General features: G+C 48.0%; 1 protein-coding gene and 2 non-coding genes across 6 annotated transcripts; 1 reads left to right on the top strand and 2 right to left on the bottom strand.

The window, feature by feature from the left end:
* Positions 1-16,859: 16,859 nt before the first annotated feature.
* GLRX (glutaredoxin) lies at positions 16,860-27,886 on the bottom strand. 4 transcript variants are annotated; one of them, XM_040241488.1, is made up of 4 exons: positions 27,583-27,886; positions 19,957-20,076; positions 18,132-18,133; positions 17,894-18,098 (listed from the first exon to the last, which is right to left on the bottom strand). In XM_040241488.1, the coding sequence occupies exons 1-2, from the start codon at positions 27,871-27,873 to the stop codon at positions 19,963-19,965; spliced, it is 405 nt and encodes a 134-aa protein (XP_040097422.1). In that variant the 5' UTR covers positions 27,874-27,886; the 3' UTR covers positions 17,894-18,098; positions 18,132-18,133; positions 19,957-19,962. The 4 variants fall into 4 exon arrangements, with proteins under 4 accessions (XP_040097423.1, XP_040097421.1, XP_040097422.1 ...); XM_040241489.1 differs by lacking the exons at positions 17,894-18,098; positions 18,132-18,133 and adding an exon at positions 16,860-17,572; XM_040241487.1 differs by lacking the exon at positions 18,132-18,133 and having other exon boundaries at positions 16,867-18,103.
* A 7,276-nt stretch (positions 27,887-35,162) lies between these two features.
* Positions 35,163-35,235, bottom strand: TRNAG-CCC. Its single transcript has one exon. It is a non-coding gene; the product is annotated as a tRNA-Gly (tRNA).
* A 9,738-nt stretch (positions 35,236-44,973) lies between these two features.
* LOC120864986 lies at positions 44,974-45,084 on the top strand. Its single transcript, XR_005721312.1, has one exon. It is a non-coding gene; the product is annotated as a U6 spliceosomal RNA (small nuclear RNA).
* The last annotated feature ends 25,604 nt before the right edge of the window (positions 45,085-70,688 follow it).

Genomic DNA, 70,688 nt, shown 5'->3' with positions numbered 1-70,688 from the left:
ACCTAGACAGCGTATTAAAAAGCAGAGACATTACTTTGCCAACACAGGCCTGTCTAGTCAAAGCAATGGTTTTTCCAGTAGTCATGTGTGGACGTGAGAGTTTGACTATAAAGAAAGTTGAGTGCGGAAGAATGGATGCTTTTGAAGTGTGGTGTTGGAGAAGACTCTTGAGAGTCCCTTGGACTACAAGGAGATCCAACCAGTCCATCCTAAAGGAGATCAGTCCTGAATAATCATTGGAAGAACTGATGCTGAAGCTGAAACTCCAATACTTTGGCCACCTGATTTGAAGAACTGACTCATTGGAAAAGACCCTGATGCTGGGAAAGATTGAAGGCAGGAGGAGAATGGGATGACAGAGGATGAGATGGTTGGATGGCATCACCCACTCAATGGACATGAGTTTGGGTAAACTCCGGGAGCTGGTGATAGACAGGGAGGCCTGGTGTGCTGCAGTCCATGGGGTTGCAAAGAGTCAAACACGACTGAGCAACTGAACTGAACTGAAGTTATTTTTCAAAGAAAGGAGGAACAGGAGACCGGGAAAAGGAATAAAAGAAGGAAGGGATGGGGGAGGAAGGAGAAAACATGAGTAGCTGGAAAAATGTTTTCTAACTGATTCAATAACCACTGTAATCCTGTGACATGGGTTCAGTGAAAGCCAGCAGAGCTGGATGAAAACGGGAAAAGTTTGTTTCTGGGTAAATGCTTGGCCCTCATGAACGTCTTGTGACCCATCTCCCCTGCCTCCTCCCCGCACCCCCTCCCCTCCTCTGCCGCCACTTATACCCACAGCACAACCTTGTGACGACACGTGATGAGCAAATAGAAACAGTTTTTTGTGTGTATGTTTGCTTTTGGTAAAGGCATACTTGCGGCAGCCTAGAGTTCTACAGTCAGAGGACTCTGAAAGAGTGCTCTGTTAAGGGTGCCATTCACACAGTCGCTGATGCCCAGGGTTGTGTAGTTTGCTAGCATAACACAGACGCTGCTCTAGCACCTCTGGAAGGGCTAAAGAGTTAGACTGGTCCAGGGGCCTGGTCACACTCCCCTTCTCACCAGGTGTAACCCACTTCCCCTCACCCCATCAAGCTGGGGGTGCCCCTCTGGGAGGCTGTTTCCCTGCTCTCCATCCTTTGTTGTCGTCTCCCTGTATCTCAGCAAAGGGAGAGAGACGAAAGCTTGTGTGTGTGTGTGTGTCTGTGTGTGTGTGTGTGTGAGGTTCGGTGAGTTTAAGAGCAGAGTTGTTGTTGTTCTGATAGACTTTTCTTTAGAGTCGTGTTAGCTTCACAACAAAATTGAGAGGAAGGTGCAGAGAGCTCTCGTATACCTCCTGCCTCCACATATGTGTAACCTCCCCCGATATCAACATCCACCCCGCTACAGAGTGACACACTGTCCACCATCAACTGATGAACCTACACGGGTGCATCGGTCTCCCAGAGCGGGCAGTTTACTTTAGGGGTCCCTCTTGATGTTGTACACTCTAGGGGTTTGGATAAATGTAGAATGACATGTATCCCACAGAACAGTTTCACTTTCCTAAAAATCCTCTGTGCTCCACGTGTTCCTCCGACCTATTCCTACCCCCTGGCAACCACTGGTATTTGCGCTGTCTCCATAGCTTTCCCTTTGCTGGAACGTCAGAGCTGGAATCACACAGTATGACGCCTTTTCAGGCTGCCTTCTTTCACTCAGTATTACGCTTTGAAGGTGCCTCCATGTCTTCCAGGGCTTAATAGCTCATTTATTGTTTTTCTTCCCTCTGAAGAACTTCTAACATTTCTTGCAAGTAGGTATGCTGACAACAAATTCCTTCGGTTTTTGTTTGCCTGAGAAAGTCTATTTCTCCCTCGCTTTTGAGGGGTCGTTCCCCAGTGTACAGGATGCTAGCTTGCTGCAGATTTTCCCTCAACACTGTGACGATTTCAGTCTACTCACTTCTTACCTGCATGGTTTCTGAGGAGAAGTCAGATATAATTTTTAGTTTTGCTCTTTTATAAGTAAGGTGTTTTTTTTTTTTTTCCCCTGTAGCTCCATCAAGATTCTTTCTTTATCTTTTATTTTCTGTAATTTGAAAATGACTAGTCTAGGTGTGGGGACCTTGCAGGTGACACTAGTGATAAAGAACCTCCCTGCTAATGCAGGAGACATGAGACACGGGTTCAGTCCCTGGGTTAGAAAGACCCCCTGGAGGAGGGCATGGCACCCCACTCCAGTATTCTTGTCTGGAGAATCCCATGGACAGAGGAGCCTGGCAGGCTAGAGTCCTCAAGGCTCACACAGAATCCCATGCTACTGAAGTGACTTAGTACTTAAGCAGTCTAGGTGTAATGGGGGTTTTTGGCTTTTTTTTTTTCCCCCTTCTTGGTTTTCTCTGAGCTTCCTAGATCTGTAGTTTGGTGTCTGGGGAAATGCTTAGTCACTATTGCTTTAAATCTTTCTCCTGTTCCTTTCTGTCTTTCTTCCCCTTCTGGTGTTTCTATTCTGCATGACTTTGGTTGCTGTCCTGTAGTTCTTGGATATTCTGTTCTGGGTTTTTCAGTAATTGTTTTTTCTCTTTGCTTTTAAGTTTTGGCGGTTTCTTTTGAGACATCCTTACGCCTAGAGATTTTTCCTCAGTCTTAATCGGTTTTGGCTGCTGTAACAAAATAGCACAGAGTAGGTAGCTTATAAAAGGGGCTTCCAGGTGGTGTAGTGGTGAAGAATTCACGGGCCAGTGCAGGAGACTTGAGTGTGATCCCTGGGTTGAAAGATCCCCCTGGAGGAGGAACATGAATTTGTGGGGGACATGCTCAGACCACACATAGCCCATGTCTCATGGACTAATGAGCCTGTCAGAGGCATTCTTCATTTCTGTCACAGTGTTTTTGGTTTCCAGCACTTCTTTTTTTGGTTCTTTTTAGAATTTCCATCTCTTTGCTTACATTGCCCATTTGTTCTTTCATGCAGTTTACTTTATCCATTGGAGTCTTTAGCATTTTCCTCATAGCTGTTTTTGTTTGTTTTTATTTATTTTAATTGGAGGCTGATTACAATATTGTGGTTTTTGCTATACGTTGACATGAATCAGCCACAGGTGTACACGTGTTCCCCATCCCGAACCCCCCTCCCACCTCCCTCCCCATCCCATCCCTCAGGGCCATCCCATCCCTCAGGGTCATCCCAGGGCACCAGCCCTGAGACCCTGGCTCATGCATCAAACCTGGACTGGTGATCTGTTTCACACGTGGTGATATACATGTTTCAATGCTATTCTCTCAAATCATTCCACCCTCACCTTCTCCCACAGAGTCCAAAAGACTGTTCTTTATATCTGTGTCTCTTTTGCTGTCTCGCATATAGGGTCATTGTTACCATCTTTCTAAATTCCATATATATGCGTTAGTATATTGTATTGGTGTTTTTCTTTCTGACTTACTTCGCTCTGTATAATAGGCTCCAGTTTCATCCACCTCATTAGAACTGATTCAAATGCATTCTTTTTAATAGCTGAGTAATATTCCATGGGTACATGTATCAGTTTTCTTATCCATCCGTCTGCCAATGGATAGCTGTTTTAAATTCCCAGTCTGATCATTGCAACAGCCCTGCCTATTGCCTCTCTGTCTCATCCAGCTCTGTTGTTTGCTTTTTAATATACCTATAATTTTTTTTCTTATTTACAAGAAGGTTTATTTGTTTATTTTTGGCCGGGTCTTCATGGCTGCATGCAGGCTTGCTCTGGTTGAGGTTTCTCATTGACGGGGCTTCTCTTGTTGCGCAGCACAGGCTATAGACATGGGCGCTTCAGTAGCTGTGACGTGGCTCAGTTGCTGCTGCACCCAGGCTCTGGAGAGGTGGATCTTTCCTCAACCAGGGATCAAACTGGTGTCCCTGGCATCTCAAGGCAGATTCTTAACCCCTGGACCACTCGGGAAGCCCTAGTGTTTTCTTCCCCTTTGGCCATGTTGCCTGGCTTACAGGATCCTCGTTTCCCTGACCAGGGTTTGGACCTGTGCCCCTTGCATTGGAAACTCAGAGTCCTAACCACTGTACCCCCAGAGAAATCCCACTTGTCATTTTTTTTCCTGATGGCCAGAGACGGTGTTCTGGATAACTGCTCTAAACAGGCAGTTTACTCACGTGGTGGTCAGATGTGTGGAGCACGAGGAGCCTCTTGTATTGCTGTGGGTTGGCCTCTTGTTAGTGAGCCTGTGGGTGTCACATGTGCTTCTTGAGCCCACGCCCTCGGTGGGGGCCTGTCTAAGCCAAGTAGGGTGATGGCAATGGAGCTGGGAATTTCCCTTTTCCTTGTAGAAGGCTAGAGGGGTTTGGAGTTGGGGTTTTTCTCTTCCCCTGGGTCAGTTAGGCTCTGATAAACCCCAGCCTGTTAGGCCCTAGTTAGATAGTTAACTCTTGAGAACAGATCTTGTTAAGAAAAACAGAATGCTCTAGTGTGTTTCCAAATAATTCCCTCTTCTCTCCACCCATGTAAAGCATGGGGTTTTTTCCCTCCAGCATTCACTGTGAGAACCTGGTTAGAACTCCAGGTGGTAAAACTCACAACAGTGTGGGCCCCCAATGACTGGGTCCCCCCAGAGTTTTTAGCTGTGAGCGTCATCCACGCGGAGCCTCAAGCCAGCTGTTGAGCACGGCTCAGGTTCCCCTCCTACAGCACCAATTCTCCTGTCAGTTGAGATTCTCTGTATTTGCCTGTCAGTCTCTCCAGTGTGGGGGCACCTTGCTTTTCTTACGGATCTGAGAAGAGTAATCGATTTCTCAGTTATTCAATTTGTCACTTTTTGGTAGGATGGAAGAGCAACTTCCAAGCTTCTTAGATGCCAGATCGGAAACTGGCAGTCCTCAGGAGCGTACATTTTAAAGGTCGATCAGATAAAGGGCTGGGACTCTCAAAATGAGTGCACGACCTGCAGGCCAGGACACTGCAGCCCAGCATTTGCCAAACGCGTTTGACCATAAAGCCCCTTTCTTCATGTACTGTTTATCAACAAGCCCTGGAACCGGTGTTCTGAGGAACCTGCTTGGAGGAACACGGAGCGCAGATGTGGTCCTTGCTGGAGAAATAGCAAGTCGTTTCTCGAGGTTGTGGCTCAGTGCCCAGACCCCAGGGAGGCCCTCCATCGGTCATCCCATGAAACCAGGAAACACAGTCCCCTTCGCAGTGAAAGGGAGAGCAGTGTGTGTGCCCCCAGTGCCTGCTGGGCTCAAGTCCTGGCTCTGCTGAGGGGCCCTGGGCAGCCTGGCTTCTCTGTGCTTTAGTTTTCCCGTCTGTAGGATGGAAGTGACGATGATAATAGTTGGCCTATTGGGCTGCTCTGAGGCCCACGTGAATGAAAACATGCTCAAAACTTAGAAAGTGCTTGGCACCCTGTGTGTGTGCAGCTGGGTCTTTCCAAGCTCCTTCCATCAGTGTACCCTGCAGACTCTCATATTCACCTGTTTCAACCAATGGGGACACTAAATAGCCTCTTTAAAAATGTCTAGGAAACGTGGGATAAAACCCGTGCCTTGGTTTTAACTATTATGGGATACTACCTGTATGCTGGCTGTTTTTTGCGTTTTGATCTGTACAAGTAGGAAGACAGAGGAGTACCACTGTCAGCCCTCTCTTTGGTACAAGGAAGTAGTCTCCAACATTGCCAAACTTGTACCCCCTCTTTTTTTTGATATTAAAAAATGGGATGGCCCACAGCCTCTCCAGATGTAGTCAGATGTATTCATTGTGCTTTAACCATCAACTGAGACAACAGTAACAATCAAAAGCTGTTATGAATGTGAGGATGCTTTTTAAAAAATGTTTTGAATAGATAATTATATGTATATGCAGTGATTCTTCACATGAATTTACATTTTATCCCTGCTGCTGCTGGCATCAGAGGAAATAGACCAAGAAAACTTTTGAACTGGGTAAAAACACTGTTCATCTTTGTTAAAATATTAGAAAATATAGATGCAGTGAAACACACTGTAGCACCTCTTTATGTATCCCCATGGTAAATCAGAACATCTGTGTGTCTTCTCTGACCTTCTCAGTAACCCTGAGCTCCTTCCCCAGGTTCTGTAGGGTCCGCTTTCCTGTAGTCAAAGCATTATCAGTGGAGAAAAGGGTCCTTTTACTAAAGACCGTTCTGTTAGTGAGAAACGCTTATCCCTCAGTCCAGATTGTTATAAAGGAGGGATGCTCTGTCTCCTGCCAGCTCTGGATGTGTAAGGGAGCGCTTTGAATCTGTTGACCTATCCCTCATTTGGATGATGGGAATTTCTCAGGTTAAGAACAGTTTTCAGCCATGGGGCTGCACCTGAATGCAAGGGGTTTGGGGTAAATTGGCCTCAAACGTGGACCAAGAAGAGGGGTGAGAGAGGGACAGATTGGGAGCTTAGGAGTAACAGATGCACCCTATATGTATATATTGGGTGGATAAATAGCAAGGTCCATTGTGTAATAGCACAGTCAGTTCAATTCAGTTCAGTTCAGTCGCTCAGTCGTGTCCGACTCTTTGCAACCCCATGAATCCCAGCACGCCAGGCCTCCCTGTCCATCACCAACTCCCGGAGTTCACTCAGACTCATGTCCATCGAGTCCGTGATGCCATCCAGCCATCTCTTCCTCTGTTGTCTCCTTCTCCTCCTGCCCCCAATCCCTCCCAGCATCAGTCTTTTCCAATGAGTCAACTCTTCGCATGAGGTGGCCAAAGTACTGGAGCTTCAGCTTCAGCATCATTCCTTCCAAAGAAATCCCAGGGTTGATCTCCTTCAGAATGGACTCTCAAGAGTCTTCTCCAACACCACAGTGCAGGGAACTATCAATATCCTGTGAAAAATCAGAATGGAAAAGAATATGAAAAAGAATGTATATATACATGTAAAAAAGGAATAGAATCAGACTATTAAAAAAAAAAAAAAAAAACAGTGGCCTGAAACCACATTGCACATTGCTGCCTGCCTCAGGCTTCCTGGATGAAGAGGAGAAGCAGGGCTCTCGCTGGTTAACCTGGAGGTTATCCGTCTGGGACCACCGACGTTCTCCTCTTTCCTGAGGCAGCCTGAGACCCATCCTTTCCTCCCCTGCCCCTCTGGTGCTCCCCAGTCATTCAGCGACTGTGTTTGTGACTGGGCTCTTCCAGGCAGTGAGCTAAGGGTGCTCAGAGTTAGCTTTACACCCACTCTCTCCATATGCAGGGGTTTGTTCCAGATGTCAGGGGGGGCAGCCTCCAGTCTTCCCCGGAGTTGTCGGTCCTCCATTCCTACCCAGAGTGGGTCCTTGGGTCCCTGTGGTCTAACCAGGGTTAGAACCCAGGGCAGATTGGAGTCAAGATCGTCCCGCCTCAGCTCTCGGGATGCCTTGGAAGAATCATAAGAAAAGGCAGTGCAGAATCCACACCATCCCACCTTAAAGACAACTTGTAGTTTTTGCACCGACTATGCCAAGTTTCACAGGCACACGAGAGAAAAGTCAGAAGCAGCTACTCCGCTGTCTCCTGAGATAACTCAGCTGCAGGGTCCAGAGGCTTCAGCCCAGCGGGTGGGAAGGAAGACCCCAAAGGAGCAGGAAGGGCCACAAGGAATAAGACCCCAGGTGCAGCAGGTGAGGCCCCAGAGGGATCACACAGAGTTCTGCTTTCACTGGCTCTCCTTTCCCCCTTCAGCCCGCTGCCCCTCTTCAGCTCTGCACAGCTGGCCAGACAAGTCACCTGGGGACAGGAACTACAAATGGTGTGTAAATATAGACCCGTGTTTAAATATCACCTATGCTTAAAGGGACCAGGCCAGAATTCTCTTCCACGAATTAGTGAGATTAAACTCTGCCCCTTCAAATGTCCAATGTACTTAATAAGAAAAAAATTGCTATTTATGTAACAAAAAGATTTGAATTAAAATAACTCAGGAGTGCCAAGTCTTTAAAATATTTCCCAGGACCTAGGTAAAATTGTTCCAGTACAGTAAATTAGGGAGTGTGGCTTTCTCTTACAACCAAATGTCATAATGATGGCCTAGTCATACCCACTGGGGATATAAATAGTGTGACCTGGGCCACACTGATTCCCTCTGGCTGTTGTTTCTCCATCAGGACCATCTTTGGACAACCCTGAATTGGGAAGAGTGACTGTTGGGTGTCCCAGTCCAGGAGCCAGGCTGGAAGGGGCAGACTGAAGGCAGTTATTAAAGTGAGACACGTGTAGGAGATTGAATCACTTGATTTTCAAAGGAAACCAAAGTTACAGAGCCTTGGCTGTGGGATTTTTGGCTGGATACTCTTGTTTTCCTCTGCCAGCCCCTTGTGCCAACTTCTTGATGCTTTTGGGGTGATAGTTCTTTCTTTCCCTGGAAATCACTCAGAATTACTCAGCAAGGAACAGACAGAAAATAGACAATTACGTGAGAGTCTGCACACTGATTGGGGGCTGCCAAATCCCTTTTCCCTGCTTGGCAGTGGGAACCTGGTGGCAAGGCCCACCCCCCGGCTGAGAAACTGGAGACATTGAACAGCTGAAAAGAGAAACGCCCAGGAGCTGACAGCTGGGTGACCTGCATCTCACCATTGATTCACTTTCTCATTCATCCAACCATCTAACAGACACCCATCAAGTTCCTGCCACATGCACAGTCTTTAAGTGCTGTAGAAATAGCAGTGAATAAGGGACTTGCAGGTCAGCAGTAAAGACAGACAGTAAATAAAATAACCAAATTATATGACATGTTAGGTTATAAATGCTATAGAAAAAAAAAGTGGGAAAGAGCATGCCAAGTGAAATTTTAAATAGGGTGATGGGGAGGTCTTGCTGAGAAGGTGACATTTCAAAGGCTCTGTGGTGAAGCCTACCAGTTGACAAGGCCAGTTCCTGCAACAAATCTGCCAACCTGGTTTTGGCCTCATACTTAAGTGTTTGCACACAGCTCGGTCACAAATGTTCAGTGCAGAACATTGGAAGGTCTTCCAGTTTCGGCAGAAACAGAACATAGGAACTCATAGAAAATGCTGGAATTGGAAGACCACTTTTTAAAAGGCCCTAACTAGAATTGATATTCTATGTGAGAGAAAAGACTGCATCCAGAGAACAAGAATAAGAAAAACAGTTAAAAAGGAAACAGCTGAGAACAAGGAAATATTCTTGCTTTATGAAATAAGGAAAAAAATAACAGTTGGAAAAAAAGTTCAGTGAAAGTATTTTTAGAACTCTCAATATACTCAACAAGTACTGGGCATTTACAAAGCAAAAATAATTCTAGAAGGAAAAAAGGAACACTCAGGCAGTATTGAAGAGCTATTGAAAGTTAAAAACATTATCAGAAATGAAAAATTTGATAGGGAAATAAGGAGATAAAAATAAGTCCTTCAAAACAAAAAAGTAGAAAATAGGAGAGAAAATATAGCGGAAATTAGAGGACAAGTCTAGGAAAGCCAGTATCCAATTCCTAGGAGTTCCAGAAAGGACACAGAGAAAATGGAGGGAAGGAAAACATCCATAAAATAGCTCAATAATAGTTCCAAAGGCCCTTCAAACCTCTAAGTAGCCCCTAAAATGTATGAAAAGAGACCCTCGAAGACATACCACTGTGATATTTCAAAGGGAAGATTTTGCAAGTTTCCAGAATGTTAAATGGAAAAGGCAATGGCACCCCACTCCAGTACTCTTGCCTGGAAAATCCCATGGACAGAGGAGCCTGGTAGGCTGTGGTCCATGCTAAGAGTTGGACACGTCTGAGCGACTTTCCTTTCACTTTCACTTTCACGCATTGGAGAAGGAAATGGCAACCCACTCCAGTGTTCTTGCCTGGAGAATCCCAGGGACAGGGGAGCCTGGTGGGCTGCTGTCTATGGGGTCGCACAGAGTTGGACACAACTGAAGTGATTTAGCAGCAGTAGCAGCAGCAGCAGAATGTTAAACAAGGAAACCAAACAGGTTAACCACAAAGGATCAAGAATCAGGATGGCTTCAGACTTCTTAACAGCAGCACTGAAAGTAGAAGGCCATAAGCAGTGCCTTTAGACTTCCACAAGGAGACGACTTCCAACTAGAAGCTTCATCCAGGTGAACTACCAGTGAAAGTATTAGCTGCCGTTGTGTCCGACTCTTTGCAACCTCTTGGAATGTAGCCCACCAGACTCCTCCGTCCATGGGATTCTCGAGGCAAGAACACTGGAGTGAGTTGCCTTTTCCTTCTCCAGTGGATCGTCCTGATCCAGGGATTGAACCCGGGTCATACTGGAGCTTCCCTGGTGGCTCAGACGGTAAAGCATCTGCCTGCAATGTGGGAGACCTGGGTTTGATCCCTGGATCAGGAAGATTCCCCTGGAGAAGGAAATGGCAACCCACTCCAGAACTCTTGCCTGGAAAATCCCACAGACAGAGGAACCTGGTAGGCTACAGTCCATGGGGTCACAAAAGAGTTGGACACGACTGAGCAACTTCACTTTCCTTTTCTTCCTCCTACATTGTAGGCAGATTCTTTATCATCTGAGCCACCAGGGAATATCAATCAAATAAAAACACTTTCAGACAAGCAAGCTTTCAAAAAGTTCCCATCCTCTCTTTCTTAAGACCAAAGAAGGATATATGGTCCTCCAAAATGAAAAAGAGTATCGATAGCTTACGGTGAACAATGTTGGATTCATGATCTCCAAAGAAGCTTTAGCTTTGGGACCAGAAACCAGGCTTGATCACTCAAGAGGTTTTGTGTAGCCAGAGTTTTATTAAAGTGAAAAAGGGACAGAGAAAGCTTCTGACATAGACATCAGAATGGGGATGGAGAGTGCCCCCCACTGTTAGTCTTAGGGAGTTATATACTTTTTCAGTTAGTTATTACAGCAAATCAAAAGAATGTCTTAAGGTTGTAAAGGTCTTACCAGACCCACTCCCATAATATGTATTTTAAGATGACAGGATTAGTCAGAAGGTTCTCAAGAAGGAGAAACTTGTCCTTAAGCAGAATCAGTTCAGTTCAGTTCAGTCGCTCAGTCATGTCCAACTCTTTGCGACCCCATGAACTGCAGCACGCCAGCCCTCCCTGTCTATCACCAACTCCTGGAGTTCACCCAAACTCATGTCCATCAAGTCGGTGATGCATTCCAGCCATCTCATCCTCTGTTGTCCCCTTCTCCTCCTGCCCCCAATCCCTCCCAGCATCAGAGTCTTTTCCAATGAGTCAACTCTTCGCATGAGGTGGCCAAAGTATTGGAGTTTCAGCTTTAGCATCAGTCCTTACAATGAACACCGAGGGCTGATCTCCTTCAGAATGGACCGGTTGGATCTCCTTGCAGTCCAAGGGACTCTCAAGAATCTTCTCCAACACTGCAGTTCAAAAGCATCAATTCTTCGGTGCTCAGCTTTCTTCACAGTCCAACTCTCACATCCATACATGACCACTGGAAAAACCATAGCCTTGACTAGACGGACCTTTGTTGGCAAAGTAATGTCTCTGCTTTTGAATATGCCATCTAGGTTGGTCATAACTTTCCTTCCAAGGAGTAAGCTTCTTTTTATTTCATGGCTGCAATCACCATCTGCAGTGATTTTGGAGCCCCCAAAATTAAAGTCTGACACTGTTTCCACTGTTTCCCCATCTATTTCCCATGAAGTGATGGGACCAGATGCCATGATCTTCGTTTTCTGAATGTTGAGCTTTAAGCCAAACTTTTCACCCTCCTCTTTCACTTTCATCAAGAGGCTTTTTAGTTCCTCTTCACTTTCTGCCGTAAGGGTGGTGTCATCTGCATATCTGAGGTTATTGATGTTTCTCCCAGCAATGTTGATTCCAGCTTGTGCTTCTTCCAGCCCAGCATTTCTCATGATGTACTCTGCATAGAAGTTAAATAAGCAGGGTGACAATAAACAGCCTTGACGTACTCCTTTCCCGATTTGGAACCAGTCTGTTGTTCCATGTCCAGTTCTAACTGTTGCTTCCTGACCTGCATATAGGTTTCTCAAGAGACAGATTGGGTTGTCTGGTACTCCCATCTCTTTCAGAATTTTCCACATTTTATTGTGATCCACACAGTCAAAGGCTTTGGCATAGTCAATAAAGCAGAAATAGATGTTTTTCTGGAACTCTCTTGCTTTTTCAACGATCCAGCAGATGTTGGCAATTTGATGTCTGGTTCCTCTGCCTTTTCTAAAACCAGCTTGAACATCAGGAAGTTCACGGTTCACGTATTGCTGAAGCCTGGCTTGGAGAATTTGATCTTCATGACCAAGATAATCACGATGGTGTGATCACTCACCTAGAGCCAGACATCCTGGAATGTGAAGTCAAGTGGGCCTTAAAGCATCACGATGAACAAAGCTAGTGGAGGCGATGGAATTCCAGTTGAGCTGTTTCAAATCCTGGAAGGTGATGCTGTGAAAGCGCTGCACTCAATATGCCAGCAAATTTGGAAAACTCAGCAGTGGCCACAGGACTGGAAAAGGTCAGTTTTCATTCCAATCCCAAAGAAAGGCAATGCCAAAGAATGCTCAAACTACCCCACAATTGCACTCAAGCAGAATACATTGTTGTCGTGTAATCATTGATACAGAGTTTAAGAGAAAACATATCCTTGAACAAGCTGAGTTGTTTTGTTGTGCAGTCATCACCTCTGGGCTTAAAGATAAAAGGTTGTCCTTTCCTCCTGCTGAGAATTCCAGACCCCTATCTCCTTCTCGAGAGCCCCAGACCCCTTTCTCCTCCTTGGGGACCCCGGACGTATCAAACTACCTAGGAATTGTCTCTTTCACTATGAAAAATAGAAAGGTACAATTCAGTAATTTCCCTTCATATTCATTCTCCCCTTTAATTTTTTTTAGCACTTATTTATTCAGAACAACTTTTTTTATTGAAGTTTAGTTGATTTACAGCATGGTGTTGGTACAGCAAAGTGATTCATTTATATACATACATATGAGTATTCTTTTTCAGGTTCTTTTCTGTTCTAGGTTATTGTAAGATATTGCATACAGTTTCTTCTGCTATACAGTGGTTCCTTGTTGTTTATGTATTTTATGCATAGTAGAGTGTATCTGTTCATCTTAAACTCCTAACTTTGTTGGGGTGTAGGCCTCCCTGAGTTTTAGCTGGGCAAGGGGCTTCCCAGCAGGGACACCATTGCCTTGTGTCACCCACAGCTAAGTGGGGCCGGAGACTAAGTTGTGGGTAATGGGATGTGAGGAAAGTGCTGTGTGCATCCCAGGTTGATCCTGACTTCACAGGGCAAGGCCACCCGCCTGCCTCTGAACTGTTAGGAGAGAAGATAAGCTTCTGTCGGAATGTGATATTTTGTTACAGCAGTTTAGCTGTGACAGATATCTGTGGGGTGCAGGAAACGGGAGATTCAGCTCTGGGTGGAGAGCAGTAGAATCCCAGGATGACAGTGAAGGGAGATCCCAGGAGGAGAGCGATGTTCGGACTTGGATGGCAACCAGTCCGGACTGGAGCACCGAAAGTCCCCGTATTGAGAGCTTCTGCTGTTGTCTTTTTTTTTTTTTTTAACTTGAGGACAGAGTGCTTAAATGAGCCTGAGTACATGCTTATCTGAAATTTGTCTTGTGCTGACATTTCTGTTCTCCAGGCCACATCCTTGGCTGGTGGAGGGGGTGTGGGCTTGCCGCACACACGTGGACGTGGTGTGCTTGGGCCTGTTCCTGAAAGCTGGAGGTGGGCCGTGGATGCAGGAGATGCAGAACCGCCATTTCCATGACAGATTCTGGGGGATGCCCAGTACCTGTACATAATCCCTGACCATGGGGTGCCTGGGGTTTCCAAGGACTCATTTGGGACCACCCCTCTGGCAAGCTCCCAGGAAACAGAAGCCAGTCTATGACTCAGAGCCTCTGTTCAGCTTATCTTCTCCTGGGGCCCTTCATCTGATATCCCTTTCCTTACCCAGCTAGGTTGGTGTTTGTTAACTGCTTTCAACACTTAAATGTGTTGCTGAGGGATATCCTGCAGAGTACAACCATAACACATCGGAATTGCTCTCAGAGAAGCAGCAGTGAGCAGTAACTTGAAGTGAGATCTTAGTTCCCTGCCCAGGAATTGAACCTAGGTAACCTAGATGACCTCACCTGCCTCTTGAGAAACCTGTATGCAGGTCAGGAAGCAACAGTTAGAACTGGACATGGAACAACAGACTGGTTCCAAATCGGGAAAGGAGTACGTCAAGGCTGTTTATTGTCACCCTGCTTATTTAACTTCTATGCAGAGTACATCATGAGAAATGCTGGGCTGGAAGAAGCACAAGCTGGAATCAACATTGCTGGGAGAAACATCAATAACCTCAGATATGCAGATGACACCACCCTTACGGCAGAAAGTGAAGAGGAACTAAAAAGCCTCTTGATAAAAGTGAAAGAGGAGGGTGAAAAGTTTGGCTTAAAGCTCAACATTCAGAAAACGAAGATCATGGCATCTGGTCCCATCACTTCATGGGAATAGATGGGGAAACAGTGGAAACAGTGTCAGACTTTAATTTTGGGGGCTCCAAAATCACTGCAGATGGTGATTGCAGCCATGAAATTAAAAGACACTTACTCCTTGGAAGGAAAGTTATGACCAACCTAGATGGCATATTCAAAAGCAGAGACAATACTTTGCCAACAAAGGTCCGTCTAGTCAAGGCTATGGTTTTTCCAGTGGTCATGTATGGATGTGAGAGTTGGACTGTGAAGAAAGCTGAGCACTGAAGAATCGACGCTGTTGAACTGTGATGTTGGAGAAGATTCTTGAGAGTCCCTTGGACAGCAAGGAGATCCAATCACTCCATTCTAAAGGAAATCAGCTGTTGAACTGTGATGCTGGAGAAGACTCTTGAGAGCAAGGAGATCCAACCAGTCCATTCTGAAGGAGATCAACCCTGGGATTTCTTTGGAAGGAATGATGCTAAAGCTGAAACTCCAGTACTTTGGCCACCTCATGCGAAGAGTTGACTCATTGGAAAAGACTCTGATGCTGGGAGGGATTGGGGGCAGGAGGAGAAGGGGACGACCGAGGATGAGATGGCTGGATGGCATCACGGACTCGATGGACGTGAGTCTGAGTGAACTCGGGAGATGGTGATGAACAGGGAGGCCTGGCGTGCTGCAATTAATGGGGTCTCAAAGAGTCGGAAACGAGTGAGCAACTGAACTGAACTGAAAGATCCTTTCTATGCATGGGCATTGTCTCTCTTGCCCCAAGGATGGGAAAAATATGACCTCTTGATCTTTTACTCAGAGTTTAGCCCCTCTCTGTTCCTGCCATCACTGTTACCTTTAAGCGTCCTCAGGAGCCAAAGCTTGGCTATTTACCCTGTTTCTGTTGTTATTTCTATCTCAAAGTACAAACAGGAAGCTGGGTGTAAATATCTAACCTGGAGCCCACCTGTCTCCTGTCTCAAGAGATGCAGATTGGAGGCTAGTTTTGTGTCCAGCCTGAAGCCCATCTTTTTCTCACCCCCTAGAAGTGTCAGCAGGAGGCCAGTTGTAAATGCCTAGTCTGGGGCCCATCTGTCTCCTGCTTAGAATGACTATAACAAAAATGAAACTAGAGGGGACTTCCCGGATGGTTCAGCAGTTGCCTTGCAATGCAGGAGACACGTGTTCGATCCCTGGTCGGGGAACTAAGAGGCCACATGCCACGGAGCTACTGAGATGGAGAGCCACAACCAGAGACTCCTAGTTGTGGATAAAGAAGATAAACCAGGAAGAAGATGCCTCGTGCCACAACTAAGACCCAGGGCAGCCAAATAAGTTTAAAAAAAGAACTAGAGATCATTTCAGTGAAGGGAGGAAGGGGCTACTTTGGGAAGGGGCATATGGGTCTTGTAAGGTAATTTATCAGTACCTTGGAAGCACGCTGTGATATAGATGCTCTGTTTCTTAACTTAGGAGGCAGACACATGGGTGTTCCTTTAAATAGTGCTTCCCAGGTGGTGCAGTGGTAAAGAATCTGCCTGCCAGTGCAGAAGACACAGGAGATTTGAGTTTGATGCCTGGCTCGGGAAGACCCCCTTGAGGAGGAAATGGCAACCCACTCCAGTATTCTTGCCTGGAAAATCCCATGGACAGAGGAGCCTGGTGGGTGACAGTATGTGGGGTCACAAAGAGTCAGATATGACTGTGTGCACACACACATACATTGTATATATTCTTATCTAATACATTTTATGATATTTCTAAATAGCTTAAATACCGATGAAAATGAAAAATGTGTGTGCAGGACTGGGATTTGGGAGGGGTGGTGTAGTGTCTTAGTGTTGTTTGACATTTTAAACCACATACGTGTATAGCTTTGATAAAATAGACCCTCTTGTTTATGTGGAGGCTCTTGCCTTTGAGTATTTCTGAATCTGGCCAGAGACCAATAGAGATGATTACAATGTATCCTGATGAGAGTTGCAACATGTGCAGGGCCCTTTACCATTGCAGAAGAGGGAGCAGTATTTTTCCTCAAGAGGCAGTGAGGTGAGAGGGTAGGTCTAGAGGGGAGAGCCTGTAAATCGAGCCTTGAAGGCAGGGTTTGAAAGACAAAGGAGAAGGAAGCGTATCTCGGGAGGGACATGATGAGCAGGCGTACAGAGATGGGAAAGGAAGCGCAGGCAAGTGGTCAGGACATGACTGGGGACTAAGTTTGCACACTGCTCTTTGCACACTGCACAGCCTCAGGGGGTGTGTTCACAGTGTGGTGTGTGACCTGCAGGTCATCCACAGCCATCTGGTTGAAGGGAGGAAGGTTAGAGTCCCTAAGGGAAGGGAGAGGAAGCCCAGGGTGCGAGAGTATTAGGAGAGAAATGGGAAAATGGAATGTGGTATGAAAAAGACTATTGTTGAATCCTAAACATTATTCAATAGGCTCGTGAAAACATATGCAAATTATGAAATTTACAAAATCACACCAATAGTCTATACTCGGTGAAAGACAATAGCATGTGCCTTTATTTATAATGGCAGGGGGGACGGATGTGGGGGAAAAAACACCTGAAATTGGTTTATTTTGCATTGATGACACTCCTTAAAGTCTTGAGAATGAAGAATTGGGCAAAAATCAGTGTGATTCATGGGTACTTCTTTAATAGAGAAGAAATTAACCATTCATACTTGCGTCTACAGAAAGAAATTAACTTACTCTTGCAATTCTAGACTCCTTCACAATAAGGAATTCTTAAGTTCTCATAGAGGGAGGGGAGAAGAGGGGAGAGAGAAAATCATCTAGAACAGTGTTTCCCAAATTTGGCTGTTTTCACAGACATATTTTTGGGGGGAGGGGGATACAGGTTTTCTACATAACATTTAAATTTTTATGTTTTCCTTCTGTGTGTCATCTAAACAATATATGCTTGTCCAGGATTCCCTGGACACCATCTGACCTAAGAGCATTGCCGTATGATCACCGCACCTACAGTTAGACCTCTGATCCCTGTAGCACCAAGTGAAGACCAACTGTGCTTAACTTTTCACGTGGTTTCTCTCGGATTGAGAGACAGAACAGACAGAACCGTTGAACATTTCCTGTGAGATCTGTGAGTTGTCAGGGTTCAGGGCAGTGGTTCACAGCAGTGACTCTCAAAGCAGAAAGGGGTAAGGTGGGGTAGGGTGGAGATGGTGGCCTGGGAAGACACCTTCTGAAAAAGCACATTCAAAATGCCTGTTGATTTCATAATGCAAATTCTAGGAAGTTAAACTCAACAAAATAATTTTCGGGCAGTAGCAGAAAACCAACTCTAGCTTCGGCCTTGGGGGCCTGAGATACACTTGGTTGAGAAACACAGGTGTTGGAGGTAGAGGCAACCCAGCTCGAGGAGACCCTTGTTAAGAACATGCACCAAAGAGAAGGACCATCTTTTGGGTCAGTGAGTGAATCCTAAGCATATCTTGTCATGGTCCCTTGGAACCCAAAGGGCCAATCCACAAGAAACCCAAGACATCCATCAGACCTGTTGTTTTGGGCAAGTTGGTCCATTTTTAATACTGAGTCAAAAGAAGCTGTTGACTTCCCTTCCCCTTTTATTGAGGTTAACATATTTCAGAATTTTCAGTAAACAGTTGCTGTAACTGGGTACAGTCACCCCAGGTCCCTCCTCCAGGAACTGCTGTCATCATCTGCAATGCCATCCTGTCCCCAAGGGGGATATCAGCCTGGGTCTGCTTTGCTAGGGGAAAAAAAAAAAGAGTCGGAACTTCTTAGAGCAGTTCCCATCATTTCTCTTTCGTTATCAGAACACTGACTCTTGCCATTTAAACACAATCGGTTACAGATGGTCTTGAAATGCAAGTCGCCAGTGGAATACTAAGAGCATAATATGCTGAAGGACAATGCAGCTAAAGAGATCTGGCGAGTATGGGGGACTCTAACACACACCCCAACCTAGAGGTCACTGGGGGGATGGTATTTCCCACTTTCCCTGGAAAGGCACAAGTTTTCTTTCATTCTTAATCTAAGCCTGAATTGTTAAAAAAAAAAAAAAAAATGTATCGAATAGGAAACATTTGGCACCACATGGGGTGAGGCCAGAAAGCTAACCCAGACAGACACGGTCTGTTTACTTGCTGGGATAAAGTTGTAGAACTGTAATTCAAGATTTGTAAAACTGTTTGCTTTGAAAGGGATCGGCTGTGCTTTTCAGGCCTTGTGTTTTCACTCCTGTGGCTTTTCTGAGTAATCCCTGCAAACTCTGTGTACTCATTGCTCAGGAGTTAATTATTAATTAGTGGGCAATAAATACCCTTCAAAGAACATTTTAATTTGAACACCCTACATTTCTCCTTTGGCTTAAAATAAAAAGTCTTTCCACGGATGAGTCAGTGGAATTGGCCTGGTTCGAAGCCGTCTTGCTCCAACAAGAGCTGCAGGGAGGGGAACCCATCAGATCCCAAAGGGATCTTGATTCCTTTCTGAAGGATCTGTCACCCTGTGGTTTTCCATTCAGTCAAAGATCTCCTTCAGGTTACAACTTTAGGAAACTTTGGCTTGTCATATGGGAAGCCAATTGAATTGAGTTGGCTTCACAGGGTGAACACAGGTACAGCAAAAATTACCTTGGTTTCACGTTGCATTTAGGAGATTTCAGGCTGCTTCCCATGGCCTGTGAGCTCTAGCCACTGCCCACATTTGCTGCTATTAATAACTTCCCTTCTCACTGCCCTTCACGCAGTCTGCTCTTGCTTGCTTTTGGTTCCTTGAATACTCCATACTCGGTCCCCTCAGGACCTTCCTACCTACTTTCTATTCCTTCTGCCTGAAAAGCTCTTCTGCTTCATCATTATATGGTTGTCTCCTTGTCAATCAGGTCTGGGCTTAGTCAGCCCCTCTGAAAAAGGCCTTTCCTCACCACATTAGCTCAGTTTGCTCCCTACCCCTCTGCCATGTTCTATCAGATTATTCACTTGTTTCTGGCATTATTCAACTTGTGTTTGATCAGTCTCTCTCTCTAGAATATAAGTTCCATATTATCCTTTTGTTCATCTCTATATTTCCAATGTCTCGTACAGTGTCTGGCCCATGCTACTGCTGCTGCTAAGTCGCTTCAGTCATGTCCGACTCTGTGTGACCCCATAAACGGCAGCCCACCAGGCTCCCCCATCCCTGGGATTCTCCAGGCAAGAACACTGGAGTGGGTTGCCATTTCCTTCTCCAATGCATGAAAGTGAAAAGTGAAAGTGAAGTCACTCAGTCGTGTCCGACTCTTAGCGACCCCATGGACTGCAGCCTACCAGGCTCCTCAGTCCATGGGATTTACCAGGCAAGAGTACTGGAGTGGGGTGCCATTGCCTTCTCCAGTCTGGCCCATAGTAAGTGCTAAATAAGTATTTGTTAAATAAAAGTTGAGGGAAAAGCTTTCCTCCCACTGATGCACTTTGTAAAACGGAAACTCATACATGACATCGCAGTTCCCCAAATCACCCTTTGCCTATCTTGGGTGCCTTGCTCGATTGTAATAAAACACAACAGTAGAGTGCCACCGTCTGTCAGTGTTCCTGGCCCAGAGTCCCACCTGTCACTCACCTGTAATTATTGCAGAGCTCCAATTTGCTTTAGCCGTGTCAACAGTTCCCCTCTCTCATGCATATTTACCAGATCAGTGCATCCACCTATGCACTCTTGACCAATGAAGACCCGAGGTACCTAAGGAAGCAAACAAGCCAGGACATTTAGGGAACTTCATTAGGCTAGACGCTTTTATCGTTCTCTAAATATTCCACACGGTCTGAAGCTTTTCAAATCACTTTACAACGTCCTCATGTATACTCTTTCAAGTCAGAACTTTGTGAGAAGCATAATTCACTCAAGAATGCTTTTAAACCAAGATGCTTTTCACATGGAATGTTCCGTGTGTGTGAGATTGTCTAACTTGTCAAAATGATTTAAAAAATTCACTCTGCAGGAACACCTTTCCAGGAATGGGTTTTGGTTGGCTGCAGCCAGACCACCCTGATTGAATTCTGGTTTCTCTGCAGCTGGGACCACACGTGAGCCCTTAAACTGAACCATGGCAACCAGGAAGGAGTTTTTTTTTTAAGTGCAGCTGGACAAGTATTTCCATCAGTTCTGTCCCTGATTTTAGACTCAGTTTATGAGAGTCGTCTCTCTCTCTCTCGTGAGCCCTGCCCTCAGCTAGGGAAGAGATGATGATGTCAGAATCACCTTCTTTGAAATGCCTGGCCCATCATAGGATGAAGTGCCACAGCTCTGGGAGCAAAGACATGCATCTGCTTTGGTTTCGCAGCTGGCATGGGTGGGTCTTCCAGGGCCCGTCAGACTGACACAGTCAGCTCTTTCCACTGAGCACATTCATCTCGAGTCAAATTCAGGCTCCCTCCCTGCTGCTAGGTAAGGTGCATTCCAGGATTCCAGGGGGCTCTTGGAGGAGAAAGTCCTTTCACTGTGGCTCAGACAAGTTCCAGGCCAAGGGTGTTGCAGAAAGGCTGACTGGCAGTGAAGAAGCAAGCCCAGCACAGGCTTCCCGAGGGGTCAGGAACTACCGGTCCTCTCCCAGAACACTAGGGATATAATAGAAGGGGCAGAAGTTAAGACTATTTTCAGAGCTTTTGCTTTTCCTCTGAAGGCACACTTACTCAGATGCATGTCTTTATTGAGGTATAGTTGACGTCCAGTATAAGTTTCAGGTGTACAATATGGTGATTCACAATTTTTATAGATTATATTCCACTTATTATAAAATATTGGTTATACTCTCTATATGGTAGAATGTTGGGCTTCCCTTGTAGCTCAGTCGGTAAAGAATCTGCCTACAGTGCAGGAGACCCGGGTTCAATCCCTGGGTTGGGAAGATCCCCTGGAGAAGGAAATGGCAACCCACTCCAGTATCCTTGCCTGGAAAATCTCATGGACAGAGGAACCTGGTGGATTGCAGTCCATGGGGTCGCAAAGAGTCGGGCACTGCTGAGCGACTAACACACACACAGCTTACTTTTACATAATAGATTTGACCTCTTAACCTCCTACCCATGCATTGCCTCTCCTCACTAGTAACCACTAGTTTGTTCTCTGTAAGTTTCTTTCTTGTTATATTCACTAGTTTGTGGTGGTTTTATTAGATTCCACATATAAGTGATATCATGCAGTCCTGTCTTTCTGACTTGTTTCACTCATCAGAATGCCCTCTGAGTCCATCCACACTGTTGCAAAGGGCAGACTTTCATTCTTTGTCAGGACTGAGTAGTATCCCACTGCATATACACACACCATTTCTTCTTTACCATTCATCTGTTCATGGACACACTCAGGTGACTTCCGCATCTTGGAAACTAAATAATGCTGCTATGAACATTGGGGTGCAGGTTCAGATGATTTTTTTTTTTTTTTTTTTGAGGAAGAGAGTTGAGAAAAAGGGCTGAAGTATTTCAGATAAGTCCTACCATATTTCTATTAAGACGGGTATCTGGGTGGAAGTAGGCTTTACAAATTAAGGCCCCCAGTTGAAAGAATCCTGCACTACATTGCCTTGGCTGCATCCTGTGTCCCGAGTGGGAGGAGCACACAGGATGGTGTTCCAGTGAGGAAGCCTGGCAGTGCCCTCTTCAGCCACACATGGGGCCACCCGCCCCGCACGCCTGTGTGGGAGCTTTGCACATGGAAGTGACATCAAGGCCGCTTTTCTTTTTTAAATCTTAACCAGCTGAAAGAACTTGCAGAAAGCTGAACTCAGAAAACTAAAGTTTCCCCCCTGGATCCTGGCCATTGTTTTAGAGAAAATAAAGCACCTCTCAGATTGTTGGGGGCCATTTGGCTTCTGTCCCCCCAGGAACAGCTGGCTGTGGTCAGTTGCAATGGTAAAGAATCCTAATGGAATTCAAATAATTATAACACAGTGCTCCTTCTGTGGAAAGCATTGCCTAAAGGAGTAAAACTCATCTGAGCTTCAAATAAAGAAGCTTTCATTCTTTTAGTTTTTTTAAATTTTTTCTTTCTGATGTGAACCATCTTTAAAGTCTTTTTTGGATTTGTTATAACATCGCTTCTGTCTTATGTTTTGATTTTTTGGACAGGAGGCATGTGGGATCTTAGGTCCCCCACCAGGCATCAAACCCACACCCCCTGCATTGAAAGGAAAAGTCCCAACCATTGGACTGCCAGGGAAGCCCCATGGAAGGATGTGTTCATTCTTGAACTTGGGTTACTTTCTAAAAGAACTGAGTGATTGTCAACTCCTCCTGTTGCTTGCCGCATCCAGACCAGGGGGTCTGGATTACGTTAGTTGGAGAGAAGCCCCTGAGAAGGAAGGCATCCTCCCCTTAGACAGCAGTTCTCAGACCTGAACCACACATCAGAACTGTGGTGCGCTTGTTAAAACATAGATTTCTTACTCCTCCCCACCCCACATTTATGATACAGGAGATCTGGGCAGGGGCTCAAGAATGTGCCTTCTGACAAGTTCCCAGGTGACTCTCAAGGAGCATATTTGCAAACCACAGGTTGGTGCTGAGGGCAGTTCCTTCCTCCCGGGGTAACTGAGGATTTGGAAACCCATAGCTCTATGGCAGCCCCCAGCCCCCAGCCCCCAGCCCCGGAAAGGCAGGCCCTGAAACACAATCAGATCAGATCATCTGGGCTGTCCCCAGGGCAGAATTCTGTGCATGCCCTCTGGCACACAAGCTGCTTGTGAGAGCTGAGAGCTGGAAGGCCCCATTGCCCTAATACCCCCTCCTCTGGGCTAGGGAACAGTGAAGACCACAGGAAAGCCCATCAAAGGTCCAGCAAAGGTCCGTCTAGTCAAGGCTATGGTTTTTCCAGTGGTCATGTATGGATATGAGAGTTGGACTGTGAAGAAAGCCGAGCACCGAAGAATTGGTGCTTTTGAAGTGTGGTGTTGGAGAAGACTCTTGAGAGTCCCTTGAATTGCAAGGAGATCCAACAGTCCATCCTAAAGGAAATCAGTCCTGAATATTCATTGGAAGGACTGATGTGGAAGCTGAAACTCCAATACTTTGGCCACCTGATGCGAAGAACTGATTCATGTGAAAAGACCCTGATGCTGGGAAAGATTGAAGGCAGGAGAAGGGGACGACAGAGGATGGGATGGTTGTATGGCATCACCGACTCAATGGACATGAGTTTGGGTAAACTCCGGGAGTTGGTGATGGACAGAGAGGCCTGGCGTGCTGCAGTTCATAGGGTCACAAAGAGTCCGACACAACAGAGTGACTGAACTGAACTGAAAGCCCTTCAGTTATCAGCTCCCTCAGAGGAAGCTGAACTTGCAGGCCCCACCAGATGGTGTGGGAAGCTGTGGTGGCCCAACAGGAAGCTGCTGATGCAGCCTAGAAGGAAGAGAAGGCTCGTGCTCTGTGCCTCCCCTCCCGGCCCACCCCCCTCTTCGGAGGAACTTGAGTCTGTTACATTAAAGAAGTAGGACACTGCCACCAGAAAGCCAGCTTGGGAGTTCTGTGGCCTTCCTTCTCCAGCTTTCTCTAGCCCCAGCCTCAGCTGGGGTGGCCTCTTCTGTTCTCTATACTAAGTCGCTTCAGTCGTTTCCGACTCTGTGCGACCCCGTGGACTGCAGCCCGCCAGGCTCCTCTGTCCATGGGATTCTCCAGGCAAGAGTACTGGAGTGGGTTGCCACTGCCTTCTCTGGGGCTTGAACCTGCATCTCTTATGTCTCCTGCACTGGCAGGCGCGTTCTTGACCAGCAGTGCCACCTGTGTTGCTGAGGCTGCTCCTCAGCTGATTGCCAGCCCTCTGCAGCACCTCCTTGGCTGCTCCCTGGTACGGTTCCTTTCTCACCAGAACTGGTGCCATAACCTCCAAAGGTCCCCAGCTTAGGTCCTCATCCTGGCCTTCCTGCAGCCTCTGTCCCCACAGCCACTGGAGTGACCCTTTCAAAATCAAGCGGCATCTCATCTCCCGTCACATGCCCGGTCCGTGTGCCGTGTGATGGCATGAAGGGCCCTGCCTACCTATTCTTCATGATCTCAGACCACACCCGCTCCTAACTCACAGTGCTCCACCCACACAGGCCTTCTCGCCAGGCAGGCTTCTACCCCAGGACCTTAGCACTTGCTGTTCCCACTGTCTGGAATGTCCTACGCCTACACTTCTGCATGCCTTGCTCCCTCGGTCCCTTTAGAGATCTGCAAAACCAGTGAGACCCTGCTGGCTCCATTTAAAAGTGTGCCTTGCTGCCTACTGCTTGCCTCCCTTTCCTACCTGGCTTCTCCATACCACACATCACTTACCACCTTCCAACACACTACTTTATTTATGGCATTTACTAGAATGTAAGTTCCACAAAGGCAGGAATTTTTGTTTGCTCTGTTCATGGCAGTATTTCCAGTGTTTAGAAAAGTGCCTAGTACAGCAGGTGCTTAAAAATATTTGTTCTTTCAGCAAAATTATCCTTCAAAAGCAAAGGAGGAAAAGATGTCTGCACAAAAGCAAAAATGAAGCAAATTTGTTGCCCAAAGTTCTGCCTTGTGAGGAATGTTCAAAGGCATCCTTCAGAGAGGAGGAGAATGACAGGTCAGGAAACTTGGATTCACATAAAGAAAGAACGTTCGGGAAGAATAAGTGAAAGCACTGATCTAGGGGCTGTGGCTATAGCAAAACCAAAACCAGTGTCTCCAGTTTGGTGGCCTGATTGAAGTCCTATGTTTCTGCAATCAATCAGGTCCCACTGGGCTGCTGCTGTTCGCACAGCACCACAGGCATAGCAAGATAGTGATAGCTCTCAAGGTTTCTGGTCTCTCTGAACAGAAAACCTTCAGCGCTAGGGAGGATTAAGTTATATATCCTGAAAGGATTTGTTCTCCCTTTGGAGGAATGCATTCAGGACTCAAGAACCTGTGAAAAGTATCTTGAAAAATTCAAAACCAAACTTTGAAAGATCACTAGAAGAAAGTGTTAGCTGTACAGTGAATTGGGGTGGGAGTAGGGGGAGTTGTTGAATGGTTGTGTGAAGAGGTTTGTTTTTCCTGCTAGAGGATAGCTGCTGCTGGTTGAAAGACATGGCTCCCAAACCTTGTTGCAAATTGGAATTATTTTTTTGGTTTTTTGATGGGAGATACATTCTATTTTGACTTTCACATTTTTTGAGGTGTAACTGACAAACCTGTGTGTGTTTAAGGTGTACAATGTCAGGATTTGATATACAGATACACTGTGAAATGATTACTGCAGTCAAGTTAATTTACATATCCATGACCTCCCAGCTACTATTTCCTTGTGTGTGTGGTAAGAACACTTAAGATGTATCATAGTAAATTGCAAGCCTACATTCCACCCCCAGCACTTCCTCCTCTTACAGCTCCGTGTTTGTATTCATGTCCTGCTAAGTAACTTCAGTCGTGTCCGACTCTGTGCGACCCCATAGATGGCAGCCCACCAGGCTCCCCCATCCCTGGGGTTCTCCAGGCAAAAACACTGGAGTGGGTTGCCATTTCCTTCTCCAATGCATGAAAGTGAAAAGTGAAAGTGGAGTTGCTCAGTCGTGTCTGACTCTTTGCGACCACATGGACTGCAGCCTACCAGGCTTCTCCATCCATGGGATTTTCCAGGCAAGAGTACTGGAGTGGGGTGCCATTGCCTTCTCCGCTTCATGTCCTAGGGATCTTTAAAACTACTGATGCCTGTCTGCCCCCTCTCCTGTGGGATTTAATTGGCATGGGGTCTGACTGGGGCATAGGGAGGTTTTTTTTAAGTTCCCCAGGTGATTCTGGCTTCCCTGTAGCACACGCAGTTGGTGAAGAATCAGCCTGCAATGCAGGAGGCCTGGGTTTGATTCCTGAGTTGGGAAGATCCCCTGGAGAATCCCATGGACAGAGGTCCTGGCAGGCTACAGTCATAGAGGACTGACCCATAAGGGTCAGACACGACTTACAGACTAAACCACCCCCACAGGTGATTCTAATGTACAACACCACCTGTAAACCGCCCTCCCCGAGGGACCCCTCACATCAGGGGCCACAGCTGTACCCACACTGCCCTTTGGTGCTTAGGACCCAAGCAGCCTGAATAGCTGGTGGTCCAGCCAAGCAACAAGAGACCCTCTCGTCATTGTGTTCTCTACTCCAGGACCTTCCTAAGACCAAGGGTCCTCGGCTCCCAGTGGGAGTCCCTGGAAGCAGTAGAGTTTGGCCTCCCTCTGCACCAGAATGCTGACTTCTGATTGGAGCAGTGGGCTTCCTCTTGAGAACCAAGGAGAAAACACCATCAAATCCAAACTAAACCTCAACTAGGACATGTGCCTCTGCAAACACTGTATCCTAGAACGTGTGTCCTGAAAGGGAGCTGGCGGGACATGACTCGGCACCACGCTCCGACCCCCGCACCTGCGAACCTGAAGCCCTGGGCGCTAAGGAAGAGGAAGTCCTTTCACACAGAGGAGAGAGGGTGTCAGGGGCCCCCGCTGTCTACTCAAAGCAAAAAGGATCATAGAGGTCTCCTCCGGCCTGGTGTTGCAGCCAAGGGGTACCCTGAGGGTCACAGGTGGGGTGACTTGCCAGGATCACACAGCAAGCCACTGTGAGACCCGGCCAGAACTCTGGCCTCTGACGTCCCTAACTCGACAGGCCTGGAACTATCCCCTCATTTAGGTCAAGGAGCCACAACGAGTCATTAGGTTGTTTTGTTTTGTTTTTTTTTCCCAGTGGGAGGAATGAGATAAGATACGGAAGAAGGAGAAAATTTAAGGTTAAAGAGAGCCCAGAGGAAAAGACTGAAGGAGAGCAAATGCCACTGGGCCCTGTGAACCCGGAGGAAAGAGCGCTCTGGGTTTTTGCTCAACAGCAGACACAGAGGGCTCACCCATGGCCCCTCCACCCCTCCTTCCACCGCCCAGCCCTGCAAGCTCAGGCTGTCAGTGCTGAAAACAAAGACTGCAGAGCGCTCCTCGGCGGCGGCGATTCCGGGACACAGCTGCCCGCCGGCCCGCCCGCCTTGACGCCCAGCACGGGTCGGCTGCGCACCCCCGTCCCGTGGGCCGAGGTCCGCTGCCTATTCAAGGAAGCAGCTCTTGTCTCGGGCGCCCTCCCCCGCACCCTCTCAGAGCGACGAAGCCCTAGCGGTGTCCCCGAGGAAGGCACGGGCCACCCGTCACAGACAAAGGCATCCGGGAGCCTTCCCCCCTCCTCCCCCCGCCCCCCCCAGCCTTTGAGCAGGAGACCCCAGGCTCACCGTTCTGGCTCCGGTGAGCTGCTCCAAGTAATCTTGAATCTCACTGGTGTTACTGGAGGCTGTAATATCGACAAATTCCAAAAGCCCTTGTTTGAAGGGCAGTTGGCTGAGAAGCTCCTGAGTCTTTCTGCAGTAGGGGCAGGTGGGCTTGATGAACACGACCACCTTCCCAGGCTGGATCTTGCTGTTGACGAACGCTTGAGCCATGCCGCCTCCCTCCGGGGGGTACACCTCCACTGTAGGTAGAGCTTTGGAGTAAAAGCCGCGGCTGACCGACCAGCTGGCTCTCATTTAAAGGAACCTCCCTGGAGGAGGAGTTTGCCCCCGCGGCGTGCTCGATTTTTAAAGGGCCAGCCCTGAAAGTCATTTCAGTTTGGAGCGATGCACCGGCTAGAGCTTTGGAGCATGAACAGCTGCCTCCCGGGGTGTCATTGTCCCCAGCCCTTTCAGGGGTGCCCTCTCTGGAGAAGAAAGCAGAGTCAGCTCGCTCTCTGGAGAAGCTTGAAGGGTGCAGACCAGCTCCAGGGAGGGAGCCTGAGCAGGCAGGCACCTCTTAGAGTCAGTTCTTATTGCCCCTCAGGGCTTCCCTCGTGGCTCAGCCAGTAAAGCATCTCCCGCAATGCGGGAGACCTGGGTTCGATCCCTGGAGAAGGGAAAGGCTACCCACTCTAGTATTCTGGCCTGGAGAATTCCATGGACTGTATACTCCATGGGGGTCACAAAGAGTCGGACAGGACTGAGCCACTTTCACTTCACTTATTGTCTCTCAGAGACATGGTTTCTAAAAACACACAGAATCATTCAAGAAGCAGAATGCACTGAAATCTATTTAGAAGTGAAATTCAGATTGTGACTTTAAGTCTCATCTTGCCTGCCCTGTTTGTTGTCACTGTTTAATGGAATTGCTCCACCACCTTCAAACATCTGGAGATTGCACAGAGGAATCTGGCCCTGCAGCCTCTCCCTGAAAAGTCAGGTCACCTTCATCAGAGGCAGCAGCTGGGGCTGAGGTGTGGTTGTCCTTTGGAGGGGACAGAAGCTGGCTCCCAGCTGGCTCACGCCTTCCAGATACCCGCTCTTCATCCATAAGCTTTTGAGTTTGTGACCCTCGAACAGCAGTTTAGCATGGAGGCAAATTCTAGCACAAACCCTAATTTCAAACTGCAGATCCAGTGAGGGTCTTTTTCTCTGTTTGCTCTCTTTATTGTCACTGTTTGTGAGTCTGTGTGGTGTTCAGTTCAGTCACTCAGTTGTGTCCGACTCTTTGCGACCCCATAGACTGCAGCACGCCAGGCCTCCCTGTCCATCACCAACTCCTGGAGTTTACTCAAACTCATGTCCATTGAGTCGGCGATGCCATCCAGCCATCTCATCCTCTGCCCCTTCTCCTCCTGCCTTCAATCTTTCCCAGCATGAGGGTCTTTTCAAATGGGTTAGCTCTTCCATCAAGTGGCCAAAGTATTGGAGTTTCAGCTTCAATATCAGTCCTTCCAATGAATATTCAGGACCAATTTCCTTCAGGATGGACTGGTTGGATCTCCTTGCAGTCCAAGGGACTCTCAAGAGTCTTCTCCAACACCACAGTTCAAAAGCATCAATTCTTCGGCACTCAGCTTTCTTCACAGTCCAACTCTCACATCCATACGTGACCACTGGAAAAACCATAGCTTTGACTAGACAGACCTTTGTTGGCAAAGTAATGTCTCTGCTTTTCAATGTGCTATCTAGGTTGGTCATAACTTTCCTTCCAAGGAGCAAGCGTCTTTTAATTTCATGGCTGTAGTCACCACCATCTGCAGTGATTTTGGAGCCCCCCAAAATAAAGTCTCTCACTGTTTCCATTGTTTCCCCATCCATTTGTCATGAAGTGATGGGACCGGATGCCAGCTGTTGTCACTGTTTAGGAGTCTGAGTGGTGTAATAGCTTGCCCTGCACCCGGTGTCCCCTCAGGCCCACTCTCCTCTCGGTGTCTGGGGTCACCTCTCCGTGTTCTGCTGGCTCCTTCTCCTCAGCCTGCGACTCGGGGCAAGGCGCTCCCTTGCTTCCAACTCCCACCTTCCGTCCCCTTAAACCTTCCTGCCCTCTTCCCTACTTGCTGTTGTTTGCCGTCTGGACTTCAGCCAAGTCCCAGCTTCTCCTCTCCCTGATATGCAGTCTGACCTCCTTATCAGCCGTTCTGCTGAAACGCCTTTGGCCAACCTTGATTATGACTGCCACGTTGATAAATCACCTTGTGGCCAGGTGTCCTGCCTGGGACCATCCCAGAAGCGTGGGTGTGGAGGGTTTTGGTAAACTGGTGGAGTGAAGCTCCTAAAGGATCTGTTGTGTAGGGTCCCTGGGGGGACTTGGTCCCTGGAGCAGAGACCAGGGTGCAGGGTAGTTGATGGGGGGGGGGGGGGGCTCTGTTGTCTGCCCTAAAGCTCAGGCCCAGGACAGATGGCCAGAGGACACAGCTCAGGAAGGCCTTTTCATGAGACGTGGAACACAAACAGATGGCAAAGAAGGGGCTTCTCCACTCTGCAGACAGTGCTGTGGCTTCACCTCAGGGAGGAACTCAGAGCGTAGGCTCCTCTATTGCCTTGGCATCATGAAAGTCTGGAGCTCTGGCACTTCAGGAGATGGAGCCCATGGGTCCTGGGAACAGTTCAGGACAGGCAGCCACCACGGGAGCTGCCATCCTCAAGTGCCGTGGACATCAAGATGGGGTGTGTGTGGAAGAGACACAAGAACTCTTGGTGGGCTTGTGCTCGACACAGCTAGGCACTCCCAGAAACGCTGAGAAGCACGGACTTTTTTCAAGGGAGTGGAGATGCTGCTCTGCACATAGCTGGCAGTGAGCTAGTGACATATGTGAAATAGGAAATATGAGCTGCTACTATTAATGTGATCTCATTTGTACCTTAGACTGACGAGGGTGGGGACAGTTTGGCCCACAAATGAGTGTTTCTCAGGCTCTTTTGCTTACTTGCCACTTTGCAGGATTTGACTCTGTGGATCACTCTGTGTCACGCCTCTCCCCCTCCCCCACCAGCTCCCTTCTTCCTAATATCATATGCAACTTATCTCTTTTTTCTCCCCGTATCCCTGGGTATTCTGGGTCAGCTTCTGCCTCAGGAATTTCGCCTAATGTGTGGTCTGTCCCGGGGCTTGCGCTTCTTTTCACTCGTGCACACCCTCTGTGGAAGATTTCATCTGCATGCACGGCTCCAGCTGTCACCTTTTTGTTGATGAGTTCCAGGTTTAATTTTCTCGTTGAGAACACTTTCCTGAGTCTCAGGAATGGATCGTTCATTGCCTACCGAGAAGACCCACCTGGGGTTCCTCAGCATCTCAGACTCAGTGGGAGCAAAATGGAAGCCACCCTTCCCTCTTCCAAATACGTGCCCTTCCTCCCGGGCTCTGTCATCTACCTGCAGGGCAGACCCATGGGAAGCATCTTGACTGCGGCTTCCTCCCCGCCCTCTGCTTTTTATTTATGCAGAGTCACCAAACTCTAACAGCTAAGCTGAATCTGAGCCATTGCCACGCTTCCACTGCTCACACTGTCTTTGCTTTGAACCCGCTCCTCTCTTGGTCCAGAGTGGCTCTGACCTGTCTTTCTTTCTGTGCAGCTGACTTATCTGGTCCAGCACTATCCAGATCATGTGTAGAGTCCTCTGCGAAGACCCCTGAACACAGCTCTTTACCCCACTGGGTTGAGTGTCCCTCAGCTGAGTTCACACAACATGCCATACCCTGACTCATCCCATTCCATTGTTCATTTTTTTACTCCTTTTCTGTCATCTACCGTGAGCTTCCTGTGAGCAGGGAAAGGGCTTTCATCCCCATGTTACCAGAGCCCAGACGCACGCTGGTCCTTATCCACCCACCAGTGCACCCACCCCTTTGCTGCTGTTTAGTCCCTCAGTCGTGTCTGACTCTGCGACCCCATGGATGCAGCATGCCAGGCCTCCCTGTCCATCACCAACTCCTGGAGTTTACCCAAACTCATGTCCATTGAGTTGGTGATGCCATCTAACCATCTCAACCTCTGTCGTCCCCTTCTCCTCCTGCCTTCAATCTTTCCCAGCATCAGGGTCTCTTCCAAGGAATCAGCTCTTCGCATCAGGTGTCCAAAGTACTGGAGCTTCAGCTTCAGCATCAGTCCTTCCAATGGACATTCAGAACTGATTTCCTTTAGGATGGACTGGTTGGATCTCCTTGCAGTCCAAGGGACTCCCAAGAGTCTTCTCCAACACCACAGCTCAAAAGCATCAATTCTTCAGTGCTCAGGCGTCTTTATGGTTCCACTCTCACATCCATACATGACTACTGGAAAAGCCATAACTTTAACTGTCCTGATTTTTGTCAACAAAATGATGTCTCCACTTTTCAGTATGCTATCGAGGTTTGTCATAGCTTTGCTTCCAAGGAGCAAGCATGTTTTTATTTCATGGCTGTCTTCAGTGATTTTGGAGCCTAGGGAAATAAAATCTGTCACTGTTTCCCTTGTTTCCTCATCTATTTGCCATGAAATGATGGAACTGGATGCCGTGATCTTAGTTTTTTGAATGTTGAGTTTTAAACCAGCTTTTTCACTCTCCTGCAAACATTTATTAATCAGCTACTCTGGGCCAGACACAAAGATCCCATGCAGCCCCAGCCCTTAGGACTTTTTAGCCTTGTGGTGGAGGGAAGGGCTGGGGGATACAGACATAGCAAGTAAACCCAGTGTTGAGAGTATTCTACATGGTATAATAGAAGTCTGTATGGGCATTAGGGTAACCAAAAGAGAGTGGTTATTCTTGCCTGGAGGGTGCTTAGGGAAAGGTTGACAAAAATGAGCTAGGCTAAATCTTGAGAGAGATGCTTTCGAGTCTTCAGGATAGGGGAGTGCACTTCAGGCAGAGGCAACACACAAAGGGCTCTTGCTGTTGAGTGTAGTCACGTGTGGATGGAGCATGAGGAGTTTGAGGTGGGGAGTAGGGAGAGAGACAGCTGGTGAGCGTGCGGATCATGGGTGTCTTTTACCAAGCTGAAGAGTAAGGACTTTACATAAAGGAATGAGGAGCCTAACAGGAGTATTTCAAGCACAAGTAGATTTGCAGTTCAGTGTTCAATGAGATCAGCACATCGTGACATCTCTCTCGTAACACACTGAGTGGCAAAACACAGTTTGACCACAGAAGGAGTGGTGGGGCTGCTTTAAAGCAGACAAACCTTTAGAATCCTTCAAGGCTCACCCTGGGACCAGCCCTGGCTTCCACAAGGCTTGCAGTTTGCAGAGGGGCAGCTCAGAAGGTGATGAGCCGCCAGGGTTCTGAGCTGCTGTCAAGACTTCCTAGACTGATCGCAGCTGCACTTGGCCCTATCTGTCTGTATGCAGCTCTAAGTGTTCGGCTGAATGAGCCACATTGCCAGCAGCTCTTTCCAACCTCAGATGCATGAAGATCCTGGTTGGTGGCTGTGCCTGTTTTCAGAGTCTGATCTTGTCTGATGCTCTTTCACTCTCTGGATCTCTCTAGATCTGACCACAGAGGATCAGTGTGACTCTCATTGTAGACTCTTACTCCCATTTGACCACAGAGGATTCTGGCTGACTCTAACCATGGTCCTTTTCATACTGTTCGTGGGGTTCTCAAGGCAAGAATACGAAAGTGGTTGGCCATTCCTTTCTCCAGTGGACCGTGTTTTGTCAGAACTCTCCACCATGACCCGTCCGTCTTGGATGGCCCTGCATGGCATGGCTCGTAGTTTCATTGAGTTAGACAAGGCTGTAGCCCATGTGGGCTTCCCCGGTGGCTCAGAGGTTAAAGTGTCTGCCTGCAGTGTGGGAGACCCGGGTTCGATCCCTGGGTCGGGAACATCCCCTGGAGAAGAAAATGGCAACCCACTCCAGTATTCTTGCCTGGAGAATCCCGTGGATGGAGGAGCTTGGTGGGCTACAGTTCACGGGGTTGCAGAGTCAGACATGTGGTCTATTTGATTAGTTTTCTGTGATTGTGGTTTTCAGTCTGTCTGCCCTCTGATGGAGAAGGATAAGAGGCTTATGGAAGCTTCCTGATGGGAGAGACTGACTGAGGAGGAAACTAGGTCTTGTTCTGATGGGTGGGGCCATGTTCAGTAAATCTTTAATCCAATTTTCTGTTGATGGGCGAGACTGTGTTCCCTCCCTGTTTTTTGACCTGAGGCCAAACTATGGTGGAGGTAAGGAAGATAATGGTGACCTCCTTCAAAAGGTCCCGTGCAGTTGCTGCTACACTCACTGCCCCTGACCCTGCAGCAGGCCACAGTGGAAACGCCAATACTTTGGAGCTGAAAATCCAACACTTTGGCCACCTGATGAGAAGAATTGACTCCTTGGAAAAGACCCTAATGCTGAGAAAGATTGAAGGCTGGAGGAGAAGGGGACGACAGAGGATGAGATGGTTGGATAAGTATCACCAACTCGATGGACATGAGTTTGAGTAAACTCCGGGAGTTGGTGATGGGCAGAGAGGCCTGGCGTGCTGTGGTCCACGGGGTCACAAAGAGTCAGACCCGGCTGAGCGACTGAACTGAACTGTGGTCCCTCACCTTCCACCTCTAGGGGGCGCTGCTTGGTACTGAACTCAAACAGCAGTTCCCATTAACTATAGGCCTACTGTGCACTAGGCTCAGTGCTAGAAGCTTTACATACATTACTTCTCAACCTCACAGCGACTTTGAAAGGTAGATACTTGGAACCCCAAACCGACTAGAGTAATAGGGACAGGGTCTCTGACTTGGAGGACTTGAAGTTCAGCCATGGTCAGGAGTAGTGGCTGCTCTCTCCAACAGGCTCCACCACACACTTGAAAAGTCTCTCCGAAAAGTTGCCACCTTTTCTGAGATCCAGACTCAGTTTGGTATAATAGCACATCACCCACTAATACTGGTGCCCTCAGGGTCCCTAGTCCCTCTGAATTTTCTTGCTGTCATTTGTCAAGACTGTATCTTTCCACTTTTCCAGATGTTTCACCATAGGCAGTTCTTACTTTTTCTATTGGATTCATGGGAGGGCTTTTTCTCCTCTCCTTAAGCAGATCACATCAGGCAAATCTAACTGAGCTATTTATTAGATATCTCTTTATCAGGGGCAGCAGGAAGGAAGTGGCATGTTTCTCTCTCATCCCAGCTCCTGGTGCTAAGGCCGCATATCTCACAGGGCGTCTGACCTGTCTCCTGAGGGATGGGTGTGCTGGGGGAAAGATGGAGGGTTAAGGACTCCCCTTGTGTTGTGAAACCAAGGGAACCCCTTGGATTCCCTCTAAGGGGTTCCAGGATACTTGGAGAGAAAGCACATAGATTTAGACTTCAGAGCATCATATAAACAAGTAGAACATAATACCCTAGTTTTTTTACAGCCCCAGCCTCTAATTAGGTTTAGCTGTTTGGATGTTTTAGGTGCAAAGTAAGGAAATACCCAGTTTAAACTGGTTTTCTTCTCTCTTTTTTCAAAATATTTCTTTATTTATTGCCGGGTCTTTGTTACGGCTCGCGGGATCATCAGTCTTAGTTGCGGCGTGTGGAATCCTTAGCTGTGGCACATGAACTCTTAGTTGCTTCCTGTGGGATCTAGTTTCCTGACCAGGGATCGAACCTGGGCCCCCTGCATTGGGAGCACAGAGTCTTTGCCACTGGACCACCAGGGAAGTCCCTGAACTGGTTTTCATTAGAGGGCTTTGGTTTTCTTGGCTATCAGTTAGTTGGAGGTAGGAAGCTGGCTCAGAGGCTCAGGGGTGCAGGGCCCTGGGCGGGTGTTTCTGAGATTCTCCTGGTCCTCCCCTCATGACTGCAGCCTGGCTGTAGCTGGTGCAAGCATCCGTCCTCATGTAACTGTGATCAAAGGTAGGAGGAAGAGGGTGGCCCAGGCAGGGGTGGGCCAGGCGGGGGTGACACGGGCAGGGCATGCCCCCTCCACCCGCCCCAGCCCCCAGCACCCTTCCCTCTGTCTGCAGTGCTGGCGGTGGTTCACTGCCCACCCCAGGTCAGCGGCTCTCTTCCCTAAGTGCGCCGATGTGTGCTTGACACCTGGGCTCTCTGGGCTGGCACGAGGAGACAGCACACCTGGTGGACCATCGCTCCGCCTTTCTCTGTCCCGTGTGGCACTCTGGCTTTGTTGTCTTCCACTCCCTTTCACCGTCAAGAGCACGGCTCCTCTTTTCACTGTGCCTCCTTTCCAAGGTAGCTACACCAGAGGCGAAGGGATTTTCTGGACTGATCCATCACTCCTGTATGGGATGCCTTTGGCTGTAAGGAACAGACACCCCAACTCAGACTGGCTTAAATAATAATTTAAAAGAAGTCAGACTTCCTTGGTGGTCCAGTGGTTAAGAGTATGCCTGCCAATGCAGGGGACACAGGTTCGGTTCCTGGTCTGGGAAGATTTCCACGTGCCACGGAGCAACTAAGCCTGTGCGCCACAACTGCTGAAGCTGGCACCCCCTAAAGCCTGTGTGCCACAGCAAGAGAAGCCACTGCAATGAGAAGCCTGTGCGTCGCAACTAGAGAGTGGCTTGTGGCAACTAGAAAAAGTCTGTGCACAATAGTAAGATGCCCCCCAAAATTAATTAATTTAAAAAATTAAAATAATAATATTCAAAAAAACAAAAGTCTGCAAGTAGCACAGCTTTGGAGCTGGCACGGTTGAGTGGCTTTGGCTCCGTTCACCTGCCCTTGTCCACGTGATGGCTTCACCCTCAGCCTGGCAGTGGAGTTCCTCATCTCTGTGAACAAGTGTCCAGAGGAAGTGAGAAAATTTCTCATGTCTGAAGTTTTCCTACACCTCACTGGGTGTTGGTCCAGATTGCCCCCCCAGGCTCATTCTTGACCCATGGATAGACAAAAGGAATGGAATGATCTCTGTGCCTCTCCAAAGACATCCATCTTGAAGACTCAGGCCCTTACTTGGAGTGGAGATGGTTTAGCCTCTCCTGAGGGAAGGGGCTGTGTTGGGGAGGACTGGACTCCTGGGCAAATCTTGGAGGAGGAAGGAGAGCATGCGTGTCAGGGAGGCAACCACAGCATTCACCACCAGCTCCCAGGACAAACCTCTTGGGAGCAGAGAGCCGCCAACAGGGACTTCATCTTGTTTCTGCAAATGAAGCTGAAAAGCCTGAAATAAAGGATGCAGCTTCTACTATTGAATAGATGGTTTTAACCACGTCTTTCCAGTAGTCATGTATGGATGTGAGAGTTGGACTATAAAGAAAGCTGAGCACCGAAGAACTGATGCTTTTGAATTGTGGTGTTGGAGAAGACTCTTGAGAGTCCCTTGGACTGCAAGGAGATCCAACCAGTCCATCCTAAAGGAGATCAATCCCAAGTGTTCATTGGAAGGACTGATGCTGAAGCTGAAACTCCAGTACTTTGGCCACCTGATGTGAAGAGCTGACTCATTCGGAAAGACCCTGATGTTGGGAAAGATTGAAGGCAGAAGGAGAAGGGGACGATAGAGGATGAGATGGCTGGATGGCATCACCAACTCAATGGACATGGGTTTGGGTGAACTCCGGGAGTTGGTGATGAACAGGGAGGCCTGGTGTGCTGCGGTTCATGGGGTCGCAAAGAGTTGGACACGACTGAGCGACTGAACTGAACTGAACCACTTCTTTGATAGATGCCTTCTGAGCCTAAATGTTCTCAATAGTTTCAGATCTGCTGTTTCCTCCCTTCTGAAGGCAGATTGTCAGGATGATATTTATCTGATAAATATCCCCTCTAGATGTACTACTTGCAGGTAGGAAAGCAGCCCCAGGCAGGTTTGGAGGCCATCCAAGGCTCTCCAGCTGGAAAGGAAGAGGCTTGGGAGTCAAGCCCACGTGTGTCTGAGTCCAAAACAGATGCTCTGTGCTCCACCCAGCAAAGCCCACGGTCTTAGAGGGAGGCCAGCGACGGTCTGGAGGGCGCCTCAGAGGCACCTCCCCAAGCCCTGTCGTGTGCTGGCATCCCCACCAGGGCATTTCTCTGCTGTATTTTTGCAGCCTGCCCTTGAGCCCCTCCACGGAACAGGCAGGCATTGGAGTCAACGAAAGGAGTTCCCAGTATCTCCCTTGGAGGGTGGAACCTCTCCTGCCAGTGAGTGCCCACCTCCACCCCAGACACAACTTTCAAGTAAGACAGAACATTTTATAGATTATAGAGACAGGACAAGGAGGAAAACGGCATGTGTGTTTGAAGACATCGTGGGAGAGACAGTCACAGCCTTGCTGGTGAAAGAGAAAATAGTGGTTCCAAGTGGGAGTGAAGATAAAATCACAATGCCGGGCTTTTCTGAAAGCACACCTGAGCACATTCTGTTCTCACATGGGACTTAGTGATGTGTCTCCCTGCTAATGGCTTTATCCGAGCGCCAACTCCCTCCTTGAAGCTCAGCTTGACTCTATGAAGCTGATAAAAGCCTAGAAAGCTTAACTGAACTCACTTTAGAACGCAGATTTGACTTTCATTCCTGTTATCATCTAAGTTCTAGTCTAACTTTTATCTGGATACCTTTTTTTGTTGACACATATCCACTCCTGTGAATGGTCTACAAGCTGGTTGTTTTTCTTGCTAATTCCCCTGATGTCAGTACAAAAGAAAGCATTGGTGAGTGCTCAACTTGAATATCCATCCAGAGGCACTAATTTAATAATAATATATGGCAATATGATGGAAGACTTAGGAAATTTTTTTTTTTTTTTTAAAAAAGAGGCAGACCCGTGTGAACTGGTATGGGACAGTCTCTTGTTAAGATGCAGCAAGATGACTGCAGTTTGCTACCTTTTATCTAAAAAAAAAACAACTTTGTTTTTGCACTGGAATCAGGAGGTCAGAGCTGGGGGTGAAGAAGGGCAAATACTGCACTTTCTGTAGAAAACTGTTAACAGCTGGCAAGCTTGCCTTTTCAGGGCTTGCCGAACAATGATGAAACTGACCCTGTGATCATCAGCCCGCTGTCCCCACCACCTTTCCCCACCCTGGTTGGCCCAGAAAAGCATATTGGTATTTTTCCTTTTCTCCCCCAAGCAAAATGAGAAGGGCTCCAAGAGAAACATTCTGAAAGATTGGCATGCCCCTGCAAAAGGGAGATGGGTAGCTCACTTGCCAGCTGGACAGGCACTCAGATTGTCAGCACCTGGGTCTGCCCTGTGCTACTACCCAGGAAGGTGAAGAGCCTCGGGAGAGATGGGAGATGTGTGAGTTTCCCATGGGACCAATGTGCATTAGGGAAGGTGACAGTGTTGATCTGGTCATAGTAGCGGCAGGAGCCTGAGGACATTGGTAGAAGTCAGCCTGCAGCTGGCTCTGCCTCACTGGGGAGACTGTGTTTCTGTTCTTCAGAAACCCTCTCTGAAGAACTTACCTGGGTGCCCCAAGTGAAAGTGAAGTCGCTCACTTGTGTCTGACTCTTTGCAACTCCATGTCAGGCTTCTCTGTCCATGGAATCTCCCAGGCCAGAATACTGGAGTGGGTTGCCATTTCCTTCTCCAGGGGATCTTCCCCACCCAGGGATCAAACCCAGGTCTCCTGCATTGCAGGCAGATGCTTTACCCTCTGAGCCACCAGGGAAGGCCTGGGAGCCAGCCACTCAGGGGGCATGGCTGAGTGCCAGTGTTGGCCAGGATGCTGCGACCATTCACAGGGAGAGGACCACAATGTAAGCAGCTAAGAGACATTTGCCTTTCTTCCCTGTTGCCCCTCTCAGTCCTCAGCCTTGAAAAAGGAGGGGGAGAGAGATATCATTGAGCTGATCATGTGCCCGTTCCAAGGGGTGGAGCGAAGGAGCAGATATGGAGGTCACTTCCAGCCAGCAGTGGAGGTGGGCTTGGAGCTGATATGAGATTGGAATTTTAAACTAGAGTAACTAAAGGTGAACAGAAGGCTATGGGGTCTGTTCATCTTCTGCCCACCCTGTAGAGAAGGGAGATTAGATAGAGTACAGCAATAAGTCAGCAATAAGTGAAAAATAAAACACTCCAGGTTAGCTTTCTGCAGCATCGTATATTTAAATATATATAGACTGTCTCTCAGTCATGTCCAACTCTTTGTGACCACATGGACTGTGGCCCACCAGGCTCCTCCGTTCATGGGGATTTTCCAGGCCAGAATACTGGAGTGGGTTGCCACTTCCTCCTCCAGACTATCTCTGGGCTTCTCAGCACGATAGTAAAGAATCAGACTGCTAATGCAGCAGATGCAGGAGATGTGGGTTTGATCCCTGGGACAGGATGATCCCCTAGAGAAAGAAACGGCAGCCCACTCCAGTATTCTCACCTGGAGAATCCCATGGACAGAGGAACCTGGTGGGCTAACACTCTACGGGGTCACAAAGAGTCAGACACAACTGAGCGTGTCCCCACAGAGTGTCTCTAGAGGGACACACAAGAAATGGTGAGCAGAGACTGACATCGGGGGCAAGTGGACAGAAAAGTTGGCCTGTTTCGCCTCTTTAAGGGATCAGGTCCACACTGAGGTGCAAAAGCCAGATTCCTTTCTGCCCCGGCAGGGACAGGGTGCAGGGCTGGTGGGGGCTACTCTGCACCTAGCTTGTTCCTGAGAAGCAGAAGAGGTGAGTTTGAGCCTGCATGCTCACACACAAGCCATGTGCTGGAAGCCGGGGACAGAGAGTGTCTGCAGGGCACAAGCCCTCCATCTGCGCGTCCTGCACCTGGAGGAGTCTCTCACCCACACCCTGGATCATGAGGACATTCAAGAAGGCTTGGAACCTGACCTCGGTCTTCTCCTTAAATGGATCTCCTGCAAATGCTTGTCCAGAAAACCTCACGACGTGCAAGGATGAGTCATCGAAAAGGAGCCATCACGAGATCTGTGTACAGATGATGCAAGAAGAAAAGTCTGGAAGCAGGAAGAGAAGAAATGTCCACAGAACATTACAAAGAGTACATATGAGGATTTCCCTTGTGGTATTGTTGGTAAAAATGACAACTACTACCCTAAATCCTGGGGACAACCTGAACACTCATGAGTGGTTTTTTAGTTGCTAAGTCATCTCTGACTCTTTGCAACCCCATGGACTGTATGTAGCCAAGCTCCTCTGCCCATGGGATTCTCTAGGCAAGAATACTGGAGTGGGTTGCATTTCCTTCTCTAGGGGATCTTCCCAACCCAGGGATCGAATCTGCGTCTACTGCATTGCAGGTGGATTCTTTACTACTGAGCCACCGGAAGACCCTGAAAATGACCCAGACACTCATAAATAAGGAAGTAATTACACAAATCATGATAATCTATATAACTGACTTGAAAGCCTTAAAAATAGCAAGTTATATATGTATTCCTAAAAAAAGATCTTTAAGATATATAATTTTAAGTGATTTAAATAGGCAATATGAGGACATATGGCAAAATTCTAATAATACAGAATGGTGTTAGTATACAATAAAAGGAAAGTGGCTTCTTCACCCTGTAAGTCCCAGCTGCTAAGATCCTCTTACCAAGAACACAGCCACTGTTCCCAGAAACTTGTACCTGGATATGTTGATGAACTTTTTCAAAAACTAAGGTCAGAACAGCATGTGATTCTATTTGCATAAAATTTTAAAGTATATATATATGCGTATGTATGTATATAAAACATATCATATATGTAATGCATAATATGTATCTGTATACATACACACTGGAGAAGGAAATGGCAACCCTCCAGTATGCTCGCCTGGAGAATCCCATGGACAGAGGAGCCTGGTGGGCTATAGTCCACGGGGTCACAAAGAGTCAGACACGACGAAGTGACTAACACACACACACACATACATACGCACAATACAGTATAAAAGCAATGTGTATTTTTTTTTTTTGAAAAGCAGCTCAGGACCCTATTATTCACTCGATCAATGAATTTCTACAGTCATCTTTAGGGACATGACCAGCAGTCAGATGAGGGTAGGGTAACTTGGTCAAGTTGGTAGTATTTTACTTTGAAAATGTTTTCAATTATAAGACACATTCTGCCTGTAAGAGTTTCAAACAATATAAAATTATCTGAAGTCACAGTGATCACTCTTCAGGTGGGTGGCCGTTTGAGGATGCTGGCCAAGAACCGGCAAGGACTGGCGGCACTCAAGGCCCCGGGCGGAAGTGTGCCGTGGTAAAGCTGCGGGAGAGGGTGTCTAAGCTGGCCCGGCGACACGGGCCTCCTGGAGTGCAGTTCCGTCTCATGCTGCAGGGGGCTGACCTCTATGAACAGGCTAGAGTGGGGATGATGGACATGACTTCGGACTTAGGACCTCCAGGGCACTGCGGTTCTGCCTTGCTCTCTCCTGGATCTGACGCTGTGCCTACAGCCACGCTGTGAGTCCCCCTCAGGCCGTTCCACGTACAAGTCGGGAGTGGGGGGCGGGGGGGGGGCGGGCACAGACCTGGTGGTCCAGTCCGCAGCCGTGGAGTGAGCGGTCTGGGGGGCGCGTCTGGCAGCCATGCTTCAGAGAGCTGCAGATTCAGCCAGCACCTCGAGTGCAGCCTCGTGAAGGCCCGGGCAGCCAACTGTCCGTGGACTCCACACCCTCACACGCTGCGTGGGAATGATAAATGTCTGTGGTCACAGACAGATACATCTGGGGGCAATTTGCTGTGCTGCGATCTCCTTTGCCCCCGTTCCCGCCCCCACCCCGTGGTGCTATGCTGTACTAAGTCACCTCAGTCGTGTCCGACTCTTTGTGACCCCATGGACTGCACCCTGCCAGGCTCCTCTGTCCGTGGAATTCTCCAGGCGAGCATACTGGAGTGGGTTGCCATTTCCTTCTCCAGCTTATGAAACCAAAGTTTTGCACCCTTTCTACAGCTCTCAAAGGCATCAGTTTCAGCAGCATGCTTGAATGTCACTCAAACTTCCATGGTGTTATCCGAAACCATGAGCCACTTACTCTGCCTTCCAAGGTTGTCAGGAGCGAGTCTCCTTTGCATGAAAATAAAGATGTAGGGTATGCGCTTGTGCTCTATGTGTGTGTTTATATATTTGCATATGAATGAGATGGACCTTTATATCCCAACGTGAGCGATTTCCCAATGAAAAACACTTATTTTAAAAGTTACAAAATAATACCTAAACCTTAATATCTGAATCTAAATCCACGTGTGCATGGATCCACATACTGTTTGTGGTGTAACTGTCCAGAAAGAAGGCTGGAAAGCCGTACAGGAAGCTGTGGGTGGTGTGGCCTCTGAGTGGGAGAGTTGGGGGAACCGTGTTGGTTTTCAGCTTTGCTCTGTAGACTTCTGTATTGTTGGAAACTGGTACCGTAAGGATGCATTCGAGTAAGAAGGAAAAAAAAAAGAGGGACTTCCCTGGTGGCCCAGGGCTAAGACTCCATGCTCCCAATGCAGGGGGCCTGGCTGTGTTCCATTCCTGGTCAGGGAACTAAATCCCATATGCCACAACTAAGAGACCTGGCATGACCAAATAAATATGTTTTTTAAAAAAGACCAAAAATGATAACGATGTGTTCAACTCTTGATGCTCTGCTGGGAAATGAGAGAATCAGAGGGTGGTGACCCAGACATGAAATGACATATCCCAGTGACTAAGCAGAGCTTCACTGGGACCTGCCCGACAGAGGGACATGAGACAGAGGGAACAGAGCTTAGCGGGCCCAGGCCCCTCACTTCTGCAGGTTTGGGGGCCACCAGAGAGCTGAGAGCAGACTGAGCTTGAAAGTTCATCTCAAAATGTCATGACCTGTCAGTAGCTCCAGGGCGGCGGCAAGGGGCCTTTTAAAGGTCGCTGGGGAGTAATTTCTCGACACTTCTCAGAAGATGCAATTATAGGGCTTCCCCTTTGGCTTCCGAGTTACTAAAACACAGAAGTGTCTGTGGAGAAGACGGACCGTCCCCCTGTGACTGGCCATGTCTGGGTGCTCCGGCCGGAGGTGGCCCCGTGACTCTGGGACATGGGCCAGACAGGGACACACGTAGGGACATGCGGTCTCCTTATGATGGAAACAGCGGGTGATCAGAAACCGCAGGGATCTTCTGAGAACGAAGCTGTCACCCCAAAGGAAGGCACATGGGAATCTCAGCTCAGAGACCCAGCCTTCGAGGTCCTCCTTTTGCTCATGGGGAGCATGGTAACGGGGTTCCTGAGACCTTCAGGTGCCCAGCACGCTGAGAATGGGTGGGGCTCACGAGTCAGTCATCTGAACCCCCACCCTCCCACCAGATTTCGGGGAAAAGGTGTTTTCCCCAGCACGAAAGTTAGAAATCACTGATGCAGAAGATGCCCATGAAGGAGGCCAGAGGGGCACCTAACTACAGGACTGGACCTGTCCATTTGCGATAGGAGTGACAGGGCCACCGTGAGTGATATCTCTGTTCTCAGCTGACCTGACTCGCCTGGAGCCCTTGTTAGGGCTTCAAAGCTCCGGGAGTCACCTGCCTGTTGTCTCAGGGTCAGGAAAGTGTCCTTGAACTCCCAGCCAGTGAGACGGGTGATGGAAGGGAAGAGAGATGAGGGGCTTGTCTCCCTCAGTGGATGAAGGATGGGCATCCAGACCCTGCCTTCTAGGAAGAAGGGCTTACAGCAAGGCCACGAAAACCCTGGACCCCTAATCTGCAGCTTCCCCAGGGCCTGCTGTGGCCTTGTTCTCCCGCATTGCCTCTGCTTACCGGGGCAAAGGGCCTCAGCTGTTACTGGTAGTGCCAGCCACGCCCCTCTCTAATGCCCAATGAAGGGTGACTGGGAGCCCCACCTCCAACATCCAGGATACCACAAGGGAGACTCAGCAGGAGGAAGGCTCCCAACCCAAGAAGGGGGCCCCTGGCATTGCTGTGTGTTGGTCTGGAGTCTGTGGAGCATGAATACTCTGAGCACACACAGAGCGATTTACCTGAGGACCCACTATGGAGAGATGGAGATTAGGGCTGGCAAACCATCTGATGGCCCTGGGGGGATGTAAAGCCTGGGTTTGTACGTGATGAGTTTTCAACCTGTCTGCACAGGAGATGTACCCGGCAGCTTTAAAAACATATGCCTGAAAAAAAAAAAAAAAAAAAAAACATATGCCTGAATTCCAGCCCCTAGACCTGCTGAATCAGAACCCTTGGGGTTCCTGCTCCCACCAAAGACATTCCTTCCTTTGTCCTTTTCCTTGTGGAAGGCTAGAGGGTTTAGAGTTGGGTTTTTCTCTTCCCCCAGGTCAGGTAGGCTCTGATAAAACCCCAGCCTGTTAGGCCATAGTTAGATAGTTAACTCTTGAGAACAGACCTTGTTAAGACGCTCTGGCGTCTTTCTGGGGAAGCTTACCTCTCCTTTGAGGGGCTATTTTACTGAAAAGTTACTCTCCTGTGACATGAAACTGGGTCTCCATTATGCTGGCTAAGAAGTGCCCTTGCTTCCCTTTGGAAATATTCCCATGTACACATGGGAACTATTTTCCCCTAAAAAAGCACAAAGATTGTGCTTACTTCAGCAACGCAAATATACTAAAATTGGAACAAGACAGGGAAGATTAGCATGGCCCCTGCTCAAGGATGACAGGCAAATTCGTGAAGCATTAGGTAGTTCTTTTAAGCTTGTTTTGTAACCCACTTTTCCTTTATGTTTTGCTTCAGAGAAGCCAAACCAAATAAAATATAATATCAAGGTCATTTTTTTAAAAAAAAAGCTGAGAGATTTGTTGAGAGGAGGATGTGGCAGACTTGCAGGTTGAGGATTCCTGTATGGAGTTTTCCCCTGCCCTCCTCACGGGAACAACGCTCAGGCCGTCGTGTTCTGAGTTTCCAGAGCCTTGCCTCGAGTGGAGAAGTGGCCAGTGTCCAACCGTTTTCTGCTTTAGAATGCAGACATGAATTTTGAAATATAAGGAGGCACTGGAGAGCGAGGGGGCGGGACTGGGCTTTGAGGCAGGAAGTGGGCGTGGCCTGGCTCCCTGGCGCTGTGTACTCGGTAGTAGGGACCCCTGTTGCCTCTCTCCATCAGCATCTCGAGCTGTGATACACCCGGGCTAAATCGGGTGAAGGAGGCTGTGGACACCTGGGGGTGAGGACCTGGGGGCCCGGCTCCTGGCTTTTAAACTTTTTCTTTTGTATTGGGGTTTAGCCGATTAACAGTGCGGTGATCGGTTCATGAGAGCAACAAAGGAACTCAGCCCATCCACGTACACGTATCCATGGACTCTTGAGAGTCCCTTGGGTGGCAAGGAGATCCAACCAGTCCATCTTCAAGGAAATCAGTCCTGAATATTCATGGGAAGGACCGATGCTGAAACTCCAATACTTTGGTGCAAAGAACTGACTCATTGGAAAAACCCTGATACTGGGAAGGATTGAAGGCGGGAAGAGAAGGGGAGGACAGAGGATGAGATGGTTGGATGGCATCACCGACTCGATGGACATGAGTTTGAGTGAACCCCAGGAGTTGGTGATGGACAGGGAGGCCCAGTGTGCTGCAGTCCATGGGGTCGCAAAGAGTCGGACAGGACTGAGCGACTGAACTGAACTGAACTGAATTCTCGCCCAAACTCCCCTCCCATCCAGGCTGCCACATAACATTGGGCAGAGTCCCCTGGGCTGTACGGTAGGCCCTTGTTGCTTGCCCATCTTAAATACAGCGCTGTGTAGATTTGAGGGACCCTTGCGCTATAGGGTGATGGAGTGATTCCCGCCACATGCAGCTTTGTCAGTAGATCACTGAGGAAGGGCGTTCCACCCAGTGGCTTTAAAGGAGGGGGTAGGATTGAGTTTGGTGCCTGGATAGAGAAGAATGGTGCCTGAGCAGGTCCAGCAAAGCTGGAGGTGTGATGGGGAGGCCAGCAGAGGAGCACCCCACAGCAGGTTAAAGAGGGACGTGGGGACCTGAAGCCTCTGCGGTTTGCTGTGGGGTGTGGATTCGGAGTCCTCCGCCGCTGCTCCAGGACACCTTGAGTGAAGCCGCACCTGGTTCCTGATGCTTCTGGGAGGCTGCCTTCTCCTCCCCCTCCTTCCTCTTAGATATGTTATTTATTTCTTTTGGCCCTGCTGGGTTTTCATTGCTGCGTGGGCTGTTGTCTAGTCTCGCAAAGCGGGGGCTGCTCTGTCCTTGCGGTGCGTGGGCTTAACCTCGTGGTGGCTTCTCTTGCTGCAGCCCGCGGGCCCTAGGTCCTCCTGGGCATCAGTGGCTGTGGTTCCCGGACTCTCGAAAGCACAGGCTCAATAGTTGTGGCTCACGGGCTTAGTTGCCCTGGAGCTTGTGGGATTCTTCCCTGACCATGGATCGAACCCGTGTCTCCTACGTTGGCAGGCAGATTCTTTACCACTGAGCCACCAAGGAAGCCCTTAGAAGTGTTTTAAGGTAACTCTGGGTCACTGTTCCCGAAGGTCGTACAAAGAGACACTTCCTCTTGTTCCTGGCCTCAAGCTCCTCTCTGAATGCAGCCACAATTCCCTGGTTCCCTGGTTGTTCCTGGCAGAGATGGTTGTGTACTATTTTCTCTGAAACAGTGGTTTATCTTCTGGCAGTTCTGCCCTTGTTGTGGTCACAGAACCATTTATCCAGAATGTATGGAGCTCCAAGGCATCTTTATAATGCTACTTTGTATTCTATTTTTCGAGTGGACTGTGATACATTTAACCGGTTTCCTGGGTTTGGGGTTTGGGGTTGGTTCATTTTAGCAGGACTGCTACAATGACTCTCTTTGTCCTTGGAGCATATTCTTTCAGAGAACTCGGGGCACTCAGAGCGATCCAGAGCCCACAGTTGCAGAGACAGCCACACAGGACTCAGAGGCGTGAAGTCAGAGGACCAAGAGAGATTAAGTGCCAAGGAATGTTAATATTGGAGAACCTTGGGGTTTCTCCCCACTGGGAATTGGAGATTTAAGAGATCCTGAAGAGATCTCTGGGAATTCCCTGGTGCTGCTAGTGGTAAATAACGCACTCGCCAGTGCAGAAGACATGAGATGTGAGCTCGATCCCTGGGTCAGGAAGATTCCCTGGAGGACAGCACAGCAACCCCCTCCAGTATTCTTATCTGGAGAATCTCATGGACGGAGGAGCTTGGCGGGCTACAGTCCCTAGGGTCACAGAGTCACATGACCAAGCGACAGCACACACGCCTACAAAGATCTCGAGGGCTGATCATTCAGTTTCTCTCTTCTCTGCCTCCCAGGAATCCCTTGACTACCCTGCTCCATAATGTGCCTGCAGTGGAGTCTTGAGAAGGAAAGCTCACCTTTACAGTCCCTGCACCACTTATTCATAGGCCCTCCAGAAAATCTGATTCCATTGAATCTATCTTATTATTATTGGGGAACAAAACTATAGCATTTGCTTCACTGTTGCTGTTTGTCTTCCCCTGAATCTTCCAGTGGAGAGCTGCAGTCCTGGCAGACACCTGTCATTTATTTCTGGGGATCAGCAGAGGGTGTTTCACAGGCACTTAGTAATAATAAGCCCTTTCAGCCGCTGCTTGATGTCCCTGGTACTTTGCACCTTCTTCCTGATGCTGGCTCCATCTCTTTGGGGTCCTGCTGCTGTTTGCCTGGGCTGAGCAGGTTTCCATACTTTGGACATCGCTTCTGACAGCTCTGTGCTGTGAGCCTTGCTCGTGTCCTGTAAGTCCCTGCCATGTCACTCTCCTACACAGGCAAGTGCAGGAATTGTTCAAGTTTGGGTGCGGCTTCATCTTCCACAACTGGCTCCACGTTCAAGGATTATGAAACCTGGTACCTCACCCCTTCATCACCTAAAAAACCAAATGGAAATTCCCCTGGGAGGAAGAAGTAGGGGTGGCTGTTGTGTAGACACCTGCCGAGTCTCTTAATAGTTGAACATTAAGGTGAGCAAGTCAGCTGGCGCCACCTTAATGGACTTAATGGATGATGCAACTCAATGGACTGGAAGGGCCTCATTCTGACACAGTAATGCACCTAGCTATTGTTACTCATCCTTGATAAGTCCATCCATTGTGCAGGAAAAAAAAAAAAAAATAGGAAGAAAGGTTTACCTCAAAGAAAGGAGAAAGAGAATTATGCAATCTTTCCTTCTCACCTAGTGGAGTTCTGTGGCAAACTAGCAGAAACACCAGGACTGGCTTCGGTTATGCTGGAATTTTCCAGTGTGCCGTAAGGACCAGCAGAAACTCTGATTGGTCGGAGCCCATGCCATCTAAGATGTTAAGTATTTTAAATAGGTCTGGGTGTGTATTCTGAAAATCCGATTCAATATTACACAATAATTTTATATATGGAAAACGAAAAAGGATTTCTTTTGTGAGTCAAACTATGCGAACTGACTTTTGGCAAAAATCCTTTTGTGGGCCACATGGGAAAATGCAAAAGATGGAATGGAGGGAAGGGACCAGTGGGGACCAAACCAGAATGTGGGGCAGTGGTCGTGTGACTTTTTCACTTGTCTGAGGGGCATGTGGATGAGGAAAAGTTTGAGAAGCACTCAACCACATAGAATAGAGGTGATGGAGCTGATTCGGGTTAGGTGCCAGTTGGGGTAATGTGTGAAGAAAATCTATGATGACCTTCCCTGTGTATGTTGGCTGTGAGCACGCATCGTCAGGCATCAAGCCTGAAGGCACTCAGGCCTGTGGTCATTGGAAGTGCCCAGGGCTGCCTGTGTCCCTGTGGGGCCTGAGCATTCTTCCTGGACACCTCTGTTTGTTCTCGTCATTCTGTGCCTTTGGGCCTCCGTGCTGGGAAAGCACTTCCTGAAGCAGAGGTCCACGGGGAACCAGTGTGTAGAGGTTGAGAGCAGGACTTCAGGGTCAAGATGACCTACTTGCAAACCCCTCAGCAGCTGCCCAGACCAGGTGGATTCAGGCAAGTGACTTCATGTCTCCAGCTCCAAGTTTCCTCTTTGCTGGACGGTGTTAGATGGGGTGGTGTTAGAACCACCCTCAGAGGGGAGATGAGGATCACCCGAGATGTTATCTTGCAGTATTTTCCACGGTGCCTGGCCCAGATAAATGTTCTCGTGGCGAGTGGTAGCTGCTTCTGCTAATACACAGGGAGAGATGCCTGGCCCAGATAAGTGTTCTCGTGGTGAGTGGTAGCTGCTTCTGCTAATACACAGGGAGAGATACTACAAGTCTGACTTCATGCCAGAAAGAGGAGGCAGAAATGTCAGGAAGGCGCAGGAAAAGGTGATGACCTTTTGGAACCGGGAAAAGGTGATGGCCAGGAATAAAGACCATAAAAAAACTGTAAGACTTCTGAATTTTGAAGTTTTCCCAGTTCCTCAGTTCTAACAAAGAATAGAATCTGTTTCCTGGTTTTCAAGCACATCAGAGGTAGCTAGAAAGACAAGTCTGCCCTCTGTTCTAGGCCAGGCCAAATTTGGGAGCAGAGAAACTTCCAGGAAAAAGACAGAAAAATGAAAAAGCTGGTATCCTGGGGCCTGCAGGAATGCAGAAAAAGTAGCTGATAACCAAACAAGACTCAAAATATGGCTCTAGGGGCTTGGCCGGCCTGTGGTGCTTCCTAATACAGTGGCTCCTGGAAGCCAGTTTACCCAGGAACACTCCCTGCCTGTGCTGGGTCCGAGTTTGTGGCTTACTTGAAATAAACATTTACTTAGTGAACATATCAGTGAACAGGCAAGCTAGCTTTGCGAGCAGTCTCTGTTATTTAACTGCTCTCCAGCCCACCAGAGGCATCTTGTATGCACTATCTGATCAACACAGACAGCAGCAGAGAACAGCTGAGCCGATGAAGAGGGTACACAGCTGTGGTTTCTGCCAAGGCAACATCCCTTCTTCCAGCAAAGATTCTGTCTATTCCTTTTGGGGAGCCACCCCTCTCCCTACTCTTGATTTGGGTTTCATCCTTTAAGACTCAGTTCTAGCAGGAGGTGACCTCTGCTAAATTCTTCATCCTGGCGGGGGATGGTCACGTGACACCACTAACCAAGCAGAACCAAATCATTATGTTTAAGGAGGGACAAATGATCCAATCCAAGACAAAGAGATGCAACTCCTGGTACTTGGTGTATTGGGACACAGAGTCTCTTTTCCTAGAAGACTTTAAGTCTGTATGCCTGCAACTGTTGGCATTTTGCCTTCCCTCCGGGAGAGCCCAAGTGAAGATGGAGCTGGTCAGAATAAAGTGGGCCCTTTGCTGTCCTGAAACTACTACGTGTGTGCATGCTCAGTTGCTCAGTTGTGTCTGACTCCTTGGGACTCTGTGAACTGTAGCCTGCCAGGCTCCTCTGTTCATGGGATTTTCCAGGGGGTTGCCTTTCCTTTAACTGATAATTCAGTTACTTTGCTGGTTCTAGGAATGTGCTTTGGGGTTTAGTCAGTTTTGTGCATTTCATCCGAGGTTCCATGTCTTTGTTTCTGGAAAGAGAAAAAAACGTATCTCCTAATTGAACCTGAGAGGCAAAATACAAACTGTCTTTAGTTTTACGTGGTTTGACAAACGTGCTTTTATAACCTGTGGGTCAGATGAGTTGTGGTCCTTCCTGGTCCCTGCACGGACTCTCTGTCCTCCCTTCTGCAGTGTCTGGAGTGTCCCCCACTGCTTGTGGCTCCGGGAAGGTCCCCAGTGAGCTTCAGTGCCCTCATCTGTAAAACGAGCAGCTTGGACTAGATCAGCGGTTCCAAGTTAGAGGAAAAAGCAGGGGGATGCTTTGTTCAAAGCTTGTACAGAACCCTACCAGCTGGGGCTGCTAGGGCTGGGGTGGGAGTGGGGTGCTGGGGCTCCTCCTTTCCTGGCCTCCAGGGTGGCTCCCCAGGTGCCTCCCCCAGCCCCTAGGACTCTGAAAGAAAGTGAAAGTGAAGTCGCTCAGTTGTGTCTGACTCATTGCGACCCCGTGGACTGTAGCCCACCAGGCTCCTCTGTCCATGGGAATTTTCCAGGCTAGAATACTGGAGTGGGTTACCATGCCCTCCTCTCCAAGGCCCGATCTCCCTCCAGACATTTCAGCTCTCTTCATTCCCAGTGCCACCTCTGTTGTGAAAGCTTTTCAGTGCCCTGGCCCACACAGACTGCTTCTTTCTTTGTGGTCCTGTCACATTCGGGAGTATATTACACACTCTGGCCTGTGTTTTTAAACTGGCCTAGGTATGGAGATCGGAGAAGGTGATAGCACCCAACTCCAGTACTCTTGCCTGGAAAATCCCATGGATGGAGGAGCCTGGTGGGCTGCAGTTCATGGGGTCGCTAAGAGTCGGACATGACTGAGCGACTTCACTTTCACTTTTCACTTTCATGCATTGGAGAAGGAAATGGCAACCCACTCCAGCGTTCTTGCCTGGAGAATCCCAGGGATGGGGGAGCCTGGTGGGCTGCTGTCTATGGGGTTGCACAGAGTCGGACACGACTGAATCAACTTAAGCAGCCGTAGCAGCAGCAGGTATGGAGATCTGTTTTCCTTGAAGTGACTCAGCACTTACTTGGGAAGCTGAATGTCCTGAAAGAACTCCAGGAATGGGGACAGAAGCTTTGTTCAGACTGTGGCAGGCTGCCCTCACCAGAGGGCACATATCTGGGCAGAGCAGAGCTACAGCAGACCTCAGGCCCCCATATAAGGGTTTCCCTCATAGTTCAGTCGGTAAGAGCTCTGCCTGCAATGCAGGAGACCCGGCTTCGATCCCTTGATCGGGAAGATCCCCTGGAGAAGGAAATGGCAACCCACTCCAGTATTCTTGCCTGGAGAATCCCATGGATGGAGGAGCCTGGCGGGCTATGGCCCATAGAGTTGCAAAGAGTTGGTCACGAGTGACACACACACACACACACACACACACACACACACACACACACACACACGGCCCACGTATGGGTCCTTCCGCTCTAGACCTCGCCCTAGCGCATGCATCGGCCTGGCTGTGGTGGCTGGAAGGTCTGGAGGAGATCTGTGTGAGCTGGGTCGTGGCCTCACCTTTCAGCATCACTGGGCCAGCCCCTGAGGTAGGGGAATAAGTCACTTCCCGTCCCCCACCTGACCCCATGTTGGCTTGGTCATTGCCTTACCACTGCCTTCCCGAATAGAGTGGTTTACGGTTGTCAGCCTCACTCTGGGGTCCTGTGTAAACTGAGAAACACTCCATGCAATGTGATTTCAAATTTCCTATCTTGCCTAACCTAGGGCTTGGGAACTGAAACCAGTTTTCGAGGCTCATAGAGACATCGTGGTTGGAGCACCACCTAGTGGTAGCACGGAATAGTGCTTGTGAGGAATCTTCCGGAAGGGTGGGTGGTGAGATTAAAGAGCACTCTCTGTTTGATCTCCACAATTTCATTGAAAATATGCTTTAAAGCAGAGCTATCTTGAACGTAATTTTTAGCCTTTTAAAAATGATTCCAAAGACATGTCTGCATCACCATAATGAATACTTATTATTACGTGAAAGTCGCTCAGTCGTGTCCGACCCTTTGTGACCTCATGGATTATACAGTCCATGGAATTCTCCAGGCCAGAATACAGGAGTGAGTAGCCATTCCCTTCTCCAGAGTAATCTTTCCACCCGGAGATCGAACCCAGGTCTTCCGCACTGCAGGAGGATTCTTTACCAGCTGAGCCCCCAGGAACTAGTGGTACTTACTATTATGTTGCTGCTAAGTCGTTTCAGTCGTGTCCGACTCTGTGCGACCCCACAGACGGCAGCCCACCAGGCTCCCCCGTCCCTGGGATTCCAGGTAAGAACGCTGGAGTGGGTTGCCATTTCCTTCTCCAGTGCATGAAAGTGAAAAGTGAAAGTGAAGCTGCTCAGTCGCGTCTGACTCTTCGCGACCCTATGGACTGCAGCCCACCAGGCTCCTCTGTCCATGGGATTTTCCAGGCAAGAGTACTGGAGTGGGGTGCCATTGCCTTCTCCGACTTATTATTATAGAGTACTGTAAATATATGAGACTGGGAAAAGTCTGTATGAAGTTTAATATCCCATTTAAGTTTCTATTTAAAAATATTTGGTACATCCAGAAATAATATACCATGTAATGATTAAAAAAGAAGTAGGTTGTTAATAGAGAACTGGCTAAGAGATATTAAAAGAAAGAGGTACGTTATAGAACTGTATAAAAGGATGCTGCACTTTATGTGAGAAACACATTAGAAAATAAGCATATAAACTTGGTCTACACAGAACTTATACTAGTAAAGGGAGAGACTGAATCATTCAGCTCCGAAGAGCAAGGGACACTTGCTTCTTCCGGCCACAAGATGTTCTCAGGTGACTTAGAAGCTAGCAAAGTGTCTGAGGATCCATCCTCGTGCCGTGCAGCAGTCCTCTTGGGGACCCCACTGAAACCAGTAAGTAAATGCTGCCCTTCCAGGGACCCCCAGGGGAAGGACTGATCTTAGTGCTGTGAGAAACCACGGTGTTTTTAAGACTGTCGCAGAGAGACACCAAAGCGTTAGAAGAGTCTAACTGACCCAAGGGCACAGAAGCAACGCGCATTTGCTCCATCACACTATCCTCAGAAAGCTGTTGAGATCAAATCTCATACCTGAGTTCAACCACTGCACTGATAATAGGAAACTTTTATGCCTCAAGGGCCAAATAACTCCTGGACGGACAGCCACCTGTGGGGATAGCAGGTGGCTTCATTATATCTGGGTTCGATCCCTGGGTCAGGAAGATCCCCTGGAGAAGGAAATGGCAAGCCACTCCAGTATACTTGCCTGGAGAATCCCATGCATGGAGGAGCCTGGTGGGCTGCAGTCCACAGGGTTGCAAAGAGTAGGACACGACTGAGCGACTTCACTTTTCAAGTACTTAACTGGGAATTAAAGGAAATCCTGCCCTGAAATGGCCACAATGGGGTTCTTTTGACCCTGCAAAGCTGACTTTTGTTTGCACAGAGAAAGCCAGCAGAGAGCAATTTCTTATCGAGTCTGTCGGTCAGCCTCCTGGATCCCTGCCTGCAGGGTCTGCTGGAAGCAAGAGTGGTAAGAATTTTTCTCTTTTCTAAAATTAGATGAGCCAGAGAAAGTATTTGTAGGGCTTAGTTCCTTGGATCCTTTTGCTTGAAAATTCTTCTGTGCTCAGTCACTCAGCCGTATCCGACTCTTTCTGACCTCTTTGCCCACCAGGCTCCTCTGTCCATGGGGTTCTCCAGGCAAGAATACTGGAGTGGGGTGCCATTCTCTTCTTCATGGGATCTTCTCAACACAGGGATCAAACCTGAGCCTCTTGCTGTCTCTTGCATTCCACAGGAGGATAAAATTCTCATCTTAAAATGCTGTACCTATTTTAACTGGAATGCAGAAGACTCTAAAGTCTTCAAAATTCCAAATTAGCCTTATTGAAAGATCTGTTCTAGAAGGCTAATGAAAGATTAATGATATGAAAAGTACCTAAAACAAACAAAAGCTAAAGACTGATGTACTGATCTCAGATGGCTTGCAGCGGCTTGAAGCAGGCTTTCAGTTCCTGGCCAGAGATTGACATCGGGTCACAGCAAAGAGAGCATCAGATCCGAGCCGCTAGACCAGGGGGTCAGGGACAAGGCCCTGGCCCTTTGGCTTTGCAGAAAAAGAATTCCCACAAAGACAAAGGTAGTGAAACACGTGAAGTGATTATTGGGAGGAAAAACTACAGCATGTGTGGATAGAACACAAGCCGACTCAGAGAAAGACAGCTGTGCCCTCATGGTAGTTTACATCACTTCTATGTTTATAAGTTTAAATCACCTCTATGGGGCATTTCTTCCAGGCCTCCTTTGGCCTGTCATTTTGATTTGCCTGGTTAAGAGTCCGTACCAGGTATGTCTCAAGAGTCTCCCATGTGTGCGTGCGTCTCTTAGTCAAGATGGGTTCTCCTGAAGAGGCTGTGGGTAGTTAGCATCGCTGAGCATCACTCCCCTTTTGACCTCCAAGAAGCATGTGTAGTCAGGGAGGTTTCCTGACTTTGAGAATGAGAACTATGGACTGGCTTATCTTCAGTCTGTACAGGGCTCAACCGCCTGCCCTGCTGTTTGCCCTGGGGGTCCCATCTATCTCCTGCCTAACTATCTATCTATTCCTCTCTATCCTTCATTTGAGTGCTCATTCTAGTAATCCTCTGAGTTGCCTGTCCACCCTGGACAGACTACTAAATGATTGCTTTAGAAATGGGATCACTTGAGGCTATAGGCAGAACCCTTCAGCTCAAAGGCCAAGCTGAGAGCCATAATTAAAGAATTTTTTAAACCCAGGGAGGATCCTCAAAAGTTTTTGTAAATGGATTACCCAGATATGAGGTTAACTGAACTCATAGATTTAGCTGATATTCTGAGTCTGATAGATTTTTTTTTTTTTTTTGGCCTTCTTCTCCTGAGCTAAATGAGGATAAGAAAAATATTCCAACATAGTTGAATTAGTATGTCAGTCCTTTGATATCATTAAGGTGGCCACCCAGTTTTTTGAGGAATTAAAAACAGCTGTCCTTGTTTTACAAATCTTGTCTTTTCAGGACTAGAAGTGTGACTCTGAAAACAATTGGAACATACCAATCCTTTTACCACTCCCCAAACCTTCCCTGTTTGTCTTAAAAGGCCTTTAAGTATTGAGAAAGGTCAATAAAGTCATCAGCATTAAGTGTAATACTTGTTGTTATTTTGTTGTTTTTTAGTTGCTAAGCTGTGTCTGACTCTTTGCAACCCTATGGACTGTACCCCACCAGGCTCCTCTGTGGGATTCTTCAGGCAAGAATCCTGGAGTGGGTTGCCATGCCCTCCTCCAGGGGATCTTCCTGACCCAGGGATCAAACCTGTATCTCTTACATCTCCTGCATTGACAGGCAGGTTTTTTTTTTACCACTAGCGCCAACTTTGGGTTCTGTCTGCAATATTACTGGTTTTAATCTGTGTTTTACAGGTATAAGGAAGCCTTTCTCCTCAAGCTAACTATGACTGACAGCAGTTTGGTTAATTATAACTTTGTAAGTAAAATCAAAACTCTTTTCTCTCTACTGGATCCCTCCAGAAATTGGAAACTCTTAGGTTTCCAGCAGCCTCATCAGGAAGGTGAATAAGAAAGGCTGCCTCCTAGCAGTGAGACCTCAAGAAGAGAGGAATCCACCCAAATCTAAGAGATACTGCAAGCAATTCTGATGGCAAGTCCTTGTTGTGGCTTTCCTGGCTTGAGAGGCATTTTACAAGTTCAGTTTGAGATTCTTTATAAAAAGTTCTAGCACAGCCAACTTCAAAGAGCCTGTATGATCAATTACACTTATGTAAATGATCAGGCTAAGTTTATTGAAACCAGACTTATTTTGCAAATAAATTAGTCTTAACTTGGCTATACTTGGTAGAAATTAGCTTTATTCTAGAGGGGGGAAATTATATTCAGTGGGCATTAAGTAGCAGTGTTATTGTTTTTTGAGAGTTATTTTTTTTGGTATGTGTGTTTACTGCTTAAGATTCATTTCTCAGATGGCTCCTTGTTGCTCTGTTATCTTATTATAAAGTTTGCTTCTGAAGCGTAACACAATAATTGTATCTTTGGGGGATGATCAGATGCCCCGTGACCTGCAGCCAGAAGATTGTGCATGATCACAGCTATGCCAGTCTTCCTGCTTAACTGCAGGACACAGTTCACTTTTGAAGCGGTTAAGGTGACTGCCTCCAAAGCGTCTGAAGATACAGGGAAAGGGCTTGATGGCAAACACACGCACTTCATTTCCATTTAGAAAGTATTCCTTGTGTGAAATTTTAAAGTGAGGAAATAAGGCAAGGCTGAGGGGAGAAATGTAAAGGGAAGTTTTCTGGAATAGCAGCCTTTGCCTAGGAGGGATAACAACTTGAGGATGTGTTTCTCACAGTTGGCCCTCACCAGCTGAAGCTGATCAAGGACCGTGAACTCGGGGAGACCCTGGCCTACCAGATTGTCACTGGTCCTAACTGAAGAGTCTTCCTTAGCAGCGAGGAATGAGGTTTGTTTTAGCCAACCGTGTTTATTTTTGTTTCCTTTTTTATTGCAGTGTAGTTGGTTTACAATGCTGTGTTGATCACTTCTGTTCAGCAAAGTGATTCAGTTACACGTACATGTGGTGATTTAGTTCACTAAGTCGTGTCCATCTCTTTGCGACCCCAGGGACTGTAGCCAGCCAGGCTTCTCAGTCCGTGGGATTCTCCAGGCAGGATTACTGGAGTGGGTTGCCATCTCCTTCTTCAGGGGATCTTCCTGACTCAGGAATCAAACCCGGGTCTCCTGCATTGCAGGCAGATTCTTTACCGACTGAGCTCCCGGGGAAGCCCCTATACATATATATACATTCTTCTTATAATGTATTCTTCTATATTACAATTTATGGTAGGATATTGAATGTAGTCCTCTGTGTTTACAGTAGGATTTTATTGTTGATCCATTCTGTTTATAATGGTTTACATCTGCTAAACCCAACCTCCCACTCCAGCCCTCCCCCACTTCCCTCCCCCTTGGCAACTACAGTCTGTTCTCTTTGTCTCATTCTGTTTCATAGATACTTTTATGTCATGTTCTAGATTCCACAGATAAGGGATATCATATGATATTTCTCTTTCTCCGTCTGACTTACCTCACTTAGTATAATCTCTGGTTGCATCCATGTTGCTGCAAATGGCTTTATTTCATGCTTTTTTGTGGCTGAGTAGTATTCCTTTGTATATATGCACAGTATCTTCTTTATGCCTATTCCTCTGTTGATGGACATTTAGGCTGTGTCTGTGTCTTTAGCCAACTGTGTTTAGGCCTGTGGATTCATTCTATCCTCTCCAGAGAGATCCAGAGTATTGGGTCTCTGTCCTTCGTTACCAATAACTGCAAGAAACCTGCTCCTGGCCAGCACTTTCTCCCTCTCAGTGAACTTCTACTTCATCGCCAGCTTATGTTCCTTTGTTTGATAAGTCAGTAGACTTAGCTTTTTATTTCATTTATTCATCTATGCATTCCTTCATCCATTTTCCATCCACCTCTTTGCTTGTTATTTCTTTTTTAGCTCTGGTAGTCTTCATTTTATTTGCTGACAGGCATAAATAAATCAGTATATGTAAAGCACTGATAAGTGATAGCTATTATTATCTTTTTCACTAGTATCTTGTGTATATAAGAACAGCATGTCACTGAAACATTTTAGTTCTATGTCTTTGGAAGTAACATGAATGAGAGTCCTTGACTTCAGCTGACAGGAGGTTTCTAACCCAAGTTTGTAAGTGACCATGTGGTATTCAGAAGTGCCTCATTTGGTGTCTAGAAAGAAGCCTGGGAATATTCTGAGGCTTTTCAGTGGGAGAGAGGCTGATAGATTCAGATCTAAATTCCAGGTCAAACACTGATGTTTGAAAGACTACTCGTTGTGATGCTAACCTAATGGATTTTTGAAAATCATAACTCTGAACTCTTTAAGAAAACAGGTTAAAAGGTAGCTTGTTGGTGTACGCATATCTGGAAGGCCTATTTCTACAGCTCAGCCTGTGTCTGCACTTGCCCACGTGCACACAGCCTTGATCTCACACTGTAGACTCCAGCACAGCACACAAGGGTGGGCCTTGGTACCAAGGAAGTGACTCTGTCTCAGAGCAAAGAAAGACCGAGGACACTTCTCAGTAAGTCACACAGAATAAGGCGTGTTTTTCCTTGGACCTGCCGTTCTGTGTCTCCAGAAGCTCTTTGTCCTGCCTCTGACGGCCTGGTCAGTCACCGCTGCAGCGGTAGTGGGCAGTCCAGGCCCTCCTGGTGAAGGCCAGCCCACGCCCCATCTTCCATCCTGCTTGCCTGGGCTGTCGTGGCCCACATTTGAACCAGCCAGTGAAGGAAGGTCACGGGCAGTTTTGAACCAGCTGCCAAGTGCTACAGAAGCTTTAACCACAGAAAAAAGGGGGGTGGGGTAGGGGGGACTATGAGATCAGGGCCCTAGATGCCACTTCCCTGCTTCTGTAGGTGGAGGGGCGGGGAGAAAGACCACTGGGGATTGCCTGACAAAGATGACAGTAGGGGCACTCGGACAGAGGCTGCAGTCCAAGCATCACAAGCTGGGAGCTGCTTCACGTGCGGGCTCCTCCTCTTCTGATCGTCCTTTTAGCTGGAATGAATTATTCACTTGCAATCTCTGCTTGCACCAGTTGTCCAGCTGGTGTGGCTGCAGCTCCTTTCCCCAGACCAACACTGAAGAGCCTACAGAAGCAGGAATGAAGCGTGGGTTCCAGACCACTCCTCCACTGTGCTATTTTCTGAGACCAGTGCCTCGAGCTCTCATGTTACTGTCAAGAGGATGTTCGAGTGTCCTTTCCTTCCTGCCTGTGATGCGTCCAAGGAACCCAAAGGCCACCTAGTCCAGTTGCTTTCCGGTGAGCCCTATCCATGATGCTCTGGGGCCTTGTGGGTCATGCCAGGAGGTGCACACAGGCCCTGCCCTGTGTTATGGTGGTGGAGGCATGGGGTGCAAACTCTCCTGAGAGTGGCCCGTGACTGGTCCACCAGTAGTGTGAGTGGGAGGAAAGGCCCTTCACCCCAGCCTCTTCCTGGTGTCACAGCTTTTTGTTAACATCTCTTTGGTGCATGCACACACACACACACACACACACGCACACACACACACCTCCCAAGGCTTCCCCCTAGTTCAGGAAGGACTGGCTCTTCCTGGTTACAAAACCAGATTGTAACAAACTTTTCTAATACTCTCAGACATCAGAAATCATTTATGGCCTAGTTTGGCAAGAATTAGGAACTCAGCTAAAGAGTTTTCTTGGCGTAACTGTCTCCAATTCTCAAACCAACTCTATTGCTGCAACTTCTACATGGTAGAGTCAGTGCTTCTTGCTAAATTAACCAGCATCCTGGGATCTTGCTTTATACCAGCACCTATCCCTCTCTGCTCATTGAAGGTATTTAATAGATGCTTCTCAAGATACCCATACAGGCTACTAAAGAAGAGATTTTCAGTTTATAGTCACCCACCCAGTTATTCCTTGAAGGCTTGGATTCCTTTCTCTCATAGTTATTGCTTTAATCTACTGCCTTCCACTGAACCACCAACATCAGATTTTCAGCCTACAAGGCTGAAAGCATTGAAAGCATTATCTAAAGGTACAAAATGGATTAAGTTCCTACTGGGAAAAGAGAGCAACACAACAGACTGTTTTGTGCAAATACAGTTTCTGCCTCAGAGAACAGTCACTCAGGCAAGATTTTTAAACTGTGCCTTTGTTTTACCTGATTGATAAAATGACACATAAATCCAGACAAAATGAGAATGTGGGAAATTTGAAAAGTAAGAACACAAAAGCAGTTAGACATAATCTCATCATCCAGAGATAGTACTATTAACATTTTATTTCCTTCTGAGTATTTATTTTCACTTAACAAAAGCAACAGGTTTCATTTCTTAAAGTATAGTTTTAAGTTTACAGCAAAATTGAGCAGGGACTTCCCTGCTGGTCCAGTGGTTAAGACATCACCTTCCAATGCAGGGGGTGCAGGTTCGATTCCTGGTGGGGAAGCTAAGATCTCACATGCCTCTCAGCACCACCACCCCACCCCCACCGCGAAAAAAACCAAAAACATTAAAAAAAAGGAATATTGTAACAAATTCAATAAAGACTTTAAAAATGGGCCACATCCAAAGAGTCTTAAAAAATAAACTGAGCTGATAGTAAAAATATTTCCCACGTGTCCTCCTTTCCTATCCTCCACTTCCCCTGTACTAACATCTGCGCTAGTTGGCACAGTTGTTGCCACTGATGAAACACTATTATTATTAAGTACAGCCCAGCAGGTGCACCAAGTTTCACTCTCGTGTGGTTCCTGGTTTTGACGCCTGCCTGGATCATGCATCTGCCCAGACAGCCTACACCCATCAGGTTGCCCACTTCCTTTCTATCTTGTCAGATCCAAGCAGCTCGCGCTTCAGCAAGCAGCTACCGCTCTCTGCCTTTCATGTCGGAGCCTGACAAGACTCCTCTACCTTATTTGCCCTCTGCCTCTCCTTGTCGATAAACTCATAGACACCACAGGACGCGTCAGCCTATACTTAGCCAGTCCCCTGCGTTCATATTGTGGATGGTTTTCCCCCTTATATGGAATATTTAAAAATCAGTTGGTGGAAACAGCTTTCCGTGATCTCGATAACATTCAGGAACAGGTGAGGAAGGCACAGTGCCCTGTGGCATCCCCCAGCACCTCCCAGAGATAGGTGGATTTTTTTTTTTTTTGGGGGGGGGGTCTGAGGGCTTGAGGCCTGTGCTGAGTGCCAGTTCCCACCTGGCTACCTGCGCTGTAGCGGGGGACGGGCCACCCTGGTGTCGGGGGGAGGTGGGGGATGCCCCTGCCCCTCCCGAGGCCCAGCTTCCCTGGTCCTCCAGAGAGGACCGCGCTTCAGCGTCGCTGCCCTCTCACTCCCATCCATCCGCGCGCTTCCGAGCCTTCAGATGGAAACCCGGCGCTGTTTTCTTTTGCTTTTCGGACTGGTTGGCCTCCTGGGGCAGTGAGCCCTGGCCGTGCTGGAAGTGGGCTAGGGCCATGTGGATGGCTTTAAGGCACGTGCCGCCTGGCTCACCTGGCCAGGACAGACTGCCTTCCGGAAATGGCAAAGTACGGAACGCTTTTGATGCTTTCGAACTGTGGTGTTGGAGAAGACTCTTGAGAGTCCCTTGGACTGCAAGGAGATCCAACCAGTCCATCCTAAAGGAGATCAGTCCTGAATATTCATTGGAAGGACTGATGCTGAAGCTGAAACTCCAATACTTTGGCCACCTGATGTGAAGAACTGACTCATTGGAAAAGACCCTGATGCTGGAAAAGATTGAAGGCGGGAGGAGAAGGGGACAACAGAAGTTGAGATGGCTGGATGGCATCACCGACTCAATGGACATGAGTGTGAGAGAACTCCGGGAGTTGGTGATGGACAGGGAGGCCTGGCGTGCTGCGATCCATGGGGTCGCAAAGAGTTGAAGACAACTGAGCGACTGAACTGAACTGAACTGATGGAACGCTGTCCGGAAAGTTTTCACCCGCGGGTGAAAGACTGGCAACATCTCCTTGCCCGTTGGCATGTAAGTGCACGTCAGAATTAACAAGAAGAATAGCACTTTGTTGTGGTGGCGGTGGAACTGTTGGAACCATAAAACTCTGTATCTGCAGAGCCTGGCCTCCTGCGCTGGTCATGTTAGCCCAGAGCTCAGCGTGGCAGGGGGTGCTGTGGCCACTATGCAGGGCCAAGGGGGAACCTCTGAAGTCTTCAGAGCTGGCGCTGCCAGAGGTGGTTCCTTGCTTCTGTTCCAGGTGCCACAGCTGGTTTGTGGCAGAAGTGGACGCTGTATCCAGGACAGCAGTGTCCACATCCCCCGTGCAGGCCCGCTAAAGCCTCTTTAAGAACAGGCCGGGCAGCCCTTCAGCCCGGGTAGACCCCTTTCAGAGATGCCTCTGCAAGCCTGACCTCCTGTCTGGGGGTCCCCTCATGGGACCAAGAGCCCAACTGAGAGGCCTTGTTTGATTTTCCATCCAGAATCCAGTCTGTCCCCTGACCTCTTGCCCAGAACTATTTATTCCAACCATTCCTAGCCTGTTGCCCCGGCTCAAAGCAAAGTAAACGAAAGGTTACCTCAAGCCCTCGAGCCCTGCTCAGAGGGGTCAGAGAAAATGAGTCCTGTGGTCATGTGGTGGTGAGTCATTCTTGCCCCTGAAACAAACACTGAAATAGACCCCAGTGCAGGGCCTAGGAGGGCTTTGAGAGCTGAGAGGCAGCAAACGCTAGAAATGTAGTCTTTGGGCCAGAGACACCTAGGTTTGAATCTGGTTCTGACTCCTCTGAGCTGTGTCACCTTAGGCAGATCTCTTAACCTCTTTGGGCCTTACTTTGCTGTTTTTGTAGTCACTGAGTCGTGTCTGACTCTTTTGTGATCCCATGGACTGTAGCCTGCCAGGCTCCTCTGTCCATGGGATTTTTCAGGCAAGGATACTGGAGTGGGTTGCCATTTCCTCCTCCAGAGGATCTTCCTGACCCAAGGATCAAACCCGCATCTCCTGCACTGCAGGCAGATTCTTTACCACAGGGCCACCTGGGAAGTCCCAAACAGGGCTGATGATAGTGCATATCTTATACAGCAGTTGTGAGGATTACCTGAAAATAAGCAAACAACGAACTCCACAAAGGTAAAGTACTTAGCCTGCTGCCTGGCCTGAGTAAGCTCTTGCATGCATGCTAAGTCATCTCGGACATGTCCAGCTCTTTGCGACCCTGTGGACTATACCGCCCGCCAGGCTCCTCTGTCCGTGGGATTCTACAGGCAAGAATACTGGAGTGGGTTGCCTTGCCCTCCTCCAGGGCATCTTCCCAATGCAGGGATTGAACTTGCATCTCTTTGCATCTTCTGCATTGGCAGGCAGGTTCTTTACCACTAGTGCCACGTGGGAAGCCCAAGTAAGCTCTTCAGTTCAGTTCAGTTCAGTTGCTCAATTGTGTCTGACTCTTTGCAACCCCATGGACTGCAGCACACCAGGCCTCACCTCACTGTCCATCACCAACTCCCAGAATTTACTCAAACTCATGACCATTGAGTCGGTGATGCCATCCAACCATCTCATCCTCTGTTGTCCCCTTCTCCTCTTGCCCTCAATCTTTCCCAGCATCAGGGTCTTTTCAAATGAGTCAGCTCTCAGCATCAGGTGGCCAAAGTATTGGTGTCTCAGCTTCAACATCAGTCCTTCCAATGAATACCCAGGATTGATCTCCTTTAGGATGGACTGGTTGGATCTCCTTGCAGTCCAAGGGACTCTCAAGAGTCTTCTCCAACACCACAGTTCAAAAGCATCTATTCTTTGGTGTTCAGCTTTCTTTATAGTCCAATTCTCACATCCATACATGACTACTGGAAAAACCATAGCCTTGACTAGATGGACCTTTGTTGGCAAAGTAACGTCTCTGCTTTTTAATATGCTATCTAGGTTGGTCATAACTTTCCTTCCAACGAGTAAGCTTCTTTTTATTTCATGGCTGCAGTCACCATCTGCAGTGATTTTGGAGCCCCTCAGAATAAAGTCTGTCACTGTTTCCACCGTTTCCCCATCTATTTCCCATGAAGTGATGGGACTGGATGCCATGATCTTTGTTTTCTGAATGTTGAGCTTTAAGCCAACTTTTTCACTCTCCTCTTTCACTTTCATCAAGAGGCTTTTTAGCTCCTCTTCACTTTCTGCCATAAGGGTGGTGTCATCTGCATATCTGAGATTATTGATTTCTCCCAGCAATCTTGATTCCAGCTTGTGCGTCATCCAGCCCTGCGTTTCTCATGATGTACTCTGCATAGAAGTTAAATAAGCAGGGTGACAATATGCAGCCTTGACGTACTCCTTTCCCTATTTGGAACCAGTCTGTTGTTCCATGTCCAGTTCTAACTGTTGCTTCCTGACCCTCATACAGATTTCTCAAGAGGCAGGTCAAGTGGTCTGGCATTCCCATCTCTTTCAGAATTTTCCACAATTTATTGTGATCCACACAGTCAAAGGCTTTGGTATAGTCAGTAAAACAGAAATAGATGTTTTTCTGGAACTCTTGCTTTTTCCATGATCCAGCGGATGTTGGCAATTTGATTTCTGGTTCCTCTGCCTTTTCTAAAACCAGCTTGAACATCTGGAAGTTCATGGTTCACATATTGTTGAAGCCTGGCTTGGAGAATTTTGAGCATTACTTTATTAGCATGTGAGATGAGTGCAATTGTGTGGTAGTGTGAGCATTCTTTGGCACTGCCTTTCTTAGGGTTTGGAAAGAAAACCGACCTTTTCCAGTCCTGTGGCCACTGCTGAGTGTTCCAAATTTGCTGGCATATTGAGTGCAGCACTTTCACAGCATCATCTTTTAGGATTTGAAATAGCTCCACTGGAATTCCATCACCTCCACTATCTTTGTTCATAGTGATGCTTCCTAAGGTCCACTTGACTTCACATTCCAGGATGTCTGGCTCTAGGTGAGTGATCACACCATCAGGATTATCTGGATCATGAAGATCTTTTTTATACAGTTTTCTGTGTATTCTTGCCATCTCTTCTTAATATCTTCTGCTTCTGTTAGGTCTGTGCCATTTCTGTCCTTTATTGAGCCCATCTTTGCATGGAATGTTCTCTTGGTATCTGTAATTTTCTTGAAGAGATCTCTAGTCTTTCCCATTCTATTGTCCTATTATTCTAAAGTAAGCTCGTAAGATACTGTAATTTTTATTATTCAATCATGAGGAAAATCCCGAAGCATCAGTATTTTGGGTCACTGGTGTCCCTCACACAGTCTGTAAACACTGTTGCCAAAGCAGCAGCACCCTTCATCTGACATCTTTGCCTTGTTTTTCAGGCTTCCTGCTTTCACAAACCCCCCTGGATTTAGGTCCATAACCTCTTAGGCAAGAAAAGTTTCCTATGAGTGTGACATATATGAGCACAACCCTCAAGAGCCAGGGAGGTTCTGGCAAAACCACTCACAGTCTGAAAGTTTCCTGTGAGTTTCCCAGTACCCGCCCCCTGGAAGCCGCTGAGCTGTGCCTGCAGACTGCTCCCTCCCACAGCTAGCGGTGGTTGACTTCATCTCGCAGTCAGCCCTTGATCTGCTCCATGCTGACAGCCTGACCTGACCGGCTAGGGGATTATGACAAGCCTTTGTTTCCATGTGGGTGAAATCTTTGGAAAAGGGGAAAGCTCCTCAGTGAGCCGTCATCTTCAGACGTGGCTAGGTTATGAGTAATTCTACTAGCAGAGCCAGGGAGCTGGCAGTCCTTAGGTTGAGACTGTGTTACCAGTTGTACAGAGCAGTGGGAGAGGAACAGGGATACTTGATGCAAAAGCCTCTGTCAGCTGGGGAGCTGCTTACCAGCCCAGAAAGGCATATGATGATGTCCACTCTGGGAGGTCAGTGCAGACACTCCTGAATATGCAGCCTTGCTGTGTTCCTGCACACACTTGTGCACACACACAGACACACCAGCCTCATGCTATGGTGAGGAAAGGAGGGTGCGTGGCCTCGAGGATTGGTTTGGATAAAGGGTGCACATTCCTGCTAGTGTTTTTGTTCTCTTTCCAGAATGGACTGAGCCTTCCAGGCTCCTCTGTCCCTGGGACTCACCAGGCAAGAATAACTGGAGTTGGTGAGGAAAGGGGAGGTCGTGTGGCCTTGAAGATTGGTTTGGATAAAGGGTGCATATTTCTGCTAGTGTTTTTTTTTTTTTTTTTTTCTTTCTAGAGTGGACTGTAGCCTGCCAGGTTCCTCTGTCCCTGACTCTCCAGGCAAGAATAACTGGAGTTGGTGAGGAAAGGGGGTCGTGTGGCCTTGAGGATTGGTTTGGATAAAGGGTACCTACTTCTGCTAGTGTTTTTTTTTTTTTTTTTTTCCTCTTTGCAGAATAGACCATAGCCCGCCAGCCTCCTCCGTCCCTGGGACTCTCCAGGCAAGAACACTGGAGCTGGGCCACCTCGGAGGCTCTGGGTCCGCGGTCAACTCGAGCCCGCCGCGCCGTCGCCGGCGTCCAGCAGGGGGCGCTGCGCCCCGGCCCGCCGGCCCTCTCTCCCCGGCCGAGGCCGCCGCGATGCTGGCCAGTCGGGGAGCGGGTCCGCGCGCGCACGTCCTCGGGCGGCCACCGTGCTCAACGCGCACGGTGACACGCCGGCTGGACGAGGCCCTTTGTCAGAAGCCAAGGGGACCTGGCGTTTCCGCACGACGGGAAAAACAAAGGGCTTCTGCCTGCCCGGCCGGGGTTGACATTGGCTCACTCACTGATCCCCGGGCTTTTGCAGGCAGAATGAGTTCGTGCGAGATCGCAGGACCTTGCCATGAGTCACACTCACTTTCTGTAAATCCAAGTCAACAGCACACTTCCCCTCACTTTGGGCCATTGCTTGAAGTTTTAGGTCACCGGGTGCTGTTTGCGTTAACGAGAGACTCGAATATTTCACAAGTCCTTTTTTTTTTTTTTTAAAGGCAAAACCAACTTGGGGGGCAGATTTGCAGTTGGAGAGTTTTGGTTGCTCTTAGCTCCCAAAATAGGTTGGCCTTATATATTATTTACATGTTTCAGAAGTCTGCCATGTAAAAATTCAAGGGAAACTTGCAAAATATTTTCTGGCAGGAGGCCCAGGAGGGGTTATTCAGGGAGATAACGATGACTGGACCAGGCGTGGGAGCAAGACACGTAGGTGAGGAAACTAGCTAAGAGCTTCTTCTTCTTTTTTTTTTTTTTCACACCTAGAAAAAAAATGTAGACACCTGGAGTTGATCTGTACTGAGGGTTATGGGCAAATTTTGATATTCTGGGAAACAGACAAGATGGGATTAAAAGTAAAGAGACAAACAAGAGACCTGGGAGGATTTGGAAGGGTTTGAGCCAGTGAACAAGGAGCCTGCATAATACCATCAGGTGGAGCACCTGAAGAGAATTAACTTGGAAGGCGGTGGAGGCTCGGGGAAAGCTTTTCACTGGCCACTGGCCTGGAAGCCACTGTACATCGGGTAGCGTCCCTGGGCCCTGCAAAGGTGTTTCCCTCGCCAGCCTTTCCAGCAGGCCGCTCTGGATCCTTCTTCACCACATTTAGGGGGAAATACATCCCCAAGAGAGTATGAGGTGGCATTAGTGGTTAAGAATCTGCTTGCCAGTGCAGGAGGCGGAGGTTCGACCCTTGGGTCTGGAAGATCCCCTGGAGGAGAAAATGGCAACCCACTCTGGTATTCTTGCCTGGAGAATTCCACGGGCAAGGCTACAGTCCACAGGGCTGCAGAGAGCTGGACGTGACTAAGCACACACATCCCCCCAAAGCTCCCTGCACCCTCGTTCCTAACTTTTAGCTAATTGCCACCTGCCAGGACTTTTTTCTGTTGATATCCAATCCCCTTCCTCATCTCGTGAAATCTCAAATCTGATTGTCTCCTGAAAGTTCTCCTACAGAAAGCTCTATGCCTGGTGAAATTTTTGTGCTTTTTTTTTTTTTTGTATGTACTATTATTTTTTTAAATCCTTTTATGGTTTTATTGAGAAAAAGGATCTCTGGGGACCAGAGAAGGTAGGAAACAGTTTGTGGTCTCTCTTAAGTTCCCTTTTCCTTCCAGGCCTTGCGGGGGTGGGGCCTCCAGCTGCCCTGCTGACCTCTTGCTTTGGTGGGATTAGGGTCGGGGGCTGATGGGAGGGACGTAAGGACAAACATGGAGCACCTTTAGACACAAGGATCTGGATGTGTCAGGTCAGTGAGCAAACAAATAACCCTAGATAGTTAGAAAACCAAGTTAGGCAGAGTTTGCTGCTGCTGCTGCTAAGTCGCTTCAGTCGTGTCCGACTCTGTGCGACCCCATAGACAGCAGCCCACCAGGCTCCCCCATCCCTGGGATTCTCCAGGCAAGAACACTGGAGTGGGTTGCCATTTCCTTCTCCAGTGCATGAAAGTGAAAAATGAAAGTGAAGTCGCCCAGTCGTGTCTGACTCTTCGAGACGCCATGGACTGCAGCCTACCAGGCTCCTCCGTCCATGGGATTTTCCAGGCAAGAGTACTGGAGTGGGGTGCCATTGCCTTCTCCGCCAGCAGAGTTTAGCCTCACCCAACTAAACTCACCCCCAAACCTACCCCTCGAGGCACACAGGAAGCGTGATGCTCCTGTGTATAATATCTTCTCATGAATGTATGCAACCTTATGAGCAATTCTTGACTTGTAATATGAATTCTACCCTTTTCTTCTTTGCTCAGAAGAACATACTGCGGTTGAAGAAAATGAAAGGATTCTCATTCTTTCTGAGTGTGTGTGTGTGAATTATATATATATACATATATGTATTTTATGTGAGAGGGGGGATAAATGCCCACTGACACTTGGCTAAATAATAGGTTATAATTGATCCCAGTACATCAGGGCAGTAGAGAGTGGGAAGGCCACACACACATACGTACATGCACACACACAGGTTGTCTATTCTGTGTAATTTTGGAAATTGGGAAACAAATTCCTAGAGAACTTAAGTGAATCTCTTGAGACTGTAGTATGTCAGAGGTGCAACTGAGTCTTCCAGTTCATGCCTTTAAACTTCTGTCTTTTGTCCTTTGTGAGTGCCTGGGGATGACCAGGTGCCTGTCTGATACACGCCATATTCCGTTTTCAGAGGAGCTGAGATCAGGTATCCCCTACCAGTCCATCCTAAAGGAAATCAGTCATGAATTGGCTTTCATTGAAAGGACTGATGCTGAAGCTCAAGCTCCAATACTTTGGCCACCTGATGTGAAGAGCTGACTCATTTGAAAAGACCCTGATTGGGAATGATTGAAGGCAGGAGGAGACGAATTGACAGAGGATGAGATGGTTGGATGGCATCACCAACTTGATGGACATGAATTTGGGTAAACTCTGGGAGTTGGTGAAGGACAGGGAGGCCTGGTATGCTGCAGTCCATGGGGTCGCAAAGAGTTGGACACAACTGAGCAACTGAACTGAACTGACAATTTGAGAAGGGTTGAGAGGACCACCATTCCCCAGCGTGCTGGTGAGTATCCTTCTCAGGAAGATGGCGCCTGGCATTCATGAAGTATGTGGGCCGGTGTATTGCTCAATCTTCTCAGGTGGACAGCATTGGTTTTCTGTAATTTGAGAGGAGTGTGGCATGTCAGCTCGGTTTTTATCATGCACCCCTCTTCTCTTCCTGAGGGTTGTTGGCCTTGTGGAGATTTCCTGGAGGTATTTTTAGTGTCTGAGCCTCTGTGTTTGCTCAGGTATCTGGGGCCATGGTTCAGCGACTTGCACAGATGCACTGATGGAACTGATGACTGGAAAGCCCAGGAATTGTCCGACAGCTCCCCTACTGCTTTCAGCTGAGTTACCACAAGTTTTCTGATAACTGACCTTCCAGAATTACAGGGTTTCATTAGCTACCCATCTTCATGCTAAATCAGGGGGAAAAAAAAGGATATATTTTGGGGTAAAGCAAAGGAGATGGATTCAGTGAACATTCACACACCACTTTTTGCCGTGGTCCCTTCTCCCTGTCTTTTTTTTCATGCTGGCTGGACTTCCCCAAGCCTTGCGTCTGTGGGCAAGGCTGCCTGGGGAAACAGCTGAGTCACAGCTTTGCTGCTTCTCTATAATTACAAATTTTATCACCTCATCTGACATAGAAAGGGTGTTGGTTGGAAATGAAATACACATTAGGAATAAGCTCTTTAGAAACAGCAGAAAAAAAAAAAGCCTTTCATAATTATGAAAGGCTATTTTTTTAAGAGTCTGGAGCTAAGGTTATGACGAGACAGAGGAGTCATCTCCCCTTCCTACCCC

The sequence above is a fragment of the Oryx dammah genome, unplaced genomic scaffold (genome assembly GCF_014754425.2).
Source record: "Oryx dammah isolate SB20612 unplaced genomic scaffold, SCBI_Odam_1.1 HiC_scaffold_5, whole genome shotgun sequence".
In the NCBI taxonomy this organism is placed as follows: Eukaryota; Metazoa; Chordata; class Mammalia; order Artiodactyla; family Bovidae; genus Oryx; species Oryx dammah.
The sequence above is the reverse complement of the archived record's forward strand: the minus strand, read 5'-3'. Positions and strand labels throughout refer to the sequence as shown.

Bases quoted from the DNA above. Each gene is read 5' to 3' on its own strand.
- GLRX (XM_040241489.1), bottom strand. From the start codon at position 27,873: ATGAGAGCCAGCTGGTCGGTCAGCCGCGGCTTTTACTCCAAAGCTCTA. The intron at 20,077-27,582 runs GTGAGCCTGGGG...TTGCTTCCTTAG, and splicing joins AGCTCACCGGAGCCAGAACG to GTACCTCGGGTCTTCATTGG.